The sequence below is a fragment of the Hyla sarda genome, chromosome 4 (genome assembly GCF_029499605.1).
Source record: "Hyla sarda isolate aHylSar1 chromosome 4, aHylSar1.hap1, whole genome shotgun sequence".
Taxonomy (NCBI): domain Eukaryota; kingdom Metazoa; phylum Chordata; class Amphibia; order Anura; family Hylidae; genus Hyla; species Hyla sarda.
The window spans coordinates 352,407,526-352,479,614 of record NC_079192.1 but is presented as its reverse complement, the minus strand read 5'-3'; the positions used below and the strand labels follow the sequence as shown (position 1 = coordinate 352,479,614).

At 43.8% G+C, this 72,089-nt stretch overlaps 1 protein-coding gene across 2 annotated transcripts; it reads left to right on the top strand.

Annotated features, from left to right (window-relative positions):
* Positions 1 to 21,733: 21,733 nt before the first annotated feature.
* Positions 21,734 to 59,386, top strand: C4H5orf15 (chromosome 4 C5orf15 homolog). Of its 2 annotated transcripts, XM_056516602.1 has the most exons (4): positions 21,749 to 21,870; positions 46,000 to 46,188; positions 49,758 to 50,419; positions 59,156 to 59,386. In XM_056516602.1, the coding sequence occupies exons 2-4, from the start codon at positions 46,122 to 46,124 to the stop codon at positions 59,285 to 59,287; spliced, it is 861 nt and encodes a 286-aa protein (XP_056372577.1). In that variant the 5' UTR covers positions 21,749 to 21,870; positions 46,000 to 46,121; the 3' UTR covers positions 59,288 to 59,386. The 2 variants fall into 2 exon arrangements, with proteins under 2 accessions (XP_056372576.1, XP_056372577.1); XM_056516601.1 differs by lacking the exon at positions 46,000 to 46,188 and having other exon boundaries at positions 21,734 to 21,870.
* The last annotated feature ends 12,703 nt before the right edge of the window (positions 59,387 to 72,089 follow it).

Genomic DNA, 72,089 nt, shown 5'->3' with positions numbered 1-72,089 from the left:
ATGGGGGGAACTGTACTGCACCTCTAATGGGGGGGGGAGTGTACTGCACCCCTAATGGGGGGGACCCGACTGTACTGCACCCCTAATGTGGGGGGAATGTACTGCACCCCTTATGCAGGGGGAACTGTACTGCACCCCTAATGTGGGGGAACTGTACTGCACCCCTAATGTGGGGGAACTGTACTGCACCCCTAATGTGGGGGAACTGTACTGCACCCCTAATGTGGGGGGACTTATACTGCACCTAATGTGCGGGAACTATACTCCACCTAATGTGGGGGAACTACATCCTAATGCGGGGGAACTATACAGCACCTAATGAGGGGGAATTGTCGGGGGGGGGGGGAGGGCCATCATAATGAAGTGCTCTGTCTTCCAGGCAGCCTTAATCTGGCCCTGCTATTGGCTGATTCTCAGCCTCACTCTGGCTCCCTCCTGATGTAGACGCAGACACTATGCCTGCACCTGCGTACTGAGTTTTTCCCCACGCTTAATACTGTAGGAATAGCCCGCGCTTGTCAGGGTGAGTGTATATATTGTATTTAATTGATTGTTTATGCACATATAATGAATTTTGACACTGTGATTGAGATCGACATCTGTTTATAGATGCTGATGTCTTTTAATTGTACACATATAACCCCAGCTTTTATTGTAAATTAATTTACACTTTTGTTTATGCACTTTTAATGTAATTGATTATTACTGTATGTAATTATTAGCACTTTACCTGGCCTATTTAAGGGGCCTCTTAATTCACTAGAACATGCTTGAGAATGACGATGTGAGATCATTGAAACGTAGCACTTTTGTATTGTGCCTGGGGATGGAATAAAATTTCACCTGGATGATTTACTCCTGTGTGCTGCCGTCTGTTCCTATGGATATATATATATATATATATATATATATATATATATATTGTGACAGTGTGACAAGGAAAGGGTGCATTTCCCACACTGATCCTGCAGAAATCTCCACCTGTGGACTAATCAATGAGGCAGCAGAAAGGGGAAGGGTCCTTAAAAGCAAGAGAAACAGAATAATCTGGGCTCTCCCCTAGACAGAAGTGGCTGTTAGAGTGGCTGTTGGACACCGTGTCCAGAGCCAGGCGGGCACAGCAAGGGCTGCTGAGGACACAAGCGTGGACTCTCGGAGTGAGAGATGTGGCTCCTGTAACATATAGCAGGTGGCTGTACGAATGGGACTTTTTGTTCAAATGTGAACTGTGTCTTAATAAGGCTGCAGGACTTATTGTGTTTAAACTGGCAGGGAAAAGCCCATCAGTTATTAGTCAGGGCATGCTACATGTGTAGTAAGTGGCTAGATGGCCTAGGAGTTATTTTTATGTTTTGTTTATTTTTGTTTATCCTGCACCCCGTTTAATGCCGCGGAGTCAGAATTGCAGAAAGGACTCGCTGTTTGCCGGTTTATTGTGGAAAAACGTGTCCTTTGGCTACGGCAAAGGACGATCCCAGAGTGAAACCCTTTACAATATATATAGATATGCGCATATGTATAGCAGCCAGGGCAGTGGGAACAGCACAGCACAGTATTATGTCACTGTATATCAGTGTTTCCCAACCAGGGTGCCTCCAGCTGTTTCAAAACTACAACTACGGCAAGCTGATAGTTGTAGTTTTGCAACAGCTGGAGGAACCCTGGTTGGGAAACACTGCTGTATATCAATGACTGTGCTGTGTTCTCTGGCTGGCCCATACAGCATATACTACTGTATATAAATATATATAGGGGATAAGTTGTTTTTGGCCACAGATGGCCATTTACCCCTTCCCGCAGAATGTCATATATAAACGGAGGGTTGTGCAGTGCGTTTGCGCATCCCAACGTTTAGAAATGACATTCAGTTAACCCGGCGATGCGCAGCATCGCACGGGTTAACCAGCAGAAGTCTCGCTGTTTCCAGCAGGGGACAACTTCTGCTTCACCCCCCAGGACCATCCATTGATGGTCCTGGTCAGCGATCACTGTGACCTGGGGTGAAAGTTCAGATCCCCCGCACTGCCCGCCCCTGGAAGTCGGGCAGAACGGGGGACGATCGCGGGGACCTGCGGCATAGGAGGGGAACACGCAGGGACCGGCGGCCTTACCTGAAGCAGCGGCGGGACCGGCCACGTGGACGTGCAGCGACGGGACGGGCAGGTAAGTATATGGTCCTCAGAGGCAGCAGTGAAGATCTTCACTGCTGCTTCTAGGAGTCTGAAAACTACAACTCCCAGCATGCCTAGACAGCCTTTGGCTGTCTGGGCATTCTGGGAGTTGTAGTTTTGCAACATCTGGAGGGCCCCAGTTTGGAGACCATTGTATAATTGTCTCCAATCTGTGCTCTTCCAGCTGTTGCAAAACTACAACTCCCAGCATGCACTGACTGTCCAGGCATGCTGGGAGTTTTAGTTCAGCAACATCTGGCCCTTCAGATGTTGCCAAACTACAACTCCCAGCATGCCCTTCAGCTGTCTGGGCATGCTGGTAGTTGTAGTTTTGCAACAACTGGAGACACACTGGTTGGGAAACATTTTCTGTTTCTAACTCAGTGTTTCCTAACCTGTGTGCCTCCAGCTGTTGCAAAACTATAACTCTTAGCATGCACTAACAGACCATGCATGCTGGGAGTTGTAGTTTTGCAACATCTGGAGGGCCCCAGTTTGGAGACCATTGTATAATGGTCTCCAATCTGTGCTCTTCCAGCTGTTGCAAAACTACAACTCCCAGCATGCACTGACTGTCCAGGCATGCTGGGAGTTTTAGTTCAGCAACATCTGGCCCTTCAGATGTTGCCGAACTACAACTCCCAGCATGCCCTTCAGCTGTCTGGGCATGCTGGGAGTTGTAGTTTTGCAAAATCTGGAGGGCCCCAGTTTGGAGACCATTGTATAATGGTCTCCAATCTGTGCTCTTCCAGCTGTTTCAAAACTACAACTCCCAGCATGCACTGACTGTCCAGGCATGCTGGGAGTTTTAGTTCAGCAACATCTGGCCCTTTAGATGTTGCCGAACTACAACTCCCAGCATGCCCTTCAGCTGTCTGGGCATGCTGGGAGTTGTAGTTTTGCAACATCTGGAGACACGCTGGTTGGGAAACATTGTCTGTTTCTAACTCAGTGTTTCCTAACCTGTGTGCCTCCAGCTGTTGCAAAACTATAACTCCCAGCATGCACTAACAGACCATGCATGCTGGGAGTTGTGGTTTTGCAACAGCTGGGTACAGGGTACATTCACATGGGCGAGGGTTTTATAGTGGGTTTCTCGCTGCAAGTTTGAGATGCAGCAAATTTTGCGCTGGGGAACTCGCTATAATCCCCCGCCTGTGTGACTGTACCCTAAAAACACTACACTACACTAACACAAAATAAAATAAAAAGTTAAAAACACTACATATACACATACCCCTACACAGCCACCCTCCCCTCCCCCAATAAGAACGTCCGGTACACCACTGTTTCCAAGGCAGAGCCTCCAGCTGTTGAAAAGCAACAACTCCCAGTATTGCCGGACAGCCGTTGACTGTCCACGCATGCTGGGAGTTTTGAAACAGCTGGAGGCACCCTGTTTGGGAATCACTGGCTTAGAATACCCCTATGTCCACCCCTATGCAAATCCCTAATTTAGGCCTCAAATGCACATGGCGCTCTCACTTTGGAGCCCTGTCGTATTTCAGGGCAACAGTTTAGGGCCACATATGGGGTATCGCCGTACTCGGGAGAAATTGCGTTACAAGGTTTGGGGGCCTTTTTCTTCTTTAACCCTTCATGAAAAGGAAATGTTGGGGTCTACACCAGAATGTTAGTGTAAAAAAATAAAAATTATTACACTAACATGCTGATGTTGCCCTATACTTTACATTTTCACAAGAGGTAAAAGAGAAAAAAGCCCCCCAAAATTTGTAAAGCAATTTCTCCCGACTACGGAGATACCCCATATGTGGGCGCAAAGTGCTCTGGGGGCGCACAACAAGGCCCAGAAGGGAGAGTGCACCATGTACATTTGAGGTGATTTGCACAGGGGTAGCTGATTGTTACAGCGGTTTTGACAAACGCTAAAAAAACAAAAACCCCACATGTGACCCCATTTCGGAAACGACGCCCCTCACGGAATGTAATGAGGGGTGCAGTGAGAATTTACCCCCCACAGGTGTCTGACGGATCTTTGGAACAGTGGTCCGTGAAAATGAAAACTTGTACAGCCCACTGTTCCAAAGATCTGTCAGACACCAGTGGGGGGCAAATGCTCACTGTACCCCTTGTTACGTTCCTCAAGGGGTCTAGTTTCCAAAATAGTATGCCATGTGTTTTTTTTTGCTGTTCTGGCACCTTAGGAGCTTCCTAAATGCGACATGCCCCCCAAAAACCATTTCAGAAAAACGTACTCTCCAAAATCCCCTCGTCGCTCCTTCGCTTCTGAGCCCTCTACTGCGCCCGCCGAACACTTTACATAGACATATGAGGTATGTGCTTACTCAAGAGAAATTGGGCTACAAATATAAGTATACATTTTCTCCTTTTACCCCATGTAAAAATAAAAAAATTGGGTCTTCAAGAACATGCGAGTGTAAAAAATTAAGATTGTGAATTTTCTCCTTCACTTTGCTGCTATTCCTGTGAAACACCTAAAGGGTTAAAACGCTGACTGAATGTCATTTTGAATACTTTGGGGGGTGCAGTTTTTATAATGGGGACATTTGTGGGGTATTTCTAATATGAAGGCCCTTCAAATCCACTTCAAACCTGAACTGATCCCTGAAAAATAGTGAGTTTGAAAATTTTGTGAAAAATTGGAAAATTGCTGCTGAACTTTGAAGCCCTCGGGTGTCTTCCAAAAGTAAAAACTCATCAATTTTATGATGCAAACATAAAGTAGACATATTGTATATGTTAATTAAAAAAATATATTTGTAATATACATTTTCCTTACAAGCAGAGAGCTTCAAAGTTAGAAAAATGCAAAATTTTCAAATTTTTCATCAAATTTTAGGATTTTTCACAAGGAAAGGATGCAAGTTACCACAAAAATTTACCACTATGTTAAAGTAGAATATGTCATGAAAAAACAGTCTCGGAATCAGAATGATGACTAAAAGCATTCCAGAGTTATTAATGTTTAAAGTGACAGTGGTCAGATGTGCAAAAAACGCTCTGGTCCTTAAGGCCACAATAGGCTTGGTCCTTAAGGGGTTAATGAATGCAGCCTGAGCCAGGCCCGGCCACTGGGACTTAACTACAGAGCTTGTCACCTTCTGACCTTTTTCGCACTGATGGCCGCCTCTGCAAGTTGGAGACTGCCAGATTGGATGGAGCTCTGCTTGCATGGAGTGAAGATACAGACCGCAGAGGCTGTAAAGCTGTGAGGCAGTGTCTCTCTCTGCCGTCTTTCAGCTCTGCAGGTGAGCAGCTGGGGAGGGGTTGGGCAAGCAGGGACCAGGGCTGCCATCAGAAATTTTGGGGGCCCTTACACAGCTCAAGGCTTTGGCCCCCCTCCCATGGCCCACAACCAAGTCTGCCGCCAGTGCCTGCCTGCTATCTTACCCATTGTCTATGAAAAAAATATTTTAAAGCACACAACAAAATTTCACCTGGATTTGCTACTACTTGTGTGCTGCGGTCTTTTCCTTTGGATAGATAGATATATAGATATGAGATAGATAGATATGAGATACAGGTAACAGGTAAACGCAGCAGCACTCCGGAGTAGTGAAAAATAGTGACTTTATTTATGACCAAAATGAATTGCGATGTTTCAACCACCTCTCGTGGCCGTCCTCAAGTAGTGCAAGTTACATACTCAATGATTGAATGATTTAAGTATGGTGAAACACAGTGACCTCACTTCCTGTGGGCGTGCAGTAATTTACATATGTACACAAATAAACAGGTAAGATTGCAGTAGTGGTGCTCTACACACTATACGTACTAAGGAGACCTACTATACTGCAAAATAAGTGCAAAAATAAAATACACACAATAGTGCTCAAACACAATTTACAAGTGAGAATACATCTTGTATAAGTACAATCGGTGCAGATCAGTTTGTACCTCTAGGTCAAGGCAGGAAACCCGACATCAGGGCCCCATCCACGTTCGCAGATCCTCCATGGGTAAACAAAATAGAAAGTAGAAAGATCAGTGTTTGGCGTTCTCACCTGGTACTGCAGCTTCTGGTGACCGGACCCGAACTTCCGTTTTTTGGGCCCGTGACATTCCATCCATGCGCATGCGTGGTGTGTTTACAGTGTGTTCCGGACCAGCTTGCTTATGGGCAGGCCCCTCTCTGGATGATTGGCGCCTACGTAGTGGGCAGTAGAGCTTGTGCCTGAGGATAGGCGCTCTGAGCTCCCGGTCCGTCATCTTGGGTGCTGGGAAGTGGACAGTTGAAGGCTCTATCGATTGCCTGTGTTGCCAGTACTTCTCCCAGCGGGCTCAACGTGCCGAGTCGTCGGGTGATTCTTCTCCACACGTTGGGGGCATTGCCCAGTAAGCAAAAATCCCGATTTCCCACCTGGATAGCGTGGGTATAACGGGAAAGGCACTCGCCCCTGATATGGAGAGCAAATGTACCTTATAGTAATGGAGCCCGTCCACAGCACCACCCATAATCGATCAGCATCACATTGCCATTTCTGGAATTCACTTGCTGGCCCAGTGAGTAAAGACTTAGTAGAGAGTAAGAAAGAAGAAAGAAATAGAAAGAAGAAGAAGATGAGTAAGAAATTACTGTATAAAGAAGTAATCCCAATGGGGGTCTCTGCCTTTAGATAGTAGATGGAGATCTGGTCAGGCTTCCATGTCGGACCTGGAACGAAACAAACACACAAAGAAAGTTAGTAAAACAATATAAATAACAATATATTTGAAAAATATCATTTAGAGTGTATCACTTATACTCCATATTTCAGGCATTACATATGGCGTGCGTTATTTTGAAATCAACATTAAGTCCCTCTGGTTTGAGGGTCTGAAGTTGGAAAATCCATTTCTTTTTTAAGTAGGCTCACCCGATCTCCACATCTTTTTAGAGGGGGGGGGGACGTGATCGACCAACATAAATCTTAAGTCCTTTTCCGTCTGGCCTGCCTCAAGGAAGTGTTTCGGAACCGGTAGGTCTTGTTTCTTTTTCCGTATAGTGTAACGGTGCTGATTTATTCGTGTCTTGAAATCATGGGTTGTCTCCCCTACATATAATTTTTGGCATGGGCACCACAGGATGTAAATGACATGGTCACTAGTGCACGTAAGATAGTATGGAATTTTATATTGGGTGCCTGTTTTAGGGTGTTGGAAGAACCTGCCCTTCACCATGTAGGTGCAATTAACGCACATCCTGCATGGGTAAGAGCCCACGTTCTCCACTGTTAAGAATCTCTGGGTCTGTTTTTTTAGGGACACATCAGCCTTAATGATCTGATCTTTTAAATTTCGTAGTCGTCTGTATGCCATCAGTGGTGGTAACTGAAACTCGGAGATCCTGGGATACTCTATCTGGAGTAAACCCCAGAATCTCCTCAGTATGGTAGATATCTTTTCAGATATAGTGCTATATGTGGACACAAAAGCTACCCTCTGATTAGTAGATCTATGTTTGACAGGGTTTAATAGATCATGTCTTGATGTTGACATAGCTTTGTCTCGGCACCTAGAGATAAGTTACCTAGGATACCTTCTCTGTAGGAAGTTGTCTGCTATTTTGTTAATAGCAGGTTCAATTCTGTCAGGGATGCTAACCCTCCTCCTCACTCTCAGTAATTGACTGGTAGGAAGAGACCGCAGCATAGATTTTTGGTGGAAGCTTTCATATTTTAGCATGGAGTTACAGTCTGTATCCTTGGTGTAGAGGTCAGTCGACAAACAATTGCCGCTGATCTCTACCCAAGTGTCCAGAAATTGAACACCAGTCGTGGAAGAAGTTAAGGTAAATGTAATGTTAGGATGGGTGGTATTGAGGTGTGCATGAAAGTCCTGTAGCTGGTCCTGGGAGCCTGACCAGATGATGAAAATATCATCAATATATCTCCATCACCCCAGCACATGGCTGAAGTGGTGGGATACATACACTCGGTGCTCCTCCAGACCAGCCACAAAAAGGTTTGCATAGGTTGGCGCCATGTTGGTACCCATTGCGGTGCCGACTTGTTGGACAAAGTATTCGCCATTAAACGTGAAGTAATTTTTAGTGAGTACCAGGGTCAGTAAATCAATCAAAAATGTAACCTGTGCTACAGTGAAATCATTAGTAATAGTCTCACGTACACATTGGATCCCCTCCGTATGTGGTATTGAATTGTACAGACTGGTTATATCCAGGGAGGCCAGTACGGTCCCCTCTGGAATGAATATTTTCTCAATTTTGTTAATGAAATCAGCTGCATCCCTTAGATAGGATTTGGCATTGTAAACATAAGGGCGAAGAACCTTATCAAGAAATATGGAGAGATGGCTGGTCACTGAGTTGGTTCCCGAGACAATCGGGCGTCCCGGTGGGTCTATCAGGGACTTATGAATCTTCGGTAGAAGATACAGCACCGGCGTAATTGGATGTGAAACGAGCAAAAAATTAAAGAGAGGTTTATCAATCAAACCATTCTCCAAAGCATTCTGGAGTACTGTCTTAATTTCCCTCTCAATATTCCACCTTGGATCAACAGCTGATTTCATGTACGTGACACCATCATTGAGTTGTTTGTGAGCTTCTTTCAAGTATTTAGATCTGTCCATAACCACAATCGCCCCGCCTTTGTCGGCGGGTTTGATTATAAGATTGTGGTTATGGACAAGTACACAACAAAATTTCACCTGGATTTGATACTACTTGTGTGCTGCGGTCTTTTCCTTTGGATAGATAGATATGAGATAGATAGATATGAGATAGATAGACATGAGATAGATAGATAGATATGAGATAGATAGATATGAGATAAGAGATATGAGATAGATAGATATGAGATAGATAAATAGATAGATGATAGATATGAGATATATATATATATATATATATATATGAGATCGATAGATAAATAGATATGAGATAGATATGAAATAGATATAGATAAATAGATATAGATAGATATGAGATAGATATGAGATAGATATGAAATAGATATAAGATAGATAGATAGATAGATAGATAGATAGATATGAGATAGATATGAGATAGATAAATAGATAGATAGATGATAGATAGATATGAGATAGATAGATATGAGATAGATAGATAGATAGATGATAGATATGAGATAGATAAATAGATATAGACAAATAGATATAGATAAATAGATATAGATAGATATGAGATAGATATGAGATAGCTATGAGATAGATATGAAATAGATATAAGATAGATAGATATGAGATAGATAGATATGAAATAGATATGAGATAGATAGATATATATGATATAGATAGATATGAGATATATAGATATGAAATAGATAGATGGCTTTGGCTGTCTGGGCATACTGGGAGTTGTAGTTTTAAAACAGCTGGAAGCACCCTGGTTGAGAAACAATGAGATAGTGTATATTTACCTCCAACTCATCGTTTTTCAAATAGGGGTACAACTTTGGCTGTGTGGGCATGCTGGGAGTTGTAGTTTTGCAGTTTTGGAACAGCTCGGGGCACCCTGGTTGAGAAACAATGAGATGGAGGTAAATATACATTATCTCAATGTTTCTTAACCAGGGTGCCTCCATCTGTTGCATGAGATAATGGGATAATGCCTATATACCTCCCAATAATCCCCAAATTGCATTCTGCACACACACAACACCCCCCCCCACCTCCTTCCTAGAAAGTTACTTACTTTTTGATGGGCAGGACCAAGCTGTAGGGCTTCCTCTTCCCAACGGTGAGCTAGTATCAGCAGAGTCTGTGGAGCAGGACATGTGCTCCTGCTCCACCAATAGTGTGAAGGGGGCGGGGCCATATCTCTCTGCTCTTCTCATCCCAGGCAGCCCCTGCGCTGATTATACAGGGCCCGCATGCTGCAGGTGTAAAGAAAAAATGTTGCTGGCAGCAGCGGGCCCCCTCTGGCTCAGGAAGTGCCCGACCGTCAGTCTGCCTCTGCGAGCAGGAGACTGCTTTACAGTGGTCTCCTGCTTATGTGCGGGTCTGCTGCAGGGGGGTGCAGCTGGAGTCCGGGCCTCCTGGGAGCACGGACCCCTTACTGCTGTACTGGCTAAACCCCTGTGATGGTGGCCCTGACAGGGACTATTAACTAATAAGCTGCAATGTCTTTGGCACATGACCAGCCCCATCAGCCCCCTCTCTTAAAGGGGCAGCAGTGGCTGGTCGGAAGCAGCGCTGGAGCCCAAAGGAAGTGTTTTATTTTTAAACTTCACTGCCTGCGGTCGGGCGCCGATCGGTCCTTGCGGGCCGCTGGGCCTATGTTAAGTTGGTAAGTTAAGGTCTTTGGGCTTGGAAACTTTAGTTTGTAACTGGATTGAACACTGGCTCATGGATCGTACCCAGAGAGTGGTGGTCAATGATTCGTACTCTGATTGGTCCCCGTTATTAGTGGTGTACCACAAGGTTCAGTACTGGGCCCGCTGTTGTTTAATTTATTTATCAATGATATAGAGGATGGTATTAACAGCTCTGTTTCTATCTTTGCAGATGACACCAAGCTTTGTAGCACAGTACAGTCTATAGAGGATGTGCATAAGTTACAAGATGACTTGGATAGACTAAGTGTCTGGGCATCCACTTGGCAAATGAGGTTCAATGTGGATATGAAGTTATGCATCTGGGTACTAATAACCTGCATGCATCGTATGTCTTAGGGGGGATTAAACTGGCAGAGTCACTGGTAGAGAAGGATCTGGGTGTACTTGTAGATCACAGACTACAGAATAGCGTGCAATGTCAGGCTGCTGCTTCCAAAGCCAGCAGGATATTGTCATGTATAAAAAGAGGCATGGACTCAAGGGACAGGGACATAATACTCCCCCTTTATAAAGCATTGGTACGGCGTCACCTGGAATATGCTGTTCAGTTTTGGTCGCCTGTTCATAAAAGGGACACTGTGGAGCTGGATAAGGTGCAGAGACGTGCTACTAAACTAATATGGGGCATGGAACATCTTAGCTATGAGGAGCGATTAAAGGAGTTACAATTGTTTAGTCTTGAGAAGAGACGTTTAAGGGGGGATATGATAAACGTATATAAGTATATAAATGGCCCATACAAAAAATATGGAGAAAAACTGTTCCAGGTTAAACCCCCCCAAACGACGAGGGGGCACTCCCTCCGTCTGGAGAAGAAAAGGTTTAGTCTAAAGGAGCGACATGCCTTCTTTACCGTGAGGACTGTGAATTTATGGAACGGTCTACCTCAGGAACTGGTCACAGCAGGAAAAATTAACAGCTTTAAAACAGGATTAGATACATTCCTGGAACAAAATAACATTAATGCTTATGCAGAATTATAAAACTACATCCCTACCCCTTATCTCCTTACACCCTTCCCTTCAATTCCCTGGTTGGACTTGATGGACGTATGTCTTTTTTCAACCATACTAACTATGTACCGTATATACTCGAGTATAAGCCGAGTTTTTCAGCACGATTTTTCGTGCTGAAAACACCCCCCTCGGCTTATACTCGAGTGAACTCTCCGCCCTCAGTGGTCTTCAACCTGCGGACCTCCAGAGGTTTCAATACTACAACTCCCAGCAAGCCCGGGCAGCCAGCGGCCTTCGACATCATCCAGCCCCCTCTCACCCCCTTTAGTTCTGTACTCACCTCCGCTCGGCGCTGGTCCGGTGCTGCAGGACTGTCCGGTGAGGAGGTCGTCCGGTGGGATAGTGGTTTCGGGCTGCCATCTTCTCCGCGCTTCGGGCCCGGCCCCGGAATAGTCACGTTGCCTTGACGACGCAGAGGTATGTTCATTACCAACGTTCCTCTGCGTCATCGTCAAGGCAACGCCTCTATTCTGGGCCCGAAGCGCGGAGAAGAGGCCTCCCCGGTGAAGATGGCAGCCCGAAACCACTATCCCACCGGCCAGTCCTGCAGCACCGGACCAGCGCCGAGCGGAGGTGAGTACAGAACTAAAGGGGGTGAGAAGGGGCTGGATGATGTCGAAGGCCGCAGTGGTCTTCAACCTGCGGACCTCCAGAGGTTTCAAAACTACAACTCCCAGCAAGCACAGACAGCCGATGGCTGCCCGGGCTTGCTGGGAGTTGTAGTTTTGAAACATCTGGAGGTCCGCAGGTTGAAGACCATGATGATGACATGTGGTGATGATGACAAGGGAATGATGAAGGGTGGGGGGGTGTGGGATTATGGCAAGGGGATGATGAAGGGGGGGTGTGTGGAATGATGACAGGGGGATGATGAAGGGGGGATGGGATCATGACAAGGGGATGATGAAGGGGGGTGGGGATGATGACAAGGGGATGATGAAGGGGGTGTGTGGGATGATGACAAGGGGATGATGAAGGGGGGTGTGGGATGATGACAAGGGGATGATGACAGGCGGTGATGATGAAGGGGGGATGATGACAGGGTGATGATGATGAGGGTGTTAATGACGGGGGTCTGGATGATGACAGGGGGGGGATGATGTATTTCCCACCCTAGGCTTATACTCGAGTCAATAACTTTTCCTGGGATTTTGGGGTGAAATTAGGGGCCTCGGGTCGGCTTATACTCGAGTATATACGGTAACTATGTAACGCAGGGGCCTGGAGCTGCCGCTCCATCCGGCCCTGCATTGACCCACAGTATAAAAAGAATTTAAAAAATTGCCTGGTCACCTGTAGTGTCCCATAGTCCATTTCTGAGAGCTGTGGTCAGATGGTATCGGTGCCGCTTGGACCTCTTTTCTAGTGCTTGCATTTACCATAAAGTGTACTGTGTTTTTTACTTCAATTTCCCGCTACCACTACTGAGGATCCGGGACACTCGTCCCAGATCCCCAGAAGACAGCGCTACATTCTCCTGTATGCGCGATACACGCATATACAGGAGAAGGCGTCCCCTCTGTGTGAGCCGCATCTGCAGCTTACACAGAGGAGACGTGACCTCCGCCCCCACGCAGCACGCAGTACAGGCGCCGATGACGTCACTCATCAGCGCCTGTACTGTGGAGGGGAGAAGATGCGGGCCCTGCAGCTGAGGAGATCGCTGCGTGGGATACCAGGTGAGCATCCTTTTTTTATTTTTTTTCTCAACTCTGCATACACCTATGGGGAAGGGGGGTTACTCTACATATACCTATGGGGAAGGGAAGGGGAGGGGGGGTTACTCTACATATACCTATGGGGAAGGGAAGGGGAGGGGGGGTTACTCTACATATACCTATGGGGATGGGAAGGGGAGGGGGGGTTACTCTACATATACCTATGGGGAAGGGAAGGGGAGGGGGTTACTCTACATATACCTATGGGGAAGGGGAGGGGGGGTTACTCTACATATACCTATGGGGAAGGGGAGGGGTTACTCTACATATACCTATGGGGAGGGGGGGGTTACTCTACATCTACCTACCTAGTTACCTATTTACCTGGCTACCTACCTACCTGCCCGTTTACTGTGCAGGACACCAAGGAGGGCATTATTACAGTTTATCGGCCTATAGATGGAAAGATTGTGTAGAGGAGGGGAGGGCACTGGAAAAATGCAGAGTCTGACATGTTTTTCCTGCAGATGTTAAGAGATCCACATGACGGTCTTATCCGGACGGAGAAGAAAAGGAAAGAGGACGCCGCTGATCAGAAAAGATGTAATTGTGAGTCCCAAAATGTAACTGTAATCGCTTATATGGTATAGGCATCCTGTGTACAGCTGATATCTACCGCCATATGGTCCTGTATATAATCACTTATATTGTCACTTATATTGTTTTTGTCTAATTGACAAGCTGTCTGCGCATGAACGAGTACGCAAGTGCTACGCTAACAGTGTAGCGTACGTTAGGTCTACGCTAATAGCGTAGCTTCGCGCAAGCGCAGACAGTTTGTCAATTAGACAAAAAAAACTTTATTGGTAAAAAACAAAACAAAAAACTACCTGCGCATGCGCCGGAAGAGGCCGCAGATTCGTCGCTGAGCCACGGAAGAAACAGGAAGAAAAGCTTTGCCTCGGATGTCAGAAGGTAGGAAGGAGAGAAGCAAGAACACACCCCCCGACATCCCACTTACCGAACACAACATGGCGGAGGCCGAGGTACACAGCAAGCCGCTGAAAGAAAAAGGGGCCAGCTTCCGGATCTTCACAAAAGGTAAGAAAATACATATATACATAATCACAACACACATAAAAAAACACATACTTACACACACATAACACACAAACATAATAACAAAAACAGTATAAACAAGGGAGAACCCCTTTAAAGCATTAAAATCAATCTTGTAGTGCTGTAAAACAGTGGTTCCCAACCTTTTTTGGTTTGGGGCACCTTCGTAAAAAAAATGTTTTTGCAGGGCACCCCTACCGAATAATATTCGACATGCGACTGAAAATTACTAATAGGAAGCAATCCACAACATTTATAGATCTGTTGGCTATGTAGATTACAGGGCTGCTATATGCTGGACTAACAGACATCTTCTCTGATCAGAGTCTGTCACTTTCATTTTTCTTCTCCATCTGGCCTGGACCATCATGTTCATTTCTTCCAGTCACAACTCTTTACCGCTGAACATGCAAAAAAATATACATATGACATTCAGATGACACCAAGCTTTGTAGCACGGTACAGTCTATAGAGGATGTGTATAGGTTACAAGATGACTTGGATAGACTAAGTGTCTGGGCATTCACTTGGCAAATGAGGTTCAATGTGGATAAATGTAAAGTTATGCATCTGGGTACTAATAACCTGCATGCATCGTATGTCTTAGGGGGGATTAAACTGTCAGAGTCACTGGTAGAGAAGGATCTGGGTGTACTTGTAGATCACAGACTACAGAATAGCATGCAATGTCAGGCTGCTGCTTCCAAAGCCGGCAGGATATTGTCATGTATCAAAAGAGGCATGGACTCAAGGGACAGGGACATAATACTCCCCCTTTATAAATCATTGGTACGGCCTTACCTGGAATATGCTGTTCAGTTTTGGGCACCTGTCCATAAAAGGGACACTGCGGAGTTGGAAAGGGTGCAGAGACGCGCAACTAAACTAATATGGGGCATGGAACATCTTAGCTATGAGGAGCGATTAAAGGAGTTACAATTGTTTAGTCTTGAGAAGAGACGTTTAAGGGGGGATATGATAAACGTATGTAAGTATATTAATGGCCCATACAAAAAATATGGAGAAAAACTGTTCCAGGTTAAACCCCCCCAAAGGATGAGGGGGCACTCCCTCCGTCTGGAGAAGAAAAAGTTTAGTCTCAAGGGGCGACACGCCTTCTTTACCGCGAGGACTGTGAATTTATGGAACGGTCTACCTCAGGAACTGGTCACAGCAGGAACAATTAACAGCTTTAAAACAGGATTAGATACATTCCTGGAACAAAATAAGATTAATGCTTATGAAGAAATATAAAATCTCATCCCTTCCCCAATATCGCGCCACACCCCTACCCCTTAATTCCCTGGTTGAACTTGATGGACATATGTCTTTTTTCGACCATACTAACTATGTAACTATGTAACTATGTAACTATATTATGCGCTGCACTTTTCCATCATCATCATCATCCTCCCCCTTTTCCCACAAATACCTCTATAACATAACAAGAAAAAAGCGTTTACAAGGGTTCTCAAAATATTAAACTTTATTGAAGAAAATAAAATCGATTTAAAAATACATGACATAGTTCCTGAAAGCAGGAGTCAAAGGCGATTTAAACCAGCATGACACTGGACCATTAGTAGAGGCTCATAGCATGACAAGAATGAAAGAATTTTACATAATATAAGTGCAAGTGCCCCGGAAGAAGCCAGTGCTGCTGGCGAAACGTCGGGCTGTAAAGGCTGATTCCTCACTTCTCTTGTAAACCACTGGGTATTTATATATATTATTATATCGTCTTTTTTTTATTATATATGTAATTATTATATGCACTTGCACTTATTTTATGTAAAATTCTTTCATTCTTGTCATGCTATGAGCCTCTACTAATGGTCCAGTGTCATGCTGGTTTAAATCTCCTTTGACTCCTGCTTTCAGGAACTATGTCATGTATTTTTAAATCGATTTTATTTTCTTCAATAAAGTTTAATATTTTGTGAACCCTGGTAAACGCTTTTTTCTTGTTATGTTATAGTAGTCCCTTCAGCGTGGGGTTACTAGTGAAAAGGGAATTCTTGTGTTTGCCCACAAATACCTCGTCTAACACACACACACACACACACACACACAATGCCTCCAGCAGCCTCACACACAATGCCTCCAGCAGCCTCACACACAATGCTTCCAACAACCTCACACATACACACAATGCCTCCAGCAACCTCACACATACACACACACACACACACACACACACACAATGCCTTCAGTAGCCTCAAACACACACACACATAATGCATCCAGCATCCCCCAAATTCCTCCAACCTCTCTAAAACATGCACACACACACACACCTCCAGCCTCCCCCTAAATGTCTCCAACCTCTTTCCTACACACACACACCAACAATACCTCCAGTCTCCCCCCAAATGCCTCCAACCACTCTCTCTTCAGCCTCTTACCCACCCCTTTTGCCTCCAGACTCTTTGCCAACCACTACTAATGCCTCCATACTCCCATTCTGCCTCCAGACTCCCAGCCACCCACCCACCGCTATTACCTCCATAATCCCCTGTTGTCTCCAGACTCTCAGCTACCCACTCATCACTATTGCCTCAAGACTCCCAGCCACCTTCCCACCACTATCACCTCCAGCCAACCAACCACTCACACCTTTTGCCTCCAGCCTCCCACCCAAATGCCTCCAGACACCCACCCACATTGCCCCTCCATTCACCCCCCCTCCCAGGCTATTGCTTCTATTCAACCCCCACCCTCCCTGCCACGGCTTCCATTCACGCACCCAGCCACTGCTTCCATTTACCCCCCCCCCACCTTCCTTTCACCCCCCACCCCTGCTTCTATTCACCCCCCTGCCACTGTTTCCATTAACTTTGGCGCATCACAGACGGGGGTTCTTTACTGTAAGAGCAGTGAGACTGTGGAATTCTCTCCCGGAGGAGGTGGTCATGGTGAACTCAAAAAAGAGTTCAAAAAGGGTCTGGATGCATTTTTGGAGAGCAATAACATCGCTGGTTATGTATACTAGATTTATAGGGACAGAACGTTGATCCAGGGATTTATTCTGAAGCCATATTTGGAGTCGGGAAGGAATTTTTACCTCTAGTATGAGGTTTTTTTTCCTTCCTCTGGATAAACTCAGTAGGGATTTATTAGGGTTATAGGATGAACTTGATGGACTCTGGTCTTTTTTCAACCTTATGAACTATTTTTCCATTACCCCCCCCCCCCCACTGGCCGCTGTGTTTTATACCACTCTCCTTCACCACATGTTTTTAGCCTGATATGTTTTATGCCACTCTCCTCTAATAACAACCCCCCCTCCACTTTTTAGCACAACTTCTGCATACCATCTCCAACCGGCATAGGCGTGCGCAGCCTATTGCATTAGGGTGTGCACCCTAAAGCACAAACTCACGCTGCGCGCGTGCATATATATATATATATATATATATATATATATATATATGTATATGTATCTATATACGCACACAGTTAGTATAGTTCCCCCACATTAGGTGCAGTATAGTTCCCCCACATTAGGTGCAGTATAAGTCCCGCCACATTAGGTGCAGTATAGTTCCCCCACATTAGGTGCAGTATAGTTCCCCCACATTAGGTGCAGTATAAGTCTCACCACATTAGGTTGGCAGTATAAGTCCCCGCACATTAGGTTGGCAGTACAGTTCCCCCACATTAGGTTTGCAATACAGTTCCCCCACATTAGGTTGGCAATACAGTTCCCCCACATTAGGTGCCACCTAATGTGGGGGAACTGTACTGCACCTAATGTGGGGGAACTGTACTGCACCTAATGAAGGGGAACTGTACTGCACCTAATGAGGGGGAACTGTACTGCACCTAATGTGGGGGAACTGTACTGCACCTAATGTGGGGGAACTGTACTGCACCAGTACAGTTCCCCTACATTAAGTGCAGTACAGTTCCCCCACATTATGTGCAGTACAGTTCCCCTACATTATGTGCAGAACAGTTCCCCTACATTAGGTGCAGTATAGTTCCCCACATTAGGTGCAGTATAGTTCCCCCACATTAGGTTGGCAGTATAGTTCCCCACATTAGGTTGGCAGTATAGTTCCCCACATTAGGTGCAGTATAGTTCCCCCACATTAGGTGCAGTATAAGTCCCCACATATTAGGTTGGCAGTACAGTTCCCCCACATTAGGTGCAGTACAGTTTCCCCACATTAGGTTGGCAGTATAGTTCCCCACATTAGGTTGGCAGTATAGTTCTCCCCACATTAGGTGCAGTATAGTTCCCCCCACATTAGGTGCAGTACAGTTCCCCCCACATTAGGTGCAGTACAGTTCCCCCACATTAGGTGCAGTACAGTTCCCCCACATTATGTGCAGAACAGTTCCCCTACATTAGGTGCAGTATAGTTCCCCACATTAGGTGCAGTATAGTTCCCCCACATTAGGTGCAGTATAGTTCCCCACATTAGGTGCAATATAGTTCCCCACATCAGGTGCAGTATAGTTCCCCCACATTAGGTGCAGTATAGTTCCCCCACATTAGGTTGGCAGTATAGTTCCCCACATTAGGTTGGCAGTATAGTTCCCCACATTAGGTGCAGTATAGTTCCCCCACATTAGGTGCAGTATAAGTCCCCGCACATTAGGTTGGCAGTACAGTTCCCCCACATTAGGTGCAGTACAGTTTCCCCACATTAGGTTGGCAGTATAGTTCCCCACATTAGGTTGGCAGTATAGTTCCCCACATTAGGTGCAGTATAGTTCCCCCCACATTAGGTGCAGTACAGTCCCCCCCACATTAGGTGCAGTACAGTTCCCCCACATTAGGTGCAGTACAGTTCCCCCACATTAGGTGCAGTACAGTTCCCCCACATTAGGTGCAGTATAGTTCCCCCACATTAGGTGCAGTACAGTTCCCCCACATTAGGCTGGCAGTATAGTTCCCCCACATTAGGTGCAGTATAGTTCCCCCCACATTAGGGGTGCAGTATAGTTCCCCACATTAGGTTGGCAGTATAGTTCCCCACATTAGGTGCAGTATAGTTCCCCCCACATTAGGTGCAGTACAGTTCCCCCCACATTAGGTGCAGTACAGTTCCCCCACATTAGGTGCAGTACAGTTCCCCCACATTAGGTGCAGTACAGTTCCCCCACATTAGGTGCAGTATAGTTCCCCCACATTAGGTGCAGTACAGTTCCCCCACATTAGGCTGGCAGTATAGTTCCCCCACATTAGGTGCAGTATAGTTCCCCACATTAGGTGCAGTATAGTTCCCCCACATTAGGTGCAGTATAGTTCCCCACATTAGGTGCAGTATAGTTCCCCCACATTAGGTGCAGTATAGTTCCCCCACATTAGGTTGGCAGTATAGTTCCCCACATTAGGTGCAGTATAGTTCCCACATTAGGTCCAGTATGTTCCCCCACATTAGGTGCGGTATAATTCGCCACATTAAATGCAGTACAGTTCCCTACAAAAGCAAAATAGACATGGAGGCCACCAGCATCTGGGGGGTGCTACCTTCCTACTGGCAGGAAGAGGGGGTTAATTTGAGGGTACTACCTTCTTACTGGGGGGGGGTTAATCTGGGGGTACTACCATCCTACTGGGGGGAGGGGGTTAATCTGGGGGTACTACCTGCCTACTCGGGGCCCCAGATTAACCCCCCCCCTGTAGGAATGCAGTACTCCCCAGATTAACCCTATCCCCCCACCCTGTTAGAAGGTAGTACCCCCCTGATGACCCCCTCCCCCCCCAGTAGGATGTAGTACCCCCCAGTTTAACCCCCTCTCCCCCCCTGTAGGAATGCAGTACCCCCTAGATTAACCCTATCCCCCCACCCTGTTAGAAGGTAGTACCCCCCTGATGACCCCCTCACCCCCAGTAGGATGGTAGTACCCCCCAGTTTAACCCCCTCTCCCCCCCTGAAGGAATGCAGTACCCCCCAGATTAACCCTATCCCCCCACCCTGTTAGAAGGTAGTACCCCCTGATGACTCCCTCCCCCCCAGTAGGATGGTAGTACCCCCCAGTTTAACCCCCTCTCCCCCCCTGAAGGAATGCAGTACCCCCCAGATTAACCCTGTCCCCCCACCCTGTTAGAAGGTAGTACCCCCGATGACCCCCTCCCCCCCCCAGTAGGATGGTAGTACCCCCCAGTTTAACCCCCTATCCCCCCCTGTAGGAATGCAGTACCCCCCAGATTAACCCCCAGACCCAGTAGGCAGGTTGAAATAACATTCACTCACTCAGCGCGGTAATCCTGCGAACCGCGTACCGTCACGTCACGCTCTGGGGCCGGCGTCCTTGAATACAGCGTGACGTCCTGATGGTCTGTGACGGCAGTAACGCGCCGTCACATGACCGGACCAACTGAAGGTGAGCCAGAGCGGAGCAGGGCGGGGCACAAAAAGGAGCAGGAGGCAGCACTGTGCGGTGCGCCTGACGGACAGGCGCACCGAATAGCGGGGGTCTGGGCTGGTGAAGGACGGTCGGGCACAGATGGGGGGCCGCACCCGGGTCGCAACGCCACTGGATTAGGGTGTGCCTGGGCACACCCCATGCGCACGCCTATGCCAACCGGCCAGTATGTTTCTTACTAGGTTGCTTAACTTAGCGGCAGGGGCATAGCTATAGAGGTAGCAGTCGCACCAGGCCCTGGTGCCTAAGGGGGCCCCAAAGCACAACTGCCCCAAACTAGACCAGTATTATATTCGGCATATGGGGCTCTGTTGCAGATTTTGCATTGGGGCCCAAAAGCTACAAGCTACGCCTCTAATTAGCATGGCTTCTGGCGGCTGCAAAAGCTCCTCTACGGCAGGGAAATTTCCTGCTTGTTAGGCGGCAAGTAACGTGGGATTTTCGCCTTGCGCCGTCCTATCCCTGCAAGAGGAGTGTTGTGAAGGGGAGGGGGAGAGAGGCAAAGAAGCCTAGGGCAGAAAAAAATAAAGAAAAAGAAGTGCCCTTTTTTCCCCCACCACGATCTTCCTCGGCACCCTTGGTACTGGCGAACAGCACCCCTGGGGATTCCCGGTCGGGAATCACCGCTATAAAAAGCCAACAGTGTAGCTCTGGACTTTAGATTTCAAGGCTCAGTAGCTGTTAGACAAGATTTCCACACATTTTTTTTTTTTAATCTAGATAATCTTTTGGAACAATTACAAAACATAAAATACCATAAATACCTAAAAACCATTTAACATAAAAACTTAGATGTAACCAACAGATCATTCTTTGAGGCCACATTGCTTTTTATAACTCTAAAGCGTTGTCAATATCCAGCGGACATGATGGCTTCATAACCCTTGTACAGTATAACATAGCTCTGTGTTCTGGGTACCACAGTGTGCCCCGGGAAAGGGCGGCAGCACTGGTCGCGATCCCTGATTGGCAGAGAGCAGTAAAGAGGCGGGGCCGAAGTTATAATTGCCAGCAAACGCCCATCGTCTTCTACTGTCGCGTAGAAGCTCACGCGCACAACTGCTGTTTATGTGGTTGTGTGACGTCATCCATCTTGGTATTCGCCGACACGTCCCTTCCTAGTTTATCATGGCCGCCTTGAAGACGTCTCGGAGACTCAGGAATTCATGGCAGCTGCTTATCGTAGCCGTCTTGTTCAGCGCTGGCTCCACAGTTACTGCGGAAACTACAGAAATAGACGAGAGTAAGTGTGAATATTGTTTATTCCGTGCCGAGTGGAGTCGGGGTGTGGACTACAACCCCCATAACCCCTTTGGTGGATGCGCAATAGACTTGTAGTTTGAAGTTTTTAGAACGGTTGTCGCCTCTGTAGTTGCTGGGGTTGTGCAGGGTCTGGAGCCCGGGAATCACTGGGCTCCCCTCTTCAATCGTTCTGTCCTGTTATTAGGCGTCATACAGAGATGGTTATATGTTATTATGTTTGTATGTTCCATCAGTGTCTGATTCCAGTGGCCAAATGAACTACAATATCAGGATGATTAGAAGGCAACGTACAGCCAAGAACAGTCTAATGATGTGTAGTGGAGCAGTTACCCATAACCAGAAGTGTATTCAAAAGGAACGGGAAATATAAATCAAGGACTTGTACTTCTCCTTCCTACCGGATCCACTTCTGACTTTGGCTCAAAAACTGTAGGTGCAAGGAGCCCTAAATATGTAAAATATATATAGAAACAATGGAGTAGCTCAACCAAATTGTGTAGAGCAGTGGGTGCCAGCAGAAAAAACACCCCAGGTGAAGGGATGTACAAAAATCCACACCAAATAGAAATGCTGCGGCACTCCAAAAAGTATAGTGAAAAAAGAGTTTATTGACCTGACATCGGAAGCGACGTTTCAGCTGCCCGATTGCAGCCTTTCTCAAGCTTGAGAAAGGCTGCAATCGGGCAGCTGAAACCTCGCTTCCGATGTCAGGTCAATAAACTCTTTTTTCACTATACTTTTTGGAGTGCCGTAGCATTTCTATTTTGGTGTGTGTATATATATATATATATATATATATATATATATGTATATATGTATATATGTATATAGCAATCCAAGGAAAGCAGCACCCCCAAAAAAATGTAGTGGTGCACGCAGAGCTGGACCTCGGTCAATGGTCCATATGTAGCTATAAATTAGTAGAAGTCCGCAGCATAGATGCTTGAGAAAGACCAGGAGTGCTGGTTGAAACGTTGCTGTAACTTTCACCTGATTATGGAATAAATTTCACACTTTTTTTCACCAACTTTGATTGTGTGCTGCGGACTTCTACTAATTTTTATATATATAAAACTCAACCTGTATGTATATAATCTATGTATGTTCCACAAAAACCTTCAAACGGCTAAAGATATTAACATGAAACTTGGCACACGTTACTTATATGCCTACAACAAACATAGGATAGGTGATTTAACCCTTACTCACCCCTATTTGCCAGGGGCGGGGTTTACGTTTAAAGTCCCATACAAGTCTATGGAAAATATATGTTACGGCATAACTTCCAAACGGCTGGAGATATTTCAATAATACTTGGTCACATGTTACTTATATGTCCACTTAAAATATAGGATAGTTAATTTAACCCTTAACTACCCCCCCCCCCCCCCATTTGTGAGGGTCGGAGTTTTTGTTTAAAGTCCCATGCAAATCAATGGGAAATGTGTGTTCCCACATAATTTCCGTATGGTTGGAGATATTTCAATACCTGGTACACATATTACGGGTCGGGATGTGAAGGCAAAAGCTTCCTCTGGTGATTTTTCTCCACAAAAAGGATTAGGAAGGAAAAACCGGGCAACGCTGGGTACTCAGCTAGTATACAATAAACTCCAGGGCCGAAGCCCGGCGTCACGAACGCCCCTCTTTCAATTCCATCCCGAAAATATAACTTTTATTAGGATGCTTAAAATATTTTAAGTATCCTAATAAAAGTACATTTTTAGGGATGGAGTTGATAGAGGGGTGTTAGTGACTCCAGGCTATGGCCCTGGAGTTTATTGTATACAGTGGTCCCTCAACATGATGGTGATCCGTTCCAAATGGACCATCGTTTGTTGAAACAATCGTATGTTGAGGGATCCGTGCAATGCAAAGTATAGGACAGTTGTCTACAACCTGCGGACCTCCAGATGTTGCAAAACTACAACACCCAGCATGCCCTGACAGCCAACGGCTGTCCGGGCATGCTGGGAGTTGTAGTTTTGCAACATCTGGAGGTCCACAGGTTGAAGACCACTGGTATAGGAAGTTATACTCACGTGTCCCCGCTGCTCCGGACCCTCACCGCTCGTCAACGCTGCCCTTGATGTCGGCTTCCATCACTGTCGCCGCATCCCCGGGGTGTCCCCGACGCTCTGGCAAGGCCTCTGTTTCCCCGGCATCCTCGCTCTCTGTCGCCGCCATCACGTCGCTATGCACGCCGCTCCTATTGGATGACTGAGAGAGAGCACCGACAGAGAGCGCCGACGATGCAGGGGATGCCGAAGAGGCCGCGCCGGAGCCCCGAGGACAGGTATATAATTATAAAGGCGTAGGCGGGGGTTACATTATAAATGTGCTGGCAGGGGGGGGGCACATATATATACACTGCGGGGGTATATATTTTTGTGCTGGCGGGGTTTATATCTTTATAAATGCGCTGGGAGGCTAGATATATAGCACTATATATCTTGCCCCCCACAGCGCTTTTAATATACATTGTCCATTTTAAAAATCCCTGCAGGGAGCCCTGATTGGCTCCTCGGTACTGGCCATTCAGAGCTCCCCGCGGGGAATTTAAAAATGGAAGTAAAATACATCGGAGATCGCAGAGTTGCGGACCATGCCGCCTGCTTAATAACTTCTGATCGGATTGGGTCTCAGAAGGGAGACCCGGTGCGATCAATCCCTCAGCCCCTGCACTACTACCCCCATCATGGAACTGATTAAAAATTGTTACGAACGGTTCAAAACGGATACCCGTTTGATCAGCCGTTTCTATCTGTTTTTTTAAATCTTTTTTTTTTTTTTAAACGGAACTGGGTCAAACGGTCGTGTGAATGCCTACTGAATTCCATGGCTACTATCTGTACCATGTGTTGCGGGGTACTAATGGAGGAGAGAGGGCGACCCTTTTCTCTCTTTCAAACTGACCATATCGCCAGATAACTCCTTTAGATGGAGGAGAGAGAAAATGTTTTATGTTTAAATCAGTCGATTGTTAAACCATCAACCTACTTTTATTTGTGTATGGCCACCCTAAGGATGGTCGATAGTGATTATCCATAATAAAGCTTCTCATGTGTTCCCCAGTTATTTGGAGAGAAGATTTCCCGCATCTTTTAGGAGCCAGATCTCTCACCTTATCTTAAACTGGTCTAGACTTTACAGGCCTCTGCATTTTGCACACGTTTAGTTACATGTTAACACAAATAACAAACCAGTTGTCTCCTTTCTAATGCAAAGTTAGCTGATGATTAGACAATAGGGACATCTGTTTGTAGACCTGTAATCTAATCTGCATTCAAATGTTTTTTTGTGTGTTTATGGTGGGGATTAATTAAATGGATAAAAAAAAAAGTCAAAAGAAACAAAAAACACTAAACAATGCATATCAATCTGTGCACTTCCATAGACAACTGCATCACATAAACATCTGCAGCCAACTTGTACTCTCAGGGATGTGGAAATCCTATCGCCTGACGCCCGGGACATGTAGTTCCGGGCAACGGGCAGGTGAATTTTTCATAGATTTAGCCCTGTATCGGGCAAGCAGGGACAGACCGACTTCACCCTTATTCTTCTTTAAGGGTGCATTCACACCACGTTTTTGCAATACAATTCCCGTATCAGGTTTTTGAGGAAAAACGGATTCCTCAAAACCTGACTACACTGTATCAAAACGTGTGTTCAAATTTCAACCCGTATAGAGTTAAAAACCATATACGGTTTGAAAAATGATGTCCGGTTGCATCCGTTTTTTAAGAAAAAAACGTATACGTTTTTAACTTTTCACTCCATTTAAAAAAAAAAAAAAACTGTGCAAAGTCAAAAACCGTACTGTGAAAACCGGATGCACATACAGTTCTGTACGGTTCCCATTGACTCCCATATTAAAAAAACGTATACGGTTTAATACAGTTTTTCAACCGGACCAAAAACCGTGGTAGACTACGGTTTTGGGTACAGGAAAAAACCCTGACAAAACCGTACAGGATGCAAAACGGACAAAACCTGATGCATCTTTTTGCATAAGGTTTTCAATGGAGAGTCAATGCATACATTTTTCAGTAAGGTTCTATACGGTTTTCACATAGAAAACGTATACGGGAACTGTATTGCAAAAACGTGGTGTGAATGCACCCTAATGCCGGTGTGAGGCGAAGGAGCTGATGCAAGTCTGCACCTCACATCGGCACTCAGGGTGTATGGAGGGGGCAGCGGCCCCCATCTGATTTCAGTAGCCGGGGGCCGCTGCTCAGAGCCCTCCACGTGCGGTGAAAAAATCAAACCCATGGCTCTGCCCTCGCTCCTCCCTGCTGTAGCTTCAGCAAACTTGCTCCTCCCCACTCTAGCTTCAGCAAACTTCGGAGAGCGAAGGGGACGGACGGTCCGATTTTTTCACGGGTCAGAATTATTCACCTCACATCGGTGTGAGGTGAAACAAATCAAACCCATGAAAAAATCGGACCGGGAGCGAGGGCAGAGTCATGGGTTTGATTTTTTTTCACTGCACTTCTGCAGGAGATGATTAACCCCTTCATGACCCAGCCCATTTTCACCTTCAGGACCTGGGCATTTTTTTGAAAATCTGACCACTGTCACTTTAAACATTAATAACTCTGGAATGCTTTTACTTATCATTCTGATTCCGAGATTGTTTTTTCGTGACATATTCTACTTTATGTTATTGGTAAAATTTCACTGATATTTGCATACTTTCTTGGTAAGAAATCAAAAAATTTCATGAAAATTTAGAAATTTTAGCATTTTTCTAACTTTGAAAGTCTCTGCTTGAAAGGAAAATGGATATTCCAAATAAATTACATATTGATTCACATATACAATATGTCTACTTTGTGTCTGCATAAAAAAATTGACAAGTTTTTACTTTTGGAAGACACCAGAGGGCTTCAAAGTTCCGCAGCAATTTTCCAATTTTTCTCAAGATTTTCAAAATCGTAATTTTTCAGGGCCCAGTTCAGGTTGGAAGTGGATTTTAAGGGTCTTCATATTAGAAATACACCATAAATGACCCCATTATAAAAACTGCACCCCCCAAAGTATTCAAAATGACATTCAGTAAGTGTTTTAACCCTTGGTGTTTCACAGGAATAGCAGCAAAGTGAAGGAGAAAATTCTAAATCTTCATTTTTTACATTCGCATTTTCTTGTAGACCTAATTTTTTAATTTTTACAAGGGGTAAAAGGAGAGAAATCACCCTAAAATTTGTAACCCAATTTCTCTCGAGTAAGGAAATACCTCATATGCGTATGTAAAGTGTTCGGCGGGCGCAGTAGAGGGCTCAGAAAGGAAGGAGCGACAATGGGATTTTGGAGAGTGAGTTTTTCTGAAAGGGTTTTTGGGGGGCATGTCCCATTTAGGAAGCCCCTATGGTGCCAGAACAGTGGACCCCCCCACATGTGACCCCATTTTGGAAACTATACCCCTCATGGAATTTAATAAGGGGTGCAGTAAGCATTTACACCCCACTGGCGTTTGACAGATATTTGAAACAGTGGACTGTGCAAATCAAAAATTTTATTTTTCATTTTCACAGCCCACTGTTCCAAAGATCCGTCAGACACCTGTGGGGTGTAAATTCTCACTGCACCCCTTATTACATTCCGTGAGGGGTGTAGTTTCCAAAATGGGGTCACATATGGATATTTATTGTTTTGCGTTTGTCAGAACTGCTGTAACAATCAGCCACCCCTGTGCAAATCGCCTCAAATGTACATGGCGCACTCTCCCTTCTGGGCCTTGTTGTGCGCCCCCAGAGCACTTTGCGCCCACATATGGGGTATCTCCGTACTCGGGAGAAATTGCATTACAAATTTAGAGCGTCTTTTTTCCCTTTTACCTCTTGTGAAAATGAAAAGTATAGGGCAACACCAGCATGTTAGTGTAAAAAATTTATTTTTTTACACTAACATGCTGGTGTAGACCCCAACTTCACCTTTTCATAAGGGGTTAAAGAAGAAAAAGCCCCCCCAAAATTTGTAAGGCAATTTCTCCCGAGTACGGCGATACCCCATATGTGTCCCAAAACTGTTGCCCTGAAATACGACAGGGCTCCAAAGTGAGAGCGCCATGCGCATTTGAGGCCTGAATTAGGGACTTGCATAGGGGTGGATATAGGGGTATTCTATGCCAATGATTCCCAAACAGGGTGCCTCCAGCTGTTGCAAAACTCCCAGCATGCCTGGACAGTCAATGGCTGTCCGGCAATACTGGGAGTTATTATTTTGCAACAGCTGGAGGCTCCGTTTTGGAAACAGTAGCGTACCAGACGTTTTTCATTTTTTTGGGGAGGGGGGGGCGGGGCTGTGTAGGGATATGTGTATATGTAGTGTTTTTTACTTTTTATTTTAGGTTAGTGTCAGTGTAGTGTAGTGTTTTTAGGGTACAGTCACATGGGCAGAGGTTCGCAGCAAGTTTGCCGCTGGAAGTTTGAGCTGCAGCGCAAAATTTGCGCCATCTCAAACTTGCAGCACTCACTGTAAACCTCCGCCCATGTGAGTGTACCCTGTACATTCACATTGGGGGGAGGGGGCAAACATCCAGCTGTTGCAAACTCCGAGCATGCCCTTTGGCTGTCCGTGCATGCTGGGAGTTGTAGTTTTGCAACAGCTGGAGGAACACTGGTTTGGAAACACTAAGTTAAGTAATAAACTTTCAAGTGTTTTGCAACCAAACTTAGTGTTTCCAAACCAGTGTGCCTCCAGCTGTTGCAAAACTACAACTCCCGGCATGCATGGTCTGTCAGTGCATGCTGGGAGTTATAGTTTTGCAACAATTGCAACAGCTGGAGGCACTGAGGTAGGAAACGGACAATGTTTCCCAACTAGTGTGCCTCCAGTTGTTGCAAAACTACAACTCCCAGCATGCCCAGACTGCCCAGGCATGCTGGAAGTTGTAGTTCGGCAATATCTGAAGGATCAGATGTTGCCGAACTACAACTTCCAGCATGCTTGGGCAGTCTGGGCATGCTGGGAGTTGTAGTTTTGCAACATCTGGAGGTCCACAGTTTGGAGACCACTGTATAATGGTCTCCAATCTGTGCTCTTCCAGATGTTAGAGAACTACAACTCCCAGCATGCCTGGACAGACTGAGCATGCTGAGATTTGTAGTTTTGCAACATCTGGAAGAGCACAGATTGGAGACCATTATACAGTGGTCTCCAAACTGTGGACCTCCAGATGTTGCAAAACTACAACTCCCAGCATGCCCAGAAAGCCAAAGGCTGTCTGGGCATGCTGGGAGTTGCAGTTTTGAAACTCCCAGAGGCAGCAGTGAGATTGCTTTACGGCGATCTCACTGCTGCCAATGAAGATGCCTCACTGCTGCCGGAAACTCGCCTCCGGGACGCAGCGCCGCCTGGAGGACGTCGCTCGCGCCGGGACCGCTCGGGACACCGCTCGGACGGGTAAGTGACGCCGGGGGACGGGTCAGGGACACTTAGCAGAGCGGTGTGTGTCCCGATCCCCATGATCGGGACTCACACACCGCGCTGCTAAGTATTCTGATAGCGAAACGCTGCTATCAGCTAGTCAGATTTGACAGCTGATCCCTGGGGGGGGGGGGGGGGTGGGGGATGAAACCCCCCGTGGTCGCATGGTAAGATGGCTGGCTATCAGTGATAGCCACCATCTTACCGGGCGCTGCGGGATGCCGCGAGTAGCGGCAAAAATGTTCATGACGTACCTGTGTGTCATGGGTCGGGAACACCTTGCCACCCATGACGTACAGGTATGTCATAGGTCGGGAAGGGGTTAAGCCACGCCCCCTCATCCCAGCGCAGCGGCAGGTGTATGTATGATGTGTGCATATGTATGGTGTGAGTGTATTTGTTATGTGTATAGATGATGTGTGTATTTAATGTATGGTGTATGTGTCGTGTATATATGATGTGTATGGTGTCTGTATGTGTGATGTGTGTCTGATGTGGGTTGGGCAGCGGCAGGTGTATGTATGATGTGTGCATATGTATGTGGTGTGAGTGTATGTGTGATGTGTATAGATGTGTGTATGTAATGTTTGTGGGGTGGGCAGCGACAGGTGTATGTATGATGTGTGTATGTAATGCATGATGTGGGGGGGGGCAGCAGTGGGTGTATTTATGTATGATGTGTCTATGTACAATGTATGTAATGCATGATGTGGGGGGGGCAGCAGTGGGTGTATTTATGTATGATGTGTCTATGTACAATGTATGTAATGTGTGATGTGGGGGGGGCAGCAGCGGGTGTATTTATGTATGATGTGTCTGTATGTATGTACGTAATGTATGATATAGGGGGCAGTGGCCGGTATATGTGTATGCATGATGTGTATGCATGCATGTATGTTTTGTACAGGGGCGGACTGACAAGTGCTGCTGCCAGTTGTGCTAAGTTTTTACATTTATTTTTAGTGGCTGAATTTTAAAACGCACAGTGGAGTTAGACCACAGTGCACCCCATGCATAGGCTGCCGCAACTGCAGGGTAGACCTCAGATAGGGCAGATGTCTGCTGGAAACCTGGAATGCCACAAACTTCAGTAGGCCAGGGACTGGCTAACCAGTGTGTACCACAGATAGCAGCCAATCCAACAGATGAAGATGCATCCATGTACATTATAAGGGAAGAATCAGACAGTGTTGGAACAAATAGTGATATCCCATTAATTTTATCAAAAAACTTACTCCACATGAGAAATCTGCTTATGACTATCTTGATCAGAGACAGTGGACAGCAACTCTAATAACCTTTTATATGAATGATCTTCCCTGAGGTATGATCCGCATAGCAAATGCCATTGAGCCCAACACACTCTGTAAATCTGTTTTAGACATAACATATCATAAACTAACGGATCATGTCTTTGAGTCTGGTTAGTTTCTCTACTGGAAGCCTAGCTTCCATCTTGACTGAGTCAAGCATGATACGCAGGAATGTTAATTGTTTGGTTGGACCATCTGTATTTGTAGGGGAAACAGGCACCCCTAAGTTGCAAAACAAACACTGCAGAAACCTTAGACTAGCTGGTATGACAACTGGGGGTTCTAACAAAAGAAAATAGTCTAAATAGTGAATAACATATTGACAATCCATGACATTTTGCAGCACCCAATGTAGTGCTCACAAAGGTGAGTTTGACAGCAAAATAATACATGTTTTGCCATTTAACCCCATACCATTTCCACAAATCTTCCCTAATTTGTATTAGTTTGAAGGCATCTATATCAGCTTTAGGCAGCCAAGTACCTACATCTAGTTGCAAGATGACCTGCACCGCTTGGTCAATAGATGCATATTTCATGGTGAATTCATCCAAAGGTATTAATTAGAGATGAGCGAACTAACAGTAAATTCGATTAGTCTCGAACTTCTCGGCTCGGCAGTTGATGACTTATACTGCATAAATTAGTTCAGCTTTCAGGTGCTTGTGTGGGCTGGAAAAGTTGGATACAGTCCTAGGAGACCCTTTCCTAGGACTGTATCCACCTTTTCCAGCCCACCGGAGCACCTGAAAGCTGAACTAATTTATGCAGGATAAGTCATCACCTGCAAGCCGAGAAGTTCATGACAAATCGAATTTACTGTAAGTTCGCTCCTCTCTAGTATTAATGCATTCAAACTGGGGATAGGTGCTAAGGTGCTGACAGGTCATAAATTATACACGTGTATTTGCGCTTATTGGGGGAGATTTATCAAAACCTGTCCAGAGGAAAAGTTGCTGAGTTGCCCATAGCAACCAATCAGATCGCTTCTTTCATTTTTCAGAGGCCTTGTTAAAAATGAAAGAAGCGATCTGATTGATTGCTATGGGCAACTCAGCAACTTTTCCTCTGGACAGGTTTTGATAAATCTCCCCCATTGTATTTGCCAGTGACAACCCCCCAAAAGGCTGACTCTCCAGTTGACAAATGGAGGAACTGAAAAAGGCCGGATTATGAACCCCCTTCTCTTACTCCTCCTCTAGCAATTGAGACACAATTTGAGGTGTGTGGATTGTGGCAGATCCATCAGACCAGTGTGAAACCAGTGGAAGCCCGCTATCAGCCATTCAACCCAAGCAGCGTCAGGGTGACTACTCAGAACCTGGGCCAGAACTTGCACTTGTACCATGCCTAGTCACACTTGAGGGCCTTTTTGTGTGCACACTGTAATAGGGTGCGCTCTGTAGCAATAGAAGCAAACATGCAGTTGCTGTAGTTACAGGTGGCCATGTTGAAATTGTTACATATTTGGCTTTTGCCCATGTACCTAACTGGGCATCCGAATGTCAACTGTACTACTTGGTTTCTGACTGTCCGCAGGCACCGGAGCTGTACTCCTACATGCACCAACCTCAGACTGTGCATTAACTTGTACACACCAAGCAGTCGTATGAGAAATAGAGTTGCACAGCGAGCAAGTAGGTGCTTTGAGCCCTGCAAAATGTTTCCAAAACAACTTAGTGTCTAAAGAGCCCCAATTAGTAACATAAAGCCTGGAAAGGAATGCCCTTCTTCCTCAACTCTAACATCAACTTTCGGATGGTCCAGCTTTGATAGGACAGTACGCTACCTCTATCAGAGGCTCTAGCAGGAGTCTCCAGTACGGAGAGGACCTCCTCTGTATCCGAAACGTGAGACATGACGTAGGACCTATCCGGGCCAAAGAAGGTACCGGAGAAATGAATAGAAAATAATGAGCAAACTATACCAGATACTGAACCCACCTTCATGAACCTAACTGACCTGCCAACAACCAGAACCAACTTGCATGAAACCTAAGAATAAATGGAAACCATCAGCCTAAGGCTACCATACCTATACTCAACACCACCATAGTGACACCACTAATATCCTCACTCTATGCCACAATATGTATATGCTCTGAAGGACATGTTGATTACCAAAGCTATACAGAATGCCACACCTGAAGGAGAGTCCGATATCAGTGACCATAGTGGGTAACAGATTGCCTGTACATGAGACCGTTATTGCTCTGAAGGCATGTCAGTAACAATAACCATGCAGGAGGCCCCCCTGAAGGCATGTCAGGTATAGCAGGTGACCAACTGCCTATGTGCAAAACTGTTATTGCTCTGATAGTGAATCTGCGGTAATAACCATACAACAATCTCCCCAGTAGATATGGTGGATATGAATTTGACAAAATGCATTACATGTTATGAGTGAGCTGTAGATGTGAGTCACCGGTGTCTGTATTGCGGAAGTCTGCAGCTGACATTGTATTGGAGGGAGGAGGAGCTGCATTTCAAAGCCCCGTACCCACCCAGTCTGCGTGATACAGGCTATGCGTGGAATTACAGACCCTTCCATGACCCCTTAAAGTCTAACAGCCTCCCAAGGCTAGACCCGCCAATCCGAGTGAGTGACTTCACCGCCTAGGTCACCCGCTAGCTTCATGCTCCTGACTGAGCAGTCTAGCAGTAAACAATGCCTCGGCCAAAACACAGCAACCAGGGAACAGTAAAACAGTGACAGACATTTGATACAGCAAGTGAGCAATGTTAGTGAATGAAGTATCAGTGCACATAAAAAGATTTTGCCGGTACGCGGCACTTCTCCCCCGAACGTACTACAACTGACAGAAAGCCACCGACTTTCCTACCGCTAAAGGGGACGTATGAATTCACAAGTCTATGGGAGGGGGCGGGGCATGACATCACAATGCTCCGTCCCCTGCACCACCAGCCATCAGTCTCGGAGAAAACTTAGCTCCGGGCTGCTGCAGGGGGGGATCCTTTGGATAGGGAATAAGATGTCTAACATCCGAGTACCCCTATAAATAGCCCTCGCCACTCCCACAAATACAGCCTTAATCAGGTTTAACACTTGCTGATGTCGCCCCCCCCCCCTTGTGATCTCATGCAGGGTCACCGCTGCTGCATCTTTTCTCAATATTACAAGGATTCAAGCACCCCGAGGTCACGCACCTATCACCCCCCCCCCCTCAAATTTAAATATTTTTTGTCTTTTTATTTATTTATTTATTTTTGGAAAACTTTAATAAACATGAGCATAAGGCATATAAAGAGAAACAAGCTCAGTCACAAAATGTCAAATAGCAGACAAGGACATGAAGACTTCTCCATAATGGGTGTACCCGTATAACAGGGAGCCATTAAACTCAAGGCCAGTCGGATAGGCAATGAGTAAAACAGGCTTCAACAATAATCTAAGGCACAGCTAAGTATAGACAAGGGGGGGACTATAGAAGAGGCAAAAAATATCCAACAGAGGGATAACAGGTACAGGCAGACTAACGGCTACCAAACAAAAATGGAAAAAGAAGGGGGAAGGGATTAAGAGAAGCAAGAAGAGGGGGAGGATGAAAAAAGCAGATAGGAAGAGTACATACCTTGGAGGGCTGTGGACACAGGCAGGGCCACGGACAGTGTGCAGACTGACACTACTTAGCAAGTAACATGTTCGAGAAAAGGCTGGGAAACCAGATGAGTAATTATGATGTCAAGTATAAGGCTCTATAAACATCGGAGGACATAAAATGTATCCAGGGTCCCCATATTAAGTGATGTTTTGACGAGTGTTGTCTAGAGCCAGCTATTAATTCTTCCGGGCCTGTGGGTATCGGGGTAATATTTGGAGGTTAGCGCTAGCTGTTTTGGGGGCTAACGCTAAGCCCCAACTTGGCAATGGATTCTGTCTACTAGACGCCTTCCACTACTAAGCTTGAAAATTCAATTATAAAAGACACAACACATTGAAAAAAATGTTATTTAAAAAAAAAAACACCCCCCCCACAGCCCTCGTTAACACTTTTATTGATTTTTTTTTTAAACGCTGTTAATCGTCGCAATCCACCAAATCTGACACAGTCCTCTACATTCACGTATCTAAATTTCAAAGAAAAAAAAAAGTTTAGTACATTTTTTGTTTCCACACACCAGCAAAAATGCAAGTAAAAAACACAAGAAAAACTGACAAAACGCAGGAAAAAGCTGGGACAGGCTGTAACAGGCTGGCGTTATTTAGGCTGGGCATGGCCAGTAACAATGGTCTTCGCCCACCCTGGTTATGTCAGGCTGTTGCTGCTTGGTTGGTATCTGGCTGATACTGAAAAAATTAGGGAACCACACCCTTTTTTTAAAAATGTATTTATAAAAAAAACAAAAAACGCATAGGGTTCCCTCTATTTTCAGCATCAGCCAGATACCAACCAAGCAGCAACAGCCTGACATTACCAGGGTGGGGTGGACCATTGTTACTGGCCCTCCCCAGCCTAAATAACACCAGCCTGTTACCGCCTAGGCCCAGGAGCGCCATTTTTGACACTCCGGACCTGTTGATATCGGCTCTTCCCGGCACCCCTGTGGCGGTGGGTACCGGGGTAATAATTGGGGGTTAGCGCTAGCTGTTTTTGGGGCTTAACGCTAAGCCCCGGATTGGTAATGGATTCTGTCTATAAGACTGCTTCCACTACTAACCCTGAAAATTCAATTATAAAAAACAGACACATTGAAAAAAAATGTATTTAAAAAAAACTCTCCCCACAGCCCTTGTTAACCATTTTATTGAAAAAATAAATAAATGCTGGTCATCGTCGCAGTCCACCGAATCCGACGTAGTCCTCTTCATTCACGTATCTGAAATGAGAAGAAAAGAAAAACAAGAAATATGGGTTAGTAAATTTTTTTTATGCAGCGTGTTCATAAGGGAGTCTCCAATTGTTGCTAAACTACAACTCCCATCATGGGAGGCTTTAGTTAAGCAACAGCTGGAGGCACACGGGTTGCAAAACACGGAGTTTGTTACTTAACTCAGTGTTTCCCAACCCGTGCACCTCCAGCTGTTGCAAACCTACAACTCCCAGCATGTACGATTTGTCTGTGCATGCTGGGAGTTATAGTTTTACAACAGCTGGAGGCGCACAGGTAGGGAAACACTGAGTTAGGAAACAGACAATGTTTCCCAACCAGTGTGCCTCCAGTTGTTGCAAAACTACAACTCCCAGCATGCCCAAGCAGCCGAAGGGCATGCTGAGAGTTGTAGTTTTGCAACAACTGGAGGAGAACAGTTTGGAGACCACTGTGTAGTGGTGTCCAAACCGTAGTCCTCCAGATGTTGCAAAACTACAACTCTCAGCATGTCCAGACTACCAAGGCTTGCTGGGAATTGTAGTTCGGCAACATCTGAAGGACCAATGTTACAGAACTACAACTCCCAGCATGCCTGGACTGTCTGGGCATGCTGGGGGTTATAGTTTTGCAACATCTGGAAGAGCACAGATTGGAGACAACTGTACAGTGGTCTCCAAACTGCGGCCCTCCAGATGTTCCAAAACTACAACTCCCAGCATGCCCAGACAGCCAAAGGCTGTCTGGGCATGCTGGAAGTTGTAGTTTTTAAACTACCAGAAGCAGCAGTGAAGAGCTTCTCTGATGCAGATGCCACCGCCGCCACCTCCACTTACCCGCCGCCGCCAACCCTTGTTCCTCCAGCTGTTCGGTAAGTGCCGCAGTCCCCGTCGCAGCTCTCTGCATCATCTTCCCCTGCTGTGCTCGGACTTCTAGCGGCAGGCAGAGCAGGGGAAATTAACTTTACCCCCCAGTCAGCTCATTCACTGTGATTGGTCCACAGGGACCAATCACAGTGATCGCTGACCAGGACCATCGACAGATGGTCCTGGGGGGTGTTGCAGAAGTTGTCCCCTGCTGGAAACAGCGGGGCTTCTACCAGTTAACCCGTGCGATGCCGCGCATCGCCGGGTTAACTGAATGCCGTTTATAAACACGGATCGCAGCAGATCTCCAGAATGATCTGCTGCGATCCACGTTTAAATTAAAAAGCCCGTGGTAAATGCGGCTACATCGCGCTGCCACCGGCTTCTATATACAGTACACTGTCATAATTCATAATCCCCCACCGGGAGACGGGAGCTCTGATTGGTGGATAGCTATTGACCAATCAGAGCTCCCGGCAGTGGCGATTATGAATTATGACAGTGTACTGTATATAGAAGCCGGTGGCAGCGAGATGTAGCCACATGTACCGCCGACTTCTATAGTTAATAAATGCGGATCGCAGCGGGTCTCTGGAGAATGACCTGATGCGATCTGCACCTCAGCCCCTGGACTACAACTCCCATAATGGGCAGAGTCTGTCCATGATGGGAGTAGTAGTTCAAAATGTCCCGCAGTTGGGGGATGTGCAAGTGCCATCCCTCAGCGTTGCGGGACTACAACTACTCCCATCATGGGACACTCTGTCCCATGATGGGAGTAGTAGTCCAAGGGCAGAGGAGCAGATAGCAGCAGATCATTCTCCAGAGACCTGCTGCGATCCGCATTTATTAACTATAGAAGCCAGCGGCACATGCGTCTACACTGCGGGGGAAAAAAACGCAGTTAGTAAATTCATTCTACAGTAGAAAATGCTCTATGGTAGAATTAACTGTAGACAAGGGGATGAAAAGTTCTATCAAAATGTGTGCAAAAAAAGACGCAAAATACACTTGCACTTTTTTTTGCGCAAAAAAATAGACACAAAATAGCTCTATATACAATGATAAATTCTCCCCTAAGTCCCTATTGTAATAAATGGGATTTAAGAGATTGCCAAATTTACATGTAGGATTCTGTAAATTTGACTTGCTTCAATCATGAAATCATGAATCGCGCACATGCTACCTGGTCTCCTGGATACTATATGGGCCTCTTCAATTGACTTATGATCATCTGCTGATCAGTGATATATACTATTGTAGTAAAGACCTTTTAATCCATGAAAGGTGTCTGCTGTAAAGTAGAGCGTTTCTGCTGGTATACTCTTGTCTCAGCTCACTTACCCTTGGTATCGTAAAAGGTGATCTTTGTACACAGGAGTGCTAGGGGTGTGTGTGTGTGTGTTTCACATACCAAAGCACAATATGCCGTCATCAATAGTGCCACTGCCATGTCACCTAAGTAAACAAGTCATGAAAGAAACTAGTATGATCATGTAGCTTATGGGCCGACGCTTACTTGTTCCAAATTATGCAAAGTTGTTTTGGGGTGTAAATAGACTGTCTGGCAGATGCTGAATTTCAGGTTTGGCTAGAAAGACAAACCTGATGGGGGATTCTTATTTGTGTAATATATTCAGCCTACTTGTAGCCACAATGTCACATTCTCTGTCATCCCGTAAAACACAAGCTCTTGTGTATTCTTTCACAGCACTATAAAAATATTAATTACATGAAAGGAGTTGAGCTGTGCTTACTATTGATAAAAGAACATACAATATCGGAGTACAGTTTACATCTCACCATGGGTGGCAAGCAGCATTTCCAAATTCCTGATTAGTTCTTATAAACAGTTTGCTTTACTAGTGTATTTGCCTGTGGTATGTGCTTTATTGGAGTTTATGCTATGATATGGCTAAAAAGAATTTTTTAGTTACGTGATAACTGTAAGTGATTTTCTGGCATGGTAAGTTTTTTTTTTTTCTTCTGTAAAAAGGAGCAGGCTTGCTTGAAAAAGAGTATTGTGCCACAGATCCCCCGCTGCTGCTTTTTCGGGTGGGTCCTGCTGATCTTTACATCTCTGTCCCATTTTAAAGGGGTACTCCAGTGAAAATTTTTTTTTTTTTTAAATCAACTGGTGCCAGAAAGTTACAGATTTGTAAATTACTTCTATAAAAAAAAGTTAATCCTTCCTGTACTTATTAGCTGCTGAATACTACAGCGGAAATTCTTTTCTTTTTGAAACACAGAGCTCTCTGCTGACATCATGAGCACAGTGCTCTCTGCTGACATCTCTGTCCATTTTAGGAACTGTCCAGAACAGCAAATGTTTTCTATGGGGATTTCCTTTTACGCTGGCAGGTTCCTATTAAATTCTGTTCTCCTTCTCCTCGTACTTTTGCTCATTCCGGACAAAAAGTTCAATTTTAACCTCATTGGTCCACAGAACTTGTTTCCAAAATGCATCAGGCTTGTCTATATGTTAAATTGCAAAGTTCAAACGCTGATTTTTGTGGTGAGGACGTAAAAGAGGTTTTCTTCTGATGACTCCTCCATGAAGACCATATTTGTACAAGTATCTCTTTATAGTGGAATAGTGTACCACAACTCCAGTGTCTTTCAGATCTTTTTGGAGGGATTGTGCAGTCAAACGTGGGTTTTGAATTGTTTTTCTCACAATCCTGCGAGATGTTCTCTGATTTCTCTTGGTCTTCCAGATCTTGCTTTAAGTTCCTGATGACTGCCATTTCTTAATTACATTCTGAACAGAGGATATTGACATCTGAAAACGTTTTGCTATCTTCTTATAGCCTTCTCCAGCTTTGTGAGCGTCAACTATTTTCAGTTTCAGATTTCTAAACAGCAGCTTAGAAGAACCCCTGGTGCTGATTGTTGGGGCAAGGTCAGATGAGTCTGGGCATTTAAAACCTTTGAGATTGACATCACCTGGTCTTCCCAGATGATGATTGAGAACAATCCATGACACTGGCAGGTCTCAGCTTTGTAAAGGGGGCAGTGCATGCTATAAATTCTGCAGGGTGCCCAAACTTTTGTAGACGCCATTTTTTTGTTTTCTGTTATTTTGAAAGTGTAAATGATGGAAATAAAATCTAACTTTTGTTGACATATTATAAGAATGTCTAATCTGTAATTTGATGCCTTTTGGAGATTTTTCCATCTTTCCTTGGCTTGTCTTTATGCACATTAATACAAATTTTTACCTGGGGTGCCCAAACTTTTGATCTCCACTGTGTGTGTGTGTGTGTATATATATTATGTATGTAACCCTTGAATCCGCAGTAAGATGAACACAACAGTATTGGACAGTCGCTTTAAAGAGGATAATCACGCAAGGTGACTATCTAATATGACAGATACTTGATATTTGATCACATTGAAGAAGTTTGATCCTGTACTGTTAGGCTGGGTTCACACTGTAACACCAAAAACTAAATAAGTGCACAAGAGAAAATAAAAACTTTTATTGAGCTTCATAAATAAAATCATAACTTAAAAGAAGCTCCAGTACACATACTGAAAGGTAATTATGGGAAAGAAGCACATATAAACAGGAAAGTAGGATATAAATGGAAGACAACAACAACTAATAAAGATGCAATCAGACTAAAATATCATATAAAATACAGTGCATATAAATGCTAGCTAGCAATATAATAGGGGTACCAATGGATGAATAACATAACAAACCTGCCAATTACACAAATCAAACTGTGTAGTGCCAGACCATACCTACCTAACCCCATTTTCTGTTTCACTTGGTGAGAGCTTTGTCAGGGGGCTGGGTTCACACTGCAGAATTTCCAGCAGGAACACTTCTGTCCGGAGAGTCCTAGTGCATCTATTGCTGACTTAATCAGTCAGCGAAAGGATTGCGTGGACATTGCCGTCTCCATAGACTGCAAGGTATTCTGCTTGAATTCTGTCGGAAGAATGAACAGGCTTCGCTGTCAGTGAAATGTCCGCCTCAGGGCTCATTCACACTGCGGATATGCCATTGGTGGAATTCCACTGCAGGAATCTGCTTGGAGCAGAGTCTCATTGTTTGCAATGGAATTCTGCAGCTCTGTTCAGACCACGCACATCTGCGTGGTCCTATCTCTGAAGTATTTAGTGGTGCCTGCTTCCAGCAGAATTCAAATGACTTTAATGTCTGTAGTGTGGACAACCCCTAAGGGGCCCATTTGCATGGCAGAATTTCCTCACTGAATTTCTCAACTTTTTTTTTTTATGTAAAAAAAAAACTACACCACTACTTTAATCATAACTTTTATATTTCTACCCACAGACCTATATGAGGGCTTGTTTTTTGCGTCCCCAATTTTACTTTGTAATGAAATCACATGTATGGCACAGCCCAAAAAATATTATTTATGTGGGAAAATTGAAAAGAAAACACCAATTTAGCAAATTTTGGAAGGTTTTGTTTTCACGGTGTATTCTTTAAGGTCAAATTTACATGTTTTCTTTATTCTGTGGGTTAATACAATTAAAATGATACCCATGATATAGGCTTTTCTATAATTGTACTGCTTAAAAAAAATCTCAAACTATTTTAACAAAATTGGTATGTTTGAAATTGCCCTATTTTGACCACCTATAACTTTCCAATTTTTCCGTATATGGGGCGATATGAGGGCTCATTTTTTTGCGCCGTGATCTGTAGTTTTTATCGGTACCACTTTTTGGTTTCACTTTTTATACATTTTTTTTAGAATTAAATGTAACAAAAATGCAGCAATTTTGGACTTTATTTTTTCACGTTTACGCCGTTCACTGTACAGGATAGTTAACAATATATTTTGATAGTTCAGAAAAACGGATGATTTACGTTTTTATTGGGAGGGGATGTTTAAAAAACAGTTTTTTCCTTTTTAAAAATTTTTTTTATAGCAATCATTTGATTGCTAATACTGTTCACATAGTAACATAGTTCATAAGGTTGAAAATAGACCAGAGTCCATCAAGTTCAACCTATAACCCTAATAAGTCCCTATTGAGTTGAGTTGATCCAGGGGAAGGCAAAAAACCCTCATACTAGAGGTAAAAAATTCCTTCCCGACTCCAAATATGGCAGTCAGAATAAATCCCTGGATTAACATCCTGTCCCTATAAATCTAGTATACATAACCAGCAATGTTATTACTCTCCAAAAATGCATCCAGACCCTTTTTGAACTCTATTACAGAGTTCACCATGACCACCTCCTCCGGGAGAGAATTCCACAGTCTCACTGCTCATACAGTAAAGAACCCCCGTCTGTGCTGGTGTAGAAACCTTCTTTCCTCTAGACGTAGAAGATGCCCCCTTGTTATTGATACAGTCCTGGGTATAAATAGATCATGGGAGAGATCTCTGTACTGCCCCCTGATATATTTATACATAGTTATTAGGTCTCCCCTAAGCCTTCTTTTTTCTAAACTAAATAACCCTAATTCTGATAATCTTTCTGGGTACTGTAGTCCTCCCATTCCCCATATTAATCTGGTTGCCCAGATTATGTGTGGTCTGACTAATGATTTGTACAGCGGTAGAATTATTTCCTTGTCATGGGCATCTATGCCACTATTGATGCACCCCATGATTTTATTAGCCTTGGCAGCAGCTGCCTGACACTGGTCACTACAGCTAAATTTACTATTCACTAAGACTCCTGAATCCTTTTCCATGTAAGTCGTCCCAAGTGTTCTCCCATTTAATACATAATCCCAGCCCGGATTATTCTTCCCCATGTGCATTACCTTACATTTATCAGTGTTGAACCACTTCCCAGCCCAAACCTCCAACCTATCCAGATCCATTTTTAACAGTTCACTGTCCTCTAATGAGTTTACCGCTTTACAGAGTTTAGTGTCATCTGCAAAGATTGCTACTTTACTATTTACTATCTTCCCAAGGAAACTATAGACCGGTAAGTTTAACGTGCATTGTGGGTAAATAGTTTGAAGGATTTATAAGGGATTACATACAGGAATACATAGGGGATAATAGTATTATAAGTGATAGCCAGCATGGGTTTACTAAGGATAGAAGTTGTCAAACCAATCTAATTTGCTTTTATGAAGAGGTGAGTAGAAGCCTTGACAGAGGAATGGCTGTGGATATAGTGTTTCTGGATTTTGCTAAAGCGTTTGATACTGTCCCTCATAGACGTCTGACAGGTAAGTTAAGGTCTTTGGGTTTGGAAATTTTAGTTTGTAACTGGATTGAACACTGGCTCATGGATCGTACCCAGAGAGTGGTGGTCAATGATTCGTACTCTGATTGGTCCCCGGTTATTAGTGGTGTACCCCAAGGTTCAGTACTGGGCCCGCTGTTGTTTAATTTATTTATCAATGATATAGAGGATGGTATTAACAGCTCTGTTTCTATCTTTGCAGATGACACCAAGCTTTGTAGCACAGTACAGTCTATAGAGGATGTGCATAAGTTACAAGATGACTTGGATAGACTAAGTGTCTGGGCATCCACTTGGCAAATGAGGTTCAATGTGGATAAATGTAAAGTTATGCATCTGGGTACTAATAACATGCATGCATCGTATGTCTTAGGGGGGATTAAACTGGCAGAGTCACTGGTAGAGAAGGATCTGGGTGTACTTGTAGATCACAGACTACAGAATAGCATGCAATGTCAGGCTGCTGCTTCCAAAGCCGGCAGGATATTGTCATGTATCAAAAGAGGCATGGACTCAAGGGACAGGGACATAATACTCCCCCTTTATAAATCATTGGTACGGCCTTACCTGGAATATGCTGTTCAGTTTTGGGCACCTGTCCATAAAAGGGACACTGCGGAGTTGGAAAGGGTGCAGAGACGCGCGACTAAACTAATATGGGGCATGGAACATCTTAGCTATGAGGATCGATTAAAGGAGTTACAATTGTTTAGTCTTGAGAAGAGACGGTTAAGGGGGGATATGATAAACGTATATAAGTATATTAATGGCCCATACAAAAAATATGGAGAAAAACTGTTCCAGGTTAAACCCCCCCAAAGGACGAGGGGGCACTCCCTCCGTCTGGAGAAGAAAAAGTTTAGTCTCAAGGGGCGACACGCCTTCTTTACCGTGAGGACTGTGAATTTATGGAACGGTCTACCTCAGGAACTGGTCACAGCAGGAACAATTAACAGCTTTAAAACAGGATTAGATACATTCCTGGAACAAAATAAGATTAATGCTTATGAAGAAATATAAAATCTCATCCCTTCCTCAATATCGCGTCACACCCCTACCCCTTAATTCCCTGGTTGAACTTGATGGACATATGTCTTTTTTCGACCGTACTAACTATGTAACTATTAAATAGGACAGGACCCAAGATGGACCTCTGTGGTACCCCACAAGTAACAGTCACCCATCAGAATAAGTACCATTAAAGGGGTACTCCGGTGAAAACCTTTTTTCTTTTAAATCAACTGGTGGCAGAAAGTTAAACATATTTGTAAATTACTTCTATTAAAAAATCTTAATCCTTCCTGTACTTATTAGCTGCTGAATACTACAGAGGAAATTCTTTTCTTTTTGGAATGCTCTCTGATGACATCACAACCACAGTTCTCTCTGTTGACGTTATTATAATAACACTTTATTTATTGTTGTCCTTAGTGGGATTTGAACCCAAGTCCCCAGACCTGCAAGGCAGCAGTGCTAACCACTGAGCCACCATGCTGCCCTTAGCATACATCTGCTATGCATACATCTGCTATGCATGGTTGCTAAAATGGACAGAGATGTCAGCAGAGAGCACTGTGTTCGTGATGTCATCGGTGTTCCAAAAATAAAGGAATTTCCTCTGTAGCATTCAGCAGCTAATAAGTACTGGAAGGATTAAGATTTTTTAATAGAAGTAATTTATAAATATGTTTAACTTTCTGCCACCAGTTGATTGAAAAGAAAAAAGGTTTTTACCGGAGTACCCCTTTAATAACCACTCTGTTTCCTATCATTGAGCCCGTTACTTACCCACTTGCACACATTCTCCCCCAGCCCAAACCTTCTCATTTTATGCACCAACCTTTTTATGTGGAACCGTAACATAGAGGGGGAAGATAGTGTAGATAGGACGGAGGAGTTAGAATAGTTAATAGGGATAGGCATCATAGGGAAAAAAAACATACACCATTGAAGTGCATGTTGACTAATTCAAGAAGTCTGTCCAATAAAACTGACGAACGGAGTTGAAAATTTCTGAGGAGGATTATGACATAGTAGGTGTAACAGAGACTTGGTTGGACGATAGCTGTGACTGGGCGGTCAACATACAGGGTTATAGTCTATTCAGTCTGTCTTTATGTAAAGTCCAATTTGAAGGCTGCACTGCTGGAGGATATTTGGGAGGGAAACGATAATGTGGAGTCATTATTGGTAGAATTATATGGAGATAACAATAAAAAAAATAGCTATAAGCCACCAGACATAATGGAAAAGCCAGAAGATCAATTATTGAGGCAAATAAACAAGGCAGCAAATCAAAATGATGTGAAAATAATGGGGGACTTTAACTATCCTGATATAAACTGGGAGACTGAGACCTGTGAATCTCATAAAGGAAACAGGTTTCTGACTATAACTAAAGACAATTATCTGTCCCAAATGGTGCAAGGCCCGACCAGAGGCAGCGCCCTACTAGACTTAATATTAACCAACGTACCTGACAGAGTAATTAATGTGCAAGTAGATGGACACCTAGGAAATAGTGATCATAATATGATACATTATAACTTGTTCTTCAATAAGGGAATCTCTCGAGGGGCCACAAAAACAATGAACTTTAGGAAGGCAAAGTTCGATCAACTCAGAGAAGCCCTTAACAATATAAAATGGGATAATATCCTCAAAAAGAACAATAGACACTAAATGGGAGACTTTTAAAAATATCTGAAATTTTCACTGTAAGATGTATATAGGGCATAGCACTGATTAGTGTTATCGGTGATCTTCTGCTCTGGTCTTCTCGATCTGAGACCAGAGCAGAAGAACCTTGGAGACGGACGGAGACAGGCAGTTGAGGGGACCTCCGTCCACCATTATGGACGATTGGATCCCCGCGGAAGCGCTGAGGGTGATCCGATCATCCATTTAAAGTACCGCACTGCCGCAGATGCTTTGATCTGTATTGATCATGGCATCTGAGGGGTTAATGGCAGACTATCGCGGATGTCCGGCATTACCTGCGTGGTCCTTGGCTGCTGATAGCAGCCGGGACCTGACGCGCATGACGCGAACACCGGTATGGTGCTCACGGTCATGGTGGAGCGTAAATGTACGTCATGGTGTGTTAAGTACCATGGCACCATGATGTAAATATAAGTCCATTGTCCTTAAGGGGTTAAAATAGATTCAATGTGGAAATTTTGGCTTCAATCCCCATGTCAGTTCTTTTGGCTAGGTTCACACTAAGAAATTTCTGTCTGGAATTCTGCCTAGAAATTCCAGTGCAGCTGAAACCCATTGTTGTCACTGAGATTCCACTGCACAGTACAGAATTATAGCAGCGGACATTCCGCCACTAAAATTCCACTGTTCCTTTAGTTTATTACAGCATCACAAAAATGGTTTGTCTGCAGAATTCACTCATATAAGTTACACAGTCTCAGAAACTTCTACAACAATTTTTTGTGAATTCATCCCTAATGTACCTAGGTAGCAAGAAGCAATGGGGATATATTTTATAGCACCTGTGACTTCAAGGTTGTTGGAATCTTTTTCTTCCCTGATCAGTCAACTCCAGTCATCTTGATTAGAAGACAGATGTATTATTACAGATGTATCGATACAGACGGGTGATCCTACAGCCAAGCGGGTCAGGAGCAGAGTCGCACCCAAAGTTAGGTGTTTATCTCTTCTATAGTAACATTTTGAATGTGAGCTGATTGGCTAAAGGCACACTGGTGGCTAATGATGCATAGATAGCTTTATTGGCAATCACAGTGCCCCTTTTGCAGGAATTTCCTAATATAGCAAAAGCTCATTGGCATTCTTCTACCAAAGGTCAGTTGCATAGTTTAACCCCTTAAGGACCAAGCCCATTTTCACCTTAAGGGCCAGAGCGTTTTTTGCACATCTGACCTCTGTCACTTTAAGCATTAATAACTCAGGGATGCTTTTACTTATGAATTTGATTCTGAGATTGCTTTTTCGTGACATATTCTACTTTAACATATCAGTAAAATTTCGAACAATTTTCGAACTTTGAAACTCTCTGCTTGTAAGGAACATAGACATGCCAAATAAATTATATACTGATTCACATATACAACATGTTTACTTTATATTTGCATCATAAAGTTGACTCGTTTTTACTTTTGGAAGACATCAGAGGGCTTCAAAGTTCAGCAGCAATTTTCTAATTGTTCACAAAATTTTCTAAATCTGAATTTGTCAGGGACCAGTTCAGGTTTGAAGTGGATTTGAAGGGCCTTCTTATTAGAAATACCCCACAAATTACCCCATTATAAAAACTGCACCCCTCAACGTATTCAAAATGACATTCAGTAAGTGTGTCAACCCTTTAGGTGTTTCACAGGAATAGTAGGAAAGTGAAGGAGAAAATTCAAAATCTGCATTTTTGACACTCGCATGTTCTTGTAGACCCAGTTTTTGTATTTTTATAAGGGGTAAAAGGAGAGAAATCCCCCCCCCCCCCAAAAAAAAAAAAATTTGTAACCCAATTTCTCTCGAGTAAGGAAATACCTCATATGTGTATGTAAAGTGTTCGATGGGCGCAGTAGAGGGCTCAGAAGGGAAGGAGCGACAATGGGATTTTGGAGAGTGAATTTTTCTGAAATGGTTTTTGGGGGGCATGTCACATTTAGGAAGCCCCTATGGTGCCAGAACAGCAAAAAAAAAATCCATGTGGCATACTATTATGGAAACTACACCCCTCAAGGAAGGTAACAAGGGACAGTGAGCCTTAACACCCCACAGGTTTTTGACGACTTTTCGTTAAAGTCGGATGTGTAAATTATTTTTTTTTTATTTCACTAAAATGCTGGTTTTCCCCCAAATTTTACATTTTTACAAGGGGTAATAGGAGAAAAAGCCCCCCAAAATTTGTTAGGCAATTTCTCCTGAGTACGAAAATACCCCATATGTGGCCCTAAACTGTTGCCTTGAAATACGACAGGGCTCTGAAGTGAGAGATCGCCATGCGCATTTGAGAACTAAATAAGGGATTTGCATAAGGACGGAACTGGATGCAAGAATGACACTTGCCTCCGATACCAAAAATACCCTATGGCAGTGTTTTCCAAACATGGTGCCTCCAGCTGTTGCAAAATTCCAGCATGCCTGGAAAGTCAATCGCTGTCCGGCAATACTGGGAGTTGTCTTGCAACAGCTGGAGGCTCCGTTTTGAAAACAGTGTCGTACGAGAAATTTTTTATTTGGAGGGGGGTGGACTTTGTAGAGGTATGTGTATGTAGCGTTTTACTTTTTATTTTGTGTAATGTAGTATAGTGTGGTGTTTTTAGGGTACACTCACATGGCCGGGGTCTACAGCGAGCTTCCCGCTGGGAGTTTGAGCTGCGGCGGAAAACTTGCTGCATCTCAAACTTGTAGCAAGAAGCTCGCTATAGACCCCGGCCGTGTGAATGTACCCTGTACATTTACATGGGGGGGGGGGGGGGGGAGGGGCGCAAACCTCCAGCTGTTGCAAAACTACCACTACCAGCATGCCCTTTGGCTGTCCGTGCATGCTGGGGTCTGAAGTTATGCAACAGCTCGAGGCACACAGGTTGCAAAACAGAGTTTGTTACTTAACTCAGTGTTTCGCAACCAGTGTGCCTCCAGCTGTTGCAAAACTACAACTCCCTGCATGTACGGTCTATCAGTGCATGCTGGGAGTTGTAGTTTGCAACAGCTGGAGGCACACTGGTTGCGAAACACTGTGTTAGGTAACCAACTTCACAACCAGTGTGCCTTCAGCCGTTGCAAAAACTACAACTCTCAGCATGCAGTGACAACTGAGGGCATGCTGGGACTTGTAGTTATGCAACAGCTGGAGGCATACTGCTAACACTCCCAGCATGCCCTTTGGCTGTCCGTGCATGTTGGGGGTTGTAGTTATGCAACAGTTGGAGGTACACTGGTTGCAAAACACTGAGTTTGTTACTTAACTCATTGTTTCCCAAAAAGGGTGCCTCCAGCTGTTGAAAAACTACAACTCCCTGCATGCCCAGATCGCAGAAAGACATGTTGGGAGTTAGTTTTGCAATGTCTGGAGGGTCACAGTTTGGGGACCACTGTGCAGTGGTGTCCAAGCTGTAGCCCTCCAGATGTTGCAAAACTTCAACTCCAAGCATGCCCAGAATGTCCAGGCATGCTTGGAGTTGTAGTTCTGCAACATCTGAAGGGCCACATGTTACAGAACTACAACTCCCAGCATTCCTGGACTGTCTGGGCATGCTGGGAGTTGTAGTTTTGCAACATCTGTAAGAGCACAGTTTGGACACCACTGCACAGTGGTCTCCAAACTGTGGGTCTCCAAACTGTGGGCCTCCAGATGTTGCAAAACTACAACTCCCAGCATGCCCAGAAAGCCTTTGGCTGTCTGGGCTTGCTGGGAGTTGTAGTTTGGCAACTCCTGGAATGCAGCAGTGAAATCACTTACCGCTGATCCGACCCGCTTACCCGGGACCATCCGACATTTTCCCTCCCCTCTGCCCTGACATCCAGGGGCGGGGCAGAGCGGGGATTTCACCTCTAACCTCCCGCCCCCCTCCTGCCATTGGTCTCTAGTCCTTACGACCAATGGCAGGGGTTTAGGAGCGAGGTGGCAGCTGCCACCTCGCTCCTATCACTCAGGATGGATCGGAGCGGTCTCAGACTGCTCCGATCATCCCTATTTTCCGGGCGATCGGGTCACCAGAGACCCAATCAGCCCGGAACCCTGCAAGTCCTTGTCATTAGTCAGTCAGTTAGTCACTGATCTGCAGCAGGGGACCAGTCTGATTGGACCCCTGCTGCATAGTGTCATCGGTCAGCTGTCCAGGACAGCTGAGATGACGTTTCTATCACCATGCCAACGGACATGGTGATAGAAAATGTATTGGACGTCTATACACGTCCATTTGCGTTAAGTCACATAAAAAATGGACATGTATGCACGTCCATTTGCGAGAAGGGGTTAAAGTATTAGGCGCTGTCCAGAACTAAGCTAAATGCTAACTAAAACTAGGAAAACAAGCTGGCTCCATCTTAGCTAGACATCACATGTAACAATACAGGGAACATAGATAGCAAAATATAATTTTCTCAACAAAGGTTGAGGAACCTCACAGTTTTAATTCTGGGTTGACTTTTTTTTGCCTTTTTTTTTTCGAGAAACTGTAAGCACAAACATTATTTTGTATTAATAAAAAGGTATGCATTCACATTTTTTATTTTTTTCCTTTTTAAAGGTCTATCTGCAACACCCACAGAACCTCTGAGCACGCTGGATGTAGTTTCTAGTAATAGTACGTCTATAAACATCACAAGTTTGCCGATTGTACCTAAAAATGAAAGTGAAAATGAAGGCAATATATCCACCTCTGTTGCTACTGCTGTTACTACTAGCACCAACATAATTCCTTCTAAAAAGGTTACACCAACACCAGAAAAAAGTACAAGAAAATTGGCAGATGTCAGCACGACACAAGTGGTGGGTAAGAACGTAATGTCTGTTACTGCTGCCTTCATCACCAAGCTTCTAAAACTTAAGACAACTACTGAAGCTGAGCCAACTGTAGAAGAAAACCTTATATTTGACAGCAAATACACTTTCATTACCACCTTGCCATCTGCCAAAGAATCAGAGAATGAGGTTGATGATGACTATCTACCTGAAAATGGAGACTATGAAGGAACGAGTAAGGAGAACTGGTCAAAAGAGGACATTCTGAAACCAGCTATTAGTAACAAGGATCCCATTGATCCTGATTATGATGAAAATCCCATTGACTTTGAACTGAAAACCAATGAAGATTCAGATGCTGATGAAGACAGTCACTTCTTCTTGCACTTGGTTGTAATAGTAGCAGTTATTGCAACAGTGTACATTGCCTACTATAACAAACGAAAGGTACGTAGTCCCTTTAGTATCTGTCTTTAAAGAGTACCTTTTTTAATATTTTATAGCTTAATCAATATAGATCAACTTTGCAATTGGATTTTATTTCTTGTCTAATTTCATTTTGAAACTCTGTCCACTAGGGGTCTCCTTAGGAGTCCCTGTTTCAGTGATTTCGGACTCACGCCGACCTGGCTGTTGGGTCCGAAATCGTAGACTCAGTGCTGCTCTCTGCCTGTCAATCAGACAGACGGGAGCAATTGCTCTGCGCGTATCCCGGCAGGGCATGGCAGCTCTGTCCTCAGACGTTCCTCCTCTCTGTATGGCACGTGTATAGCCAAACAGAGAGGAGGAGACTCAGGCTGGCGTCCCTGCCCTGTACTCAGCCTGTATGCGCTCTACCGAGAGGCAGCGCTGCATACAGGAAGAAGGGCGGAAGCTAGCCGTGGCATGCATCAGATGACGACGTGCCTGCCGGGTCACGCAGACTTCCCCTCCCCCTCGCACACAGCTCCAAACTGAGCTACAGAAGATGGAAGGAATAAAGGAATTGAAAGGGGGGGGGTTAACTTGAAATAATCACAGGGATAGAGATAGTCAGGGACAGATGAGGAGGGGGATTAGGGAAAGTTTAGTTGATAATAGGTACTCTTTAAATGTTAAAACTGTATTTTATGGAAAAGTGGCTTTCAGGCTCAGAAATGCATAATCATCAATTCCCCGAAAGTTGTAGGATTTAAAGGATACCTGTTGACAATTTTTTTTTAATCCTCCTAGTTCACCCCCCACATCCCCCCCCCCCTTTTATGATAAACTTAGCAGGCTTGACATCATCTGAAGCCCTACTAGGGAGAACTTCCTCCCTTATTCTGCTATGCTGCCCTGAACATACAGCATAGAGCTGTTCAGCATCTGTTGGGCTCTGATTGGCTGAGAACGCGCGCACACACACCCTCAGTTCTGTGCACTGAACTTTACAGTTTGCTCTGCTCTGCTCCTGACCATTATGTGCTACGGAGTAGTGACTATAGTCTAAGGCTAGGTTTCCACTTGGTTTTTTTTCTGGCAGTTTTTGGAAAACTGCCACTGCAGTTTTTGAGCCAAAGCCAGAAATGTATTCAAAAGGAATAGGACATATAAAGGAAGGACTTATACTTCTCCTCCCTTATGGATCCACTTCTGAATTTGGCTCAAAAACTGCAGTGGCAGTTTTCCAAAAACTGCCAGAAAAAAAACCAAGTGGAAACCTAGCCTTAACCCTTGGTATATCATCATCCACAGATCTACTAGTTTCAATGCTGTCAATTCTCAGTTTTACCTGATGACATGTCTATTTCCGGATTTAGAGGGGTATTAAAAAAAACTCCTCCCATTATAATTTTTGATCCATCTGCGAAGGATGATAGACCTCTCAGTAACCTAGAACCAGATGCCTCTTGTCTTAGGGAAGTATACATCAGCCTACACAGCTACAGTAAGAATTATTCCTCGGATTTTCAGTTTCATAAACAAGTACCTTTCCTCTGGATCTTCTTCAAGACCTAGCACCTTATACAGTCAATCAAATATAAGTTACTGTCCCAAATATACAGATAGATTATCAGTGGAAGAGCATAGAAAAGGAACACGCATATGGAAGGGGAAGTCAAACAAACATAACATTTACATTCAAGTCCACAAAAATTGACTAAAAGTCCACATGACCACTAGAAACAAACCTATGTAGAGAATCGCAATTCCCACTTTAGACTGAAATTAGACTAGACTTTTCGTGGTCACATCTCTCTTCCTCCAATAACATATTTCACCTATATTAAAGAAGGAGCCATCTTTTTTTTTTCTTTACTATCAATTGGAATGGATAGCCTCATCTACAGTTTTTCCTTTTCCTTCAAAACTTTCACTAGAGGGCACAATGCTCATCTGAGTTGGGGCAACATTTATCAATTTTTCCTGACCTGGCAAGCAGAACGCTCCAAGTACATTAAAGATGGGGCTTCTCTTACTGCTGCCAAGATTTTCTCCTTTTCCTTATAAAAATAAATACAGCAAGTTATATCTTTTTTCGGATCATATGACTTGGGTCCTCAATATTCTCAGTTTCTTTACGCTTCAGAAGGTCCAGAAAATTTTTGGGAATGCATTGCAAACTTTAAAGAAATTAGCATGCATAAAATTGTCCTTTTCTGACTCCTATAGCTTGTTTATTTTTCCATATATAGGGATATATGAGGGCTCATTTTTTGCTCTGTGATCTGTAGTTTTTGTCAGTACCCACTTATGTTTTGATTGGACTTTTTATTCACTTTTTATGCATTTTCTTTATGATCAATATGTGATTAAATCAGTATTTTGTCGGCGACTATTGGTATCCAATCCCCCATATTTGCCTATTTTACAAAAACATAATTTTTTATACATATTTTGTATCGCCGCTCGTGTAAATGTCCAAACTATTTAAATATAATGTTTATGATCCCACACGGTAAACAGTGTTAAAGTACCAAGCACCAAAAATACAGCTTTTTAATCACAGCATATATTGGAAAAAATGAATAAAAAGTGATCAAAAGTCCCATCAAAACAAAAATGGTACCGATAAAAACTACAGATCACCGCACAAATAAGCAGTCATACATCGCTGTATACGGAAAAATAAAGTTATAGGGGTCAGAAAATGACAATTTTATGCATACCGATTTTGTTTTAAAAAAGTTTGCATTTTTTTTATTTTTTAAATAGTACAATAGAAAAACTATATAAATTGGGTATTGTTTTAATCGCAATAACCTACAGATAATGTCCCTGACTTACTATTGTAAACCCGACTTGATTTGTCGGGTTGTGCGCCAGATTCTGGCGCATTGTACCAGAAATTCTGTCTGCGCCAGTATTTGCTCCTAAATTGAAAATAAAAATAATAATAAATAAATAAAATAAACAGACCAACCATTTTACTGAGCGAACCCAAAAAAGGGGCATGACCACCGGGAAAAGTGGGCATGGTCACTGAAAAGGGGGCGTGTCCTTACATTTTCGAGAAATCCCAACATATTTACTACAGTTTCCACAGAAAATGTGGTGAATTTGAGCTGAGGAAAACCCTGCAGCTCAGAGCATGTGTTAAAAAATTTTTTTTTTTAACCCCTTAAGGACTCAGGGTTTTTCAGTTTTTGCACTTTCGTTTTTTCCTCCTTACCTTTTAAAAATCATAACCCTTTCAATTTTCCACCTAAAAATCCATATTATGGCTTATTTTATGCGTCGCCAATTCTACTTTGCAGTGACATTAGTCATTTTACCCAAAAATGCACGACGAAACGGAAAAAAAAATCATTGTGCGACAAAATCGATGAAAAAACGCCATTTTGTAACTTTTGGGGGCTTCCGTTTCTACGCAGGGCATTTTTCGGTAAAAATTACACCTTATCATTATTCTGTAGGTCCATTCGGTTAAAATGATACCCTACTTATATAGGTTTGATTTTGTCGCACTTCTGGAAAAAATCATAACTACATGCAGGAAAATTTATACGTTTAAAAATGTCATCTTCTGACCCCTATAACTTTTTTATTTTTCCACGTACAGGGCGGTATGAGGACTCATTTTTTGCGCTGTGATCTGAAGTTATCGGTATGATTTTTGTTTTGATCTGACTTTTTGATCACTTTTTATTCATTTTTTAATGGTATAAAAAGTGACCAAAAATGCGCTTTTTTGACTTTGGAATTTTTTGCGCGTACGCCATTGACCGTGCGGTTTAATTAATGATATATTTTTATAGTTCGGACATTTACGCACGCGGCGATACCACATATGTTTTTTTTTTTTACACTGTTATTTTTTTTTATGGGAAAAGGGGGGTGATTCAAACTTTTATTAGGGTAGGGGTTAAATGACCTTTATTAACACCTTTTTTTTAACTTTTTTTTGCAGTGTTATAGGTCCCATAGGGACCTATAACACTGCACACACTGATCTCTTGCACAGATCACTGGCATGTATTAACACGCCTGTGATCAGTGTTATCGGCGCTTGACTGCCCCTGCCTGGATCTCGGGCACGGAGCAGTCATTCGCCGATCGGACACCGAGGAGGCAGGTAAGGGCCCTCCCGGTGTCCTGTAAGCTGTTCGGGATTTCACCACGGCGGTCCCGAACAGCCCGACTGAGCAGCCGGGTCACTTTCACTTTAGAAGCGGCGGTCAGCTTTGACCGCCGCTTCTAAAGGGTTAATACCGCACATCGCCGCAATCGGCGATGTGTGGTATTAGCCGCGGATCCCGGATTGATGAGTGCTGAGCCCTTTTTCGCAAGTCTGACCACCGTCACTTTACGAATTAATAACGCAAAAAAGCTTTTACCGAATATTTTGGTGCTAAATTTTCGGCATTGCTTGCATCCTTTTTTGGTGAAAAATCCCAAAGTTTCATGAAAATGTTGAAAATGTTGCATTTTTCTAACTTTGAAGCTCTCTACTTGTAAAAAAAAAATGGATATTCACAATAAATTTAATTTTTCTTCACAAATACAATGTCTACTTTATGTTGGCATCATAAAATGGACATATTTTTGCTTTTTGAAAAAATTAGAGGGCTTCAAAGTAGAGCAGCAATTTTAAAAAATGTCATGAAATTTGCTAAATCTGAAAGGACAGATGTTACAGAACAACAACTCCCAGCATGCCTGGGCAGTCCAGGCATGCTGAGAGTTGTAGTTTGGCAACATCTGGAGGGCTACCGTTTGGGCACCACTGTAATCGTGGTCTCCAAACTGTGACCCTCCAGATGTAGCAAAACTACAACTCCCAGCATGCCCAGACAGCCTTTGGCTGTCTGGGCATGCTGTGAGTTGCAGTTTTACTTTCACTTTCAATTCCCCCCCCCCCCCACACCGTCGATTCCCTACCTGAGCAAGTATCCAGCAGGCTCCAGCGAAGATCCCGGGTCCCCAGGCATCTTCTCCTGCAGGCACGGCCTCCATCTTATTCCCAGATCCCTTCGACATCCAGGGGCGGGCAGAACGGGGGTTTCCATAGTAACCCCCTGTCCTGACTAATGGCAGGGGATAGGAGGAGATCACAGCTCTGCGACCTCACTCCTATCCCTTAGGCTGATCGGGGCTGTTGCTGACCACTCCGATCAGCCCTATTTTCCGGGTGATCTGGTCACCAGAGACCCGATCAGCCCGGAATTGGAGAAAATCGCATGTCTGAATTGACATGCGATTTTCTCCGATCGCCGACATGGTTTCAGCAGGCATCCGGCTCCGGTCCACAAGAGGTTTAAAGTAGGGAAAAGTGCAAGATGTAGGGAAAGCTTAGTAAGTACCGTGTAAAAATATCTGGGGAGAAAAAAAACTCACAAAGAAAACTACACTACACTCTTAGTTCGTCAGGGCCAGTGTGTAATTTTTAAAGTAAAGTGCACTGCGTAAAAAACCAAACGTTGCAAAACGTTGAGTAGGGAAAATGAAAATTGGCCCAGTCCGGCCAAAATGGGTTTGGTCTTTAAGGGGTTAAGGCCATGTTCACATTGTGGAATTTCTGAGCACAACACTCTGCTCTTAAATTCCACTGCAGAGTCCATGGGATTCTACTTCACTCTGCACATGGCCAGATTTTCCTACCACGGAAATCCAGATTTCGGTGTTCACAGAAACAAACAAATTCGTTGTTTCCGCTTGAAAATGCATTGCCGTCTATGAAGACTGCAAATTTCCAAACAGTCCTAGCATCGGAAGAACATGCAGATTTGCGGAATGTCCCTCCGTGTTTTCCAAATGGACCTTCCACACATTTTCCGCCATATGAATGCTTCCTATTTTCCATCTGCAGACCCATATGGGGCAAAAAATGGAAAAGAAAAAAAAACAAACTTCAATTTTGCAACTCTGGGGGGAGAGTTATTAACCACTTAAGGACCCAGGGCATACCTGTACGTCTTGAGTCCTCTCCCTTTCTATAACACGGGGCAGCGGGTCGGGCCTGGCCTCTGACAACGGCCGGGACCCGTGGGTAATAGGGCACGGCACTGATCGCGGTGCCGCATGCTATTAACCCTTTAGACGCTGCGTTCAAAGTTGATCGCTGCGTCTAAACTGAAAGTATACTACTCCCGGCTAGCTCAATGGGCTGTTCGGAACCGCCGCAGCGAAATCGTGACATCCCGAAAAGCTGGAAGACACAAGGAGGTTCCCTACCTTCCTCCTGCGTGTCCGATCACTGAATGACTGCTCAGTGCCTGAGATCCAGGCATGAGCAGTCAAGCAGCAGAATCATTGATCAAATGTTATCCTATGGGATAACAATGATCAATGTAAAAGATCAGTGTGTGCAGTGTTATAGCCCCCTATGGAGGCTATAACTTCTCAAATAAAAGTTTGAATCACCCCCCTTTTCCCATTAAAAAAATAGTGTAAATAAAAATAAACGTGGTATCGCCGTGTGGAAATGTCCAAATTATAAACATATATCCTTAATTAAACTGCACGGTCAATGCAAAAAAAATTCAAAAAATCCAAAATAGGCTATTGTCACTTTTTAGATAATGAAAAAATGAATAAAAATCTATTGAAAAGTCAGATCAATACAAAAATGGTACCGCTAAAAACTTCAGATCATGGTGCCAAAAATGAGCCACCCCGTACGCAGAAAAATAAGTTAAATATAAAATTTCCTGCACGTAGTTATGATTTTTTCCAGAAGTATGACAAAAACAAACCTATATAAGTAGGGTATCATTTTAATCATATGGAACTACAGAATAAAGAGAAGGTGTCATTTTTACCCAAAAATGTACTGCGTAGAAACAGAAGCCCCCAAAACGTACAAAATAGTTGTGTTTTTCTTCAATTTTGGCGCATTATTTATTTTTTTTTCGTTTCGCCGTAGATTTTTGGGTAAAATGACTGATGTCATTACAAAGTAGAATTGGTGGCACAAAAAAATAAGCCATCATTTTTATGTGCAAAATTTAAAGAATTATGATTTTTTAAAGGTAAGGAGGAAAAACGAAAGTGGAAAAACCCTGGGACCTTAAGGGGTTAAACAAATGTAGAGAAAGTGGTTCAGCAATCAGATTGCTTCTTTCATTTTTAAATAGGCCTATGAAGAACAAAAGACTGGTTGCTATGGACAACTGAACCACTCTTCCTCTGCACAGGTTTTGATAAATCTTCCCTTTGGTTTGTACGCAGTGCACTTTTGGTAAAAATTACATTTTCTTTATTCTGCAGGTCAATTTGATTACGACAATATCAAATTTATGTAGGTTTTGTAAGAAGATGAGTGTGCTTAAAATTGTCCTCTTCCGACCCCTATACATATACATGGCCGTATGAGTGTTAAAAAAAAAATTCGGATCTGTTTTTATCGGTACCATTTTTCTTTTAATAGGATTTTTTGATCGCTTTAAAAAAAATTCTGGTATATGAAGTGAACAAAAATCCTCAATTCTGGACTTTGGTAATTGTTTTATGTCTACACAACTTACAGTGCAGTTTCATTAAAGGGGTACTTCGCTGCTCAGCGTTCGGAACAAAATGTTCAGAACGCTTAGAGCTGTGGATGGGGCTTGTGATAAAATGGCTCCACCACCTTGTGATGTCATGCCCAGCCCTCTCAATGCAAGTCTATAGGAGGGGGTGTGGCAGCCATCACGCCCTCTATCATAGACTTGTTTTGAGGGGGCGGGGCAATGATGTCAAAAGGCGCTGGCTCTAAGCGTTTGGAACATTTTGTTCCGAACCCTGAGCAGAGGAGTACCACTTTAAGCCCTTAAGGACCCATTATGTGAATACACGACATGGTGCCATGAAGGCTGTATGATATGGGCTCCTGACTTGAGCCCGCACCATACTGTCTATCAGTCAGTTGATTGCAGTAGCTGAGGGCTGCTGCTGTCAAAGTGGGTTGGGTGCTTCATTGATTTAAACTATTTTTAGGGCAGGGGATTATTCACGTTTATTAACTTTTTATTTTTACATTTGTTTTTTAGTCTCCATAGGGAACAATTACTTGCAATTTTTGGATTGCAAACATAGAACAATGCTTTGCTATAGCACAGCATTGATCTGTGTTATCAGAGCTCCAATTGTTTAAGCTACCAGCACACTTGGAGCACTGATTAGATGGCAAGGAGGCAGGTAGGGACCCACCGTCTGTCATCCAAGCTAATTGGGACCCCACGACTTTGGTAAAATGAATGACGTCATTACAAATTACAATTGGTGGTGCAATAAAACAAGCCCTTTTATAAGGGTTTGTAGGTGAAAGTCAGTCCGTTATGGCTGTTAGGAGAGGAGGAATAGATGAAAGTGCAAAAATTTGAAATCCTTAAGGGGTTAAGCAGTTGTTTCTAACTTTTATATAACATTTATGGTAAATTGAAGAATGCCGTAAAAATTGGTCACGCAAAAACAAGCCCTCATATGACTTTGCCACTAAAAATAAGCACCATGGCTTCTAGAAGACAAAAAGGTAAAAAATAAAATGTAAATTCTCTGTTTTTTATTTATTTTTTTATGATTTTAACAGTTGTGATTGTGAGACTTTCAGCACACAGTTAACATTTATTAGAACTAATTCAAGAGTAAAGGTGGAACAGTTGCTCATAGGAACCAATGTGTTTTACTTTTCCCTTGCAAAACTTTTGATAAATCCCCCTTGGTGGGTATCAAAAATATCCAGTACATGAACTCCAAATAATATAAAGATACTAATGTTTGTCTCTTCCCACCCAATCCCAGATATATCTTTTAATACAGAGAAGAAGATGGCAAAATGGTCTTTGCTCCAAGAACACAGGGTACCGTCGCTTGGACCAGAATGTGAATGAAGCAATGCCTTCCTTAAGAAACTCCAACAATTATGTATTTTGAAGAACTTCCAGCATTCCTATGCCTTTTTATGCCTTTTTCAGCACCAGGAATATTTTACTTGATTGTGTAGTTAAGATTAAAGATTTTTTTTAATAACCATTTAAGTCTATGAAGTTGATCTAGATGGTTGGTTTTTGGGTGACAATCACTTATTTTTCATTAATAGTGTGATTTAAAAACACACACACACACACACACACACACACACACACACACACACACACACACACATATATATATATAATATAATATATATATATATATATATATATATATATATATATATATATATATATAATATAATATATACACACACTCTCCATTCTGGACTCCTCTTTAAAGCCCAAGACAATTAGGCCTGTAGACCAAGCCTGTTTTTTCAAATCAGGGATGCCTGACTTTATTAGAGAATAACTCTGGTAACGTTTTGCGAATCATGATAATTCTGACATTGTTTTTTTGTCACAAGTTGTACTTCATGTACATAGTAAAAGTTAGCTGATATAATTTGTATTTTTTTTTACAATGCAAACAATCGTGACATTTTTGGAAAAAAAAATGTTGCAAATTTCAGATGTTTACTTTATTTTGAAAACATTTTTTTAAATTAACATTTTAAATTAATTAGAAGCCTAGCAATTTTACTTGAAATTTAGAAAATTTGGGAAATTTAAAAGGTACATTTTTTGTTTTTGTTTTATGTGCTATGCAAGGTTTGCAGAATATGTGAAAAGAAAAAAACACAGAGATGGCGCCTTGATGGTGCCTTTACTCTTTTAATTCTAAAGGGTGGGGGGGGGGGGTAGGTCAGGAGAGGAAGGGGGGGGGGGAGATTATTCTGCTCACCTTTCAGAGTTGTGCTGCAAGCAGGCACAACTCTGAAGCGTTTTTGCTGGTGTGCGGCAAGGTTCCAGGGCCGCTAGCCCCTGGAACAGCTGGCCGATGTTCTGGCTGGTCTCCGGTGCTGCGGGGTGCCAGCCGGTGCCGGCTTTCTGGAGCGCTGCTTCTGTGGGATGGATACCGTCGGCTGGTGTGTCCCGGATGTCCAAATGCAGTCCGCTGGCAGATGTTGCAGCTGCTGTCAGTGGTGATGGCCCCCCTCGATGTATACTGGTCCCTTGCGGTCAGAGCGCAGTTGGAGTCACGGTGAGCAGAAGGGTGCCGCTATCCTCGAGACCCCGGTGGGGTAAAGTTCTTTTCGGTTGGTGATCGGGAGCAGCTTTCTTGCCGAGACCGCTGGCAGGCGGTGGCAATAATGTAGGAGAAAAAGGCAGGAGTCCCCACGGAAGCTTGGGGGAACGGACGTCACAGCCTAGCCCCCTGTGACTGAAAGAACCGCCAAGATTTGAAACTGCAATGCCCCTGACACTGTATATAAGCACATCTGTCACACTATACCTACAGACCTGAAGAAGAAAGGATTCCCCTTTTTAAACTCGTTGTCCACCTTCTGAATTTCATTTCTTATTCTTTATTTTCTTTTTTCTTTATGTAACCCATTTGTATAATAAATCCCCCCTTCTAATTAAGAAGTTTCAGCTATTTATTGTCGCAACAGAGAAGCGCTTTCACAGCAAACGCAGAGGAATTTTTCCAGGGGATACCCCCACGTTGGGGACTCCTGCCTTTTTCTCCTACATGCAAGGTTTGCAGAAACTTAGAGGTGGTAGAACTAGACCCCTCAAGGTATTCACTAGTGCATATAGTGAGTATTTTAACACCATAATTTTTTGGCAGGAATTATTACAAAGTCAGTGTTTAAAAATTTGCTTTTTTTCACAAAGGCATCATTTTTTGCACATTGCTTCTGATATTGAAAGAAATGCACCCTATATTTTGATGAGCTGCTTTTCCTGTCTTCGGAAATACCCTTGCTAAGGCCATATTTGGTTACTTGGCCGTGTGGCGGGACCCAGAAGGAGAGGAGCATCATTTGGCTTTCAGGGCATCATTTTAGGCCAAATGGATTATAAGCCGCACTTCATGACTGCAAAGGGTTTTAGCTGCCAGAACCATACAGAACCCCCACAAGTGACCACATTTTGGAAACTACACCCCCTATACATCTAGACCAAAATTGAGTACTTTGTAACTATTCCAGCCACACAAAAAGGACACAAAGTACTCACTTTTGGTGTAGAGGTATACTTTAGGGGGAGTAGTTTAAAAAATGGGGTCACTTGTGGGGGTTCTGGCAGCTAAAACCCTTTCCAGTCATGAAGTGCGGCCTATAATCCATTCGGCCTGAAATGATGCCCTGAAAGCCAAATGATGCTCCTCTCCTTCTGGGTCGGCCAAGAAACCAAATATGGCCTTAGTTGGGGGTATTTTTGAACATCGGATGAGCAGATCATAAAAATATAGTGTGCATTTCCTCCTTTTCAGAGGCAATGTACACAAAATATGTCCCACAAATGATGCATTTGTGGAAAAAAAAAGCAAATTTCAATTTTTTATACTGACTTTGAGTCCTTTTTGTGTGGCCGGAATCGTTACAAAGTCAGTATAAAAAATTGAAATTTGCTTTTTTTTCCCCCACAAATGCATCATTTGTGGGACGTATTTTTGGTTCTTTCTTGACTGAAAAGGAAGGAATGCAACCAATATTTTAATTAAGCTGCTCTTCCTGTGTTCGGAAATGCCACCGCTTTAGCCATATTTGGTTGCTTTGGTACATGGTGGGACCCAAATGGAGAGAAGCCCCATTTGGATTTCAGGACATCATTATAAAAATTATAGGCCCCACTTAATGCCTGCAAAGGTTTGAAGCTGGTAGAACCATACTGCACACCAACAAGTGACCCCTTTTTTAAAAACTACACCCCCTAATGTATTCACTTGGGTTAGTAGGACTTGCATTCTTTTAGCACTTTGTGTTGATGGTATTAGCATAGGTCAGTGTAAAATATAAAAAAAAATTCCACATATGTATCATTTGTGGGATACTTTAAAAAAAAAAATTGCTTTTGAAATGAATGAAACGCACCCCAAATCTTATTATGCTGCCTGTCCCATGTTAGGGAGTACCCCCTTTTAGGCCATAATTTGTTGCATGGCCACATGGTGGGTATCATTATACAAATTATAGGCCACATCTTGCAAAGCATTCTAGCTGTCAGAACAATACCGTACTCTCAGAAGTGACCTCATTTTTGAAACTACACCTCCTAAAGTATTCACCTAGGGCAAAAGTGAGTATGTTGAGACCTTGTGTGGCTGGAATTATTTCAATGTCAGTGGAAAAAATTAAGAAATAATTTTTTTTTTCTCAAATGCTTTATTTGTGGGACATCATTTTGGTACATCGCTTCTGAAATGGGGGAAATGCTCCCTATATTTGCTTACGCTGTTTGTTGCGGGCTGAGCAGTACCCCCACTTAAGCCATATTTGGTTGCCTGACCGCCTGGTATGGCCCAGAAGGAGAGAAGCCCAAATTGGCTTTCAGGGCATCATATGAATTATAGACCCTACTCCATGCCTGCAAAGTATCGGAGCTAGCAGAATGATACCGCACCCCCACGTGGACCACAAGATTGGTCTCAGAAAGAAATATGTATTAACTGGACCAGGGACCGCTCTGATCGCTCCTTGGTCTTCTAGCAGTGCCATGCAGCTGTCAGCAAACATCTGCAGTTCCTGATGGATATATCAGTCATTTTGTGGGCATAAGCACCCACTCATGACGAATATGTCCATCACTGGGTGTTGGAAAAAAAAATCTTGAGAAGACTGATGTTTATTTTGTTGGAGGGGCGGGGCGGTGTTGTAGTCATTCCGAAATGAATGGGGTTGCTACAGTATATGTTAGAATCACTTTTTTTTTACGTGATGCTGATGGATACATCTAACATACTGCAGAAACAGAGTATGAATGGGGCCTTTGTTAAAAAAATATATATATATATTATGTGTAGGGTCACAAGGAGCACATCAGCAGCATATTTTACACTGCGGATGTCCAGCTGGCAGTCACATGAGTGAGCTCACTGCTGCAGATGGATAGCTCAATGTGTGGACGCTTGTGACTGCTGAAGGGAAATCAGCCGCGATAAGTGGACACAGAGCTACCAAGCCGCGGCAGGGAGCTCACCATTGTGATTGCTGGCGGGGTATCTGCAGCATGTAATACGCTGCGGATGCGTTCCGTGTGCCCTTACACATTGTGTATTTTTAGTTTTATTTATTTAATAAATGTAATGTATTTTTATGTTTTACTCTTTTATATCATTTTAAACCTTTTTTACTTTTTTTTGTTTTTTTACACACATTCTTTTTTTCACACTTTATTTTTTTTTTTTTTTTTTTATGCTTTGGAATACTTACAAATGGCTCCCTGTTATACGGGTACACCCATTTGTCTACCCTTATAGAGAAGTCTACCCTTAGTATTCCAAAGCATTGTACAGTGGTCCCTCAACATACAATGGTAATCCATTCCAAATGGACCATCGTTTGTTGAAACCATCATATGTTGAGGGATCCGTGCATTGTAAAGTATAGGACAGTGGTCTACAACCTGCGGACCTCCAGATGTTGCAAAACTACAACACACAGCATTACACACAGCAACACTACAACAGCCGTTGGCTGTCCGGGCATGCTGGGAGTTGTAGTTTTGCAACATCTGGAGGTCCGCAGGTTGAAGACCACTGGTAGAGGAACTTTTACCCACCTGTCCCCACTGCTGCCCTGTATGTTGCCCTCCATCGCTGTCGCCGCGTCCCTAGGGTGTCCCCGACGCTCCGACAAGGCCTCTGCTGCTCCAGCATCTTTGCTCTCCGTCGCCGCCATCACGTCGTTACGCACGCCGCTCCTATTGGATGATGGGACGGCGTGCGCAGCGACGTGATGACGACGATGGAGAGTGCAGACGATCCTGAAGAGGACGCGCCGGAGCCCCGAGGACAGGTAAGTGATCGTCAGCGGACCACACGGGGCACCGTAAACTGCTATCCGGTGGCAGCTGAAGCAGTCTGCGCTGCCGGATAGCCGTTTATGCGATGGCCCCAACATACAAAAGCATCGTATGTTGATGCTGCCTTTAACATGCGATGGCCTCTGAGAGGCCATCGTATGTTGAAATGTTCGTATGTCGGGGCCATCGTAGGTCAGGGGGGTCACTGTAGTTATATGCCCAGGTAACATGCAGCACCCCCTGATCGTTGCAGGGTGCTGCTGGAGCGAGACAGCAAACTCCTTACAGCTCACGGTTACTTCCGACCGCGGCTGTAAGGGTTAAACGGCCGGGACCTAAGTTTACTGGCAGTGTGGCATGTCCACGCCTGCCAGAGATCACATGCAGCACCCCGCGATCGCGCTGCGGGGTGCTGCAGGGGAGACAGAGCTCCCACCCTCTGTCAAAAACTTACAGCTCGCGGTCACTTCAGACCATGGCTGTAAGGGTTAAAACTGCCGGGACCGAAGTTTACTTCAGTCCTGGCAGTGCGCAGGGTCCCGGCTGTGTCAAGAGTCCCTGCCGCGATCTCGTGGGTACACTGGCCAATACCCACGAGATCAATTGACTTATATACTCGTCCAGGTGCGGGAACGTGCATCCCGCCTGGACGTGTATATACGTCCATGGTCATTAAGGGGTTAATGTCCTCAATGCTGCTGGTTTCGCATGTGTGTATAGAAAGACAACTGAAAGGCTAGGTTTCCACTTTTTTGGGTACGTTCACATGGGAGGATTATCTGTGGAATTTCTGAAGCGTATCTTCTGCAGAAAATCTGTGGTGCATTTTGCTACCATTGACTTCAATGGGTCTGAAGGAAAATCTGCCTCTATTGCGGATTTTCTGTTGACCCATTGATGTTAATGGTAGCAAAATCTGCTGCAGATATTTTGCAGGTAATCTGCCCCTGTGAACGTACCATTTTTATTAATTTTTTTTGTGAAAAAACGACACAACCAGATGTTAGCTGAAAGTCAACAGGCATTAATGAAACGCCAAACCCGCTTAGCATTCTTTCCTGTGTCCCTTTTTTAGTGGCAGTTTTCCAAAATTCGCAGCATGTTGACACTGGCGTTTTGTGGACAAAAGCTTTGCTTATGTCTCCCATAGAAGTATATAATAACAAAAGAAAAACATAAGACGCCATGCAGGTTTAGCATTGGTATCTTTCCCCCCCCCCTCTTCCCTTTCTAAAATCGAAATTCTTGAGTCACATGATGAATGTACACATTTTTTATTTATTTATTTTTTATGGGAGAAGGGGGGGGGTTGATTCAAACTTTTACTAGGGAAGGGGTTAAATGACCTTTTTATTAACTTTTTTCACTTTTTGTTTTTCACTTTTTTTTGTAGTGTTATAGCCCCCATTTTACACTGATCCCTTACACTGCCATAGCTTTGCATGGATCAGCGTTATAGGGGGTTGATTGCTCAAGCCTGTAGCTCAGGCTTGGAGCAATCAAATGCCGATTGGACATGACAGAGCAAGGTCAGGGGACCTCCGCTCGCGTCTTAGCTGATCGAGACATCGCGATTTTATTGCGATAGTCTGTTATACAAGATCAGCACACTTACTCCATATGTCAGTTCTTATCCTACATACTCCCAGGCTCCTGACTAGAAGTCCCTCCATCACCGGATTACGACAGTAGCTTTACTGGGATATCAACAGATTTTCAGCACTGAGCAATGAAAATTCTTGCCACAGTAAGAACATGATAAATAGCCAAATAATCTATTGGAATAGTTTCCAAAGTCAAGAAAAGAAGGGCTACTGCAGGACTGCACCTAAGAGAAATGAGGAGTAGCTGATCTAGGAGATACTTAAGGAGAACTCCAGAGTATAAAAATTGTCGCCCATACTGCCAGCAGTAAAAAAAAAAAAAAAAGAAATGTACATACCTTCCTCCGCTCCCCCGGGGCCTCTCTTAACCGGCTCCGGTCTCCGCCGCAATCCACTTCCTGGTAGCCGGTGGTCGGAGAATCATACTGCGCTCAGCCAATCACCAGCCGCAGCGAAGTCCGACTCGGCCGGCGATAGGCTGAGCGGCAGTGTGAGAACGCTTCAAGACAAAAATTTCTTCACTACACCCGCACCTGCTGCTGGGGCCGAAAACGTCACACTGCCGCTCAGCCTATCGCCGGCCGAGTCAGGACTTCACTGCGGCTGGTGATTGGCTGAGCGCTGTAAGTCTCTCCGACCACCGGCAGCAAGGAAGAAGATCCCGGCGGAGACCAGAGACTGTTACCGGATGCCCAGGGGGAGCGGAGGAAGGTATGTACATCTTTATTATTTTTTTACTGCCGGCAGTATGAGTGACAATTTTTATACTCTGGAGTTCTCCTTTAATACTAAGACAAAAGAGGTGAACAAGATGACTCGTCCACCAAATATGCAATAGTGTACATACAGCATTGCCACACCTCCAAATATATTTAGAGGATAAAGGACATAGTTTAGCAAGCCGAGCAGGAGTATAATACCACCTGTATAACAATTTTCGTGAAGATTCAAAATTATTAGAAAGTTTTCTATGTATATCAAATACAAACCTCCACTGCTCGTCTGTAAATTTCTGACCCAATTCCTCCTCCCACCGCAACTGAAATGTAAAATGTGGGGACTTGTTAATCGGCAGGAGCTTAGTATAGGCAATAGAGATTCCCTCAGTGAATGCAGTGTTGTTTAAAAAAAAAACCTATCATATCTTGTTCTTCGTCTGAGGCCAAGTTAGAGAACAAGGAAAATGAGGTATTCTTAAATATTTATAAAACTCCTTGTGAGAGAGTTAAAAAGCAGAAGCAATAGAGAAGGGAAGGAGACCAGAAGAGTCAGAGAGTTGAGTGTTTATACCTGCTCTAATCCAAAGACTAAGATCCAGATCAATTAAGTAGTTACTTATTGCTGCAAGAGGAATATCTGTTATCTGCCATGGGCGCAGAGCCCTAATGTAATCTAGTTAACACAAACTTTAATAGATGCTGTGATAGAGGAGCAAGAGGAAGGAGCAGAAGTAGGGTTGAAACGCAAAGAGCACAGGACGTTACACAAGGATGGAAATCCAAGTAGGTCAGACTATATCTACCCAATGTGGGGGATCTTTTTGCCACCACAATCTTTTAAGCTGGTCTATTAAGACAGCATGGTAATAGGTTAGTAAACAAGGGACCCCCCAATCCACCATCTCTAACTGGATGATATAAGAGTTGTGCATTTACTCTAGGGCATCTACCAGCCCATATAAATTGTAAGATTAGCTTTTGAAGATCAGATATATACACAAGGTAGGGACTATAATTGGCAGAATACAAAGACAGTATAAGATCATGGGTAACAAGACCATTTTTGCTGCTGCAATGCGGCTAACCCAGGATACCGGAAGATACGAAAAATCGGCAATATCTGAGATTTCAGAGAGGCAAAATTTACACTAGCAGTTTTAGAGGGTCGGGCAGTCAGTAAAATATCCAAGTAAGGAATCTGATCTTCTGACAAAAGGAAAAGCTAGTTCGCAGAATTTCTTCTGAATCAGTGGATAAGTTAAGAGCCATAATAGTAGACTTAGGAGGCATTTATTTTGTGGCTTTTTTTTTCCCCTCAGGTAAAGTGGCAACTTGATGAAGATGATAAGATTGTTCTCTGTTTACTGTAAATAAATACTTATACTCGGTGCTGCCATGTCTAATACCATCTTTGCTTGCATCTCTGCACGACACAGGCACAGATACTTTATGGTGGACACTGCACATTGGACATAATATACAGGGGCTGTCTGATTTTATTACATTGTAAGCACAAGTGCCCATGATCAAGAGCACAGGTAAGTCACTTACCCTGTAAAGTGGTAAAGAAGCTCAGCACCATGCAGTTGACAATGCTCCTTCAGGAAGACGGGCACTTTAAATTCCTTATCCTATCAGCTGCTTTACTGTTCTGCTGCTGTCACTGTGAGGAGATGAGATAGGCAGGAAATGAAGGCATCACATGCACTGCACAGCATGACATCAGGGAAGATACAGGCTGTTTAGTCATGATAGGTTTTATAGGAGCACCCCCTCCCTGTAGTTGTTGTAGAAATACTGAGTTTTAAAGGGAAATTACACCATTTTTTTAAAATAAATTCATGGTATTATAGAGTTATTCTAGTTTTTTTAAAGTGTCTGATCGCAGGGGTTAGACCTCTGAGCCCCCGCAATCTCCTTTAGGGTGCCCCGGCACTACTTGTGTATGGAACGGTGTTGTCACAGCCTCTCCATGTATTTTCTATGGAAGCTCTGGTTATACAGGAGCGCTGTACTCTGCTGTCTCCCGTGCTCCCTTGGAGAACACATGAAGGGGGTACAAGGAGAGCTGGGGCACAGTTCAGGAGATTGCTTGGCATCCCAGTGGTCGGATCTCCAGGATTAGTCACTTATCCCCTATACGTCACTTTACAGCAAGAGTGCATCTCAAAGAATTAGGGCCAGAGCATGCTGTGGACAATTCTGCTGTCCCCTCTGTTTCACCCTGCTAAAGAGTACCTGTCACCAAACTAAACTTTTAATATATGGCTCCTTATGTAATTATAAGACACTTTTTACTATTTACTTGCTATTAAAATTCTCAACCTTTTATGTGTTTTTAATGTGATTGAAAAGAACGGCCACTAGGTGGCTCTGTCCTGTTCCCTGCGCAAGTCAAACAGTTTGGTCTCCTCCTGGCCTTGCAAGAGACCAACCTCAGGAAATGTGTGCGGGACATGGCGAAACACAGCTCTTGCAGGCTTCAGTGACGTTGTGCCTGCTGGGGAATGCCCACTTTCTCCTGCCACAAGCTCACACAATGTGAGCAAAGGGAAAGGTATGTTACAGAGTTTTTAAACCTCAGTAAAAAAAAATTAAGGGCAGGAGGGGTGTTAGGAGTAGTAAGGGAATATAATCTGAGTTAGTTTAGAAATTATGGTTTGATGACAGGTACTCTTTAACAATTCAGGTCCCTCTTTCATCAGAGCTGCACTCACTATTTTGCTGTTATAGCAAGTCTTATCCTCCAAAGCTGCACACACTTTTCAGCTGCGTTATAACCTTTTATCCTCCCATCACCTTCAAAGCTGATGTTCTATCATGTCTCATCCTCCAGTTGCCTACAAAGCTACTGTCAGTATTCTGTTACATCATACTACATTCATCTCCGAAGCTGCATTTACAATTCTAATGTTATACATGTGATCCTCCTGTCACCTCCAAAGCTGCTGTAATATCATGTCTTTGCAGAATAGTGAGTACAGTTCTGGAAGATGTCACAGCAAGTCTTATGCTCAAGTAACATCCAAAGCTGCACTCACCATTCTGCTGTTATACAACATCTTACCCTCCAGTCACCTTAAAGCTGCACTCAATAGTCTGCTGTTATATAACCTCTTATCCTCCAGTTACCTCCAAAGCTGCTGTTATATCATGTCTCATCCTCCAGTTTCCTACAAAGCTGCTGTAAGTATTCTACTGTTACATCATGCTACAGTTATCTCTAAAGCTGCACTCACAATTCTACTGGTATACATGTGATCCTCCAGTCACCTCCAAACCTGCTGTAATATCATGTCTTATGTTCCAGAGCTGTGCTCACTATTCTGCTGTTACAGCAGATATTATGCTCAAGTAACCTGCAAAGCTGCACTCACTGTTCTGCTGTTATATAGCATCTTATCCTCCAGTCATCTTCAAAGCTGCACTCACTATTCTGCTGTTATACAACGTGTTATTCTCCAGTGGCCTCCAAAGCTTCTGTCATATTATGTCTCATCATCCATTTGCCTCCAAAGCTGGTCAATATTTTACTGTTATGTCATGTTTTATCCTTCAGTCACCTTCATAGCTGTGTTCACTATTTTGGTGTTACAGCAAAACTTATGCTTGTGTTAACCTCAAAGCTACGCTTACTATTCTGTGGTTATACACTGCTAAAAAAATAAATAAAGGGAACACTAAGATAACACATCCTAGATATGAATGAATGAACGGATCGTATGAAATACTTTTGTCTTTATATAGTTGAATGTGCTGACAACAAAATCACACAAAAATTATCAATGGAAATCAAATTTATCAACCCATGGAGGTCTGGATATGGAGTCACACTCAAAATCCACACTACAGGCGGATCCAACTTTGATCATGAGCACAACCCCCACCTGTGGACATCAGGATCTCATACCACCCTCATGGAGTCTGTTTCTGACTGTTTGAGTGGACACATGCACATTTGTGGCCTGTTGGAGGTCATTTTGCAGGGCTCTGCCAGTGCTCCACCTGCTCCTACTTGCACAAAGGCGGAGGTAGCGGTCCTGCTGCTGGGTTGCTGGCCTCCTCCACGTCTCCTGATGTACTGGCCTGTCTTTTGGTAGCGCCTCCATGCTCTGGACACTACGCTGACAGACACAAGAAACCTTGCCACAGCTCGCATTGATGTGCCATCCTGGAAGGGCTGCACTACCTGAGCCACTTGTGTGGGTTGTAGACTCCATTTCATGCTACCACTAGAATGAAAGCACTGCCAGCATTCAGAAGTGACCAAAACATAAGCCAGGAAGCATAGGAACTGAGAAGTTTTCTGTGGTCACCACCTGCAGAACCACTCCTTTATTGGGGGTGTCTTGCTAATTGCCTATAATTTCCACCTGTTATCTGTCCCATTTGTACAACCGTATGTGAAGTTGATCGTCAATCAGTGTTGCTTCCTGAGTGGACAGGAGTATATGTGGAGAAGAGAACAGAAAAAAGAGGGAGGAAGGCGCTCTCTAAGTGTAGATATTCCCAATTATTTCAGATACTGTATATATAGTATGTGATATATACAGTAATTAGTGGTATCTGGCAAATGGTGAGATATTGCACTCACCTTGCTGTGTTGTGCTGCAGGCTTGCTGCTGTACGGATTCACAGCAAACATCCCAGCGTAAAACCAAACTGGTTTATTGTTTAAAATAGCATAGAGACAATGCGTTTCGCAAGGACACTAAAGCACTGCTGCAAACAATAGAAAGTTTGCCCTGGGATCCTGGATACAGTCTGGCCACAATTGATGTGGTTGGATTGTATACCAGGATCAGACACCAGGATGGTGTGGCAGCAGTTAGAGCTTTCTTGAGGAGGTCCCAAAAGGAGGAGAAGTGTATAGACTTCATATGTGATGCGCTTATGTTCATACTTGAGCATAACGCGTTCCAATTCGGTGGCGACTGGTATGCCCAACATATGGGCACGGCGATGGGCACGCCAGTCGCACCAACGCTTTATATAATTTTTCTGGCATTATGGGAAGAGATATATATCTATAGCCCCAGTAATCCATTCATCAGTAAGATAATACACTGGACAAGGTATATAGATGATGCCCTCATCATCTGAGCAGGTACGCAGGAGGAATTCTCAGATTTTTGTATTTACCTTAACAACAATAATCTAAATATGCAGTTTACCTCGAATTTTAACAAAGTACAGGTGGAATACCTAGATGTAACATTACAAGGGACTGAACAGGGGTTAAAGGTTAAGGTTTACCGCAAACAAACCAGCACAAATTCTTTATTGCATTTTAACTCCTTCCATCCACCCCATGTCACTAAGTCACTCCCATACAGACAGTTTCTGAGACTACTTTCAGAGTATAGCACATTTCTTGAACAGTCTATGGAATTGATGGACAGACTGCGTGAACGGGAGTATGACGAAGAGACCATACAAGCAGCATTTTTCGAAAGTGTGTAAACTGGATAGGAAATCACTCATCTTCAAGAAAAAGTATAAAAATAAATCTAACCGTACAGTATTCTGTTTTGATTACAGTCCAATGGCCAATGTGCTTAAC

Coding starts and splice junctions, on each gene's coding strand:
- C4H5orf15 (XM_056516601.1), top strand. CDS start 21,756: ATGGCCGCCTTGAAGACGTCTCGGAGACTCAGGAATTCATGGCAGCTG. Junction 21,871..49,757: donor AACTACAGAAATAGACGAGA/GTAAGTGTGAAT, acceptor TCCTTTTTAAAG/GTCTATCTGCAACACCCACA. Junction 50,420..59,155: donor CCTACTATAACAAACGAAAG/GTACGTAGTCCC, acceptor ACCCAATCCCAG/ATATATCTTTTAATACAGAG.